Source organism: Paroedura picta, chromosome 4 (assembly GCF_049243985.1).
Source record: "Paroedura picta isolate Pp20150507F chromosome 4, Ppicta_v3.0, whole genome shotgun sequence".
Taxonomy (NCBI): Eukaryota; Metazoa; Chordata; class Lepidosauria; order Squamata; family Gekkonidae; genus Paroedura; species Paroedura picta.
In genome coordinates, this window is record NC_135372.1 from 66,118,677 (window position 1) to 66,190,765 (window position 72,089).

Sequence of the window (72,089 nt, forward strand, 5' to 3'; positions counted from 1 at the left end):
AAGATAGGCATAAAATAGGAACTTTTTCCTACTGAACAACAATTTAGGAAAAAGAGTTGTTCCTTCCTAGGATCACAGCTTTGATATTTATCAGCCTCCTCCTTTCTGCTTTCTAGGACCCAAAGAGGCACTGGGAGCACCAATTGTGTGGAAATTTGATTGGATGGAGCCCTGAAGAATCATGGCATTTTGTGCTGAAGAGCTTTGAATGAACCTTCTGGGTCTGTCTTATTTTTCCCAGTAGGTATTCTTGTTATTTGTTACATCTTTTACAGAGTTCCCCTGCTGTCACTTCCCATTGGTCTGCCTTTATTTCCTGCGTAGAACTTTGAGGGAGACTGGAGTGGCTGTTTTTCAACCAAACTGGAGCAGATTGGTTGCTTCCTATTATTTATTTATTTATTTTTGTATTTATATACCACAGTATTCCTTTTGGATTCTCAGTAGTTCACAGTAAAATGATAAAAACCTAAAGAAGACCCGGGTTTCAAGAGGTCCTGAACAACTGCCCCCAGCTCTCTAGTTTTTCCAGCCATATTATCTGCAAAGAACAAAAGGGCTCCATACCTCTCAAAAGAAGGGATATCAGCAACTCTCTGCAGCTTGCCTCCAAATGTGGTTGGGAATGCTCCTCCTTTGAAAGGATCTGATTTGAAAAGAGACATATCATTGTCCAGAAAATCAGTGGAATCAAGGGGGAAAAAACATGATCAAAAGAAAAAAGAAGGAAAAACAACAGAAAAAATTGGGAGACGGGGGTTGTCATACCAATAACACTGGATTTGTATGACCATAATGAGAAATCAGTGTATTGACCTAAACCATATATTTCTGTGTATAGCTCTGTTCAGCAATTTTGGTCTTCATAAACCCCAAAGAAATCTCAAAGCAATGCATGGCAACTATTTATTAATTTTTGTTGATCACATGTATATCTCACCCTTTCCCCAAGGAGCTCAGGCAAAACATCATACATGGAAATGTCCCATGCACACTTCACAGTTACATTACTCAAATCAGTATTATAAACTAAGCGTGGATTGGGATCCACATCTCTCCAATCTGAGCTCACTAATCTGTTATTTAAACCACATCTAGATTCAAATGGGTAGCCATGTTGGTCTGAAGTAGCACAATAGAATCAGAGTCCAGTAGCACCTTTAAGACCAACAAAGATTTATTCAGGATGTGAGCTTTCGAGTGCAAGCACTCAAAGAGTTTCTGATGAAGAGTGCTTGTACTCGAAAGCTCACGCCCTGAATAAATCTTTGTTGGTCTTAAAGGTGCTACTGGACTCTGATTCTATTAAACCACATCTGTTTTTTTATCAGATACATTCCAGGAATGTAAGTGTAGGGTTGTCCACAAGACAGGAATACCAAAAGTAACCAGACGAGAAGCCAGTTCATGTCCATTACAGGTGTACCGAAAAACCCTCATTGTTTTCAGTTTGTATTCATATTTTAGGTGTGGAAGATAATTGAAAATATTTTGTGCATAAACCTTTTTTAGAAAACAGATGTCTTCCATTCTGGGTCATCTTCCATTTTGGTAAATATGGTATGTACAAAGCCTAGTGCAATGATTCCATGTGGTGATATGGAGACTTGATGAAGTGGTGAGATTAATGAATGCGTGTTGTTTTTAAAAAACTGGCCAGTCAAACTTGTCAATCTAGTGCTCATTTTATACATAATACAGATCAGAAATATTAATTAATACTTGGAAGCTAACCCAATATTCTCATCATAATGAATTACAGCTGATTCACAAATTGAGTTTTAAGGTTATTTCCTCCAAAAGAGTAGCAAAAGATACTGCATTTGGAAAGATAGGTTCTGAGCATCTGTGCCTTACCAAGAAACCTGACCATTCGGGAGCTACAGCATCTCTGTAGTCACTGAGAAAACAATGCTAACTCACGCCAAGAATCAATTAAGCCGAGGAGACAGTTCCATCTCCTTGTTTCCTGGGAAGAGAACAGGTGTTTAATAATTTACATAAATTATGCAAAATCTAAAGCATTTACAGTAACTAAACACTTAGCAACAGACATGAATTGGGAGGTAAGTTCACTGATGATGCTCTGCATTACAGTGGCGCCTGCTAACATTTCCACAGTTATAGCTCTGTCGGCCTTTCCATTCTGCATCCTACTTTTAAATATTTTGCATAGAGAATTATAATTCAGTCCTAATTGAATTTCTGCTTTGCATCTGGTAAACCAAAACCATCATCCAAACTTGTCTTTAAGCCATCCATACAAAATTAGTTGTCTGGTATAATCAGCCGAATTGCTTTCAGGTTCTGTTCACATAATCTACAGAGGTGAGAACTATAGTAAAATAAGGGAATCTGCATTCATCGGACAAGACAGTCCCTGAAAGCTGATGTGATGGCACGTGTTCAATCTCTTCAAAACTTTAAAATATTGAGACTATTTAAAATATGGATGCTCTGAAATTTCATGTGGAACAGGAGAATATGGGAAATGTCATTTTGGAAATGCAGGATTTTATTTTTTAAATAAATATCTGAGAAAATAAGAGATAAAAACCAACTTCTAATCAGTCAAACCACTGGGTTACTGAGCCCATTAAAATTTGCTACTGAGGGATACAACAAGCCCCTTTCCTGTTCAAGATTACTACTGAGTATATCTCAGCCAACCCAGATCTAGCCTCAGCTTCCCAAACTATGTGACTTGCCCAATTTTCTAAACCCCAGGGGTTTTGTCCTCTCTCTCTATCTCTTTCTCTCTTTCTTGGCAGCCCTGTTTCCTGCAGCTAAAGGCAGCTCCCTAGAATTTAACAAAAAAAGCCTAGCCACCTGGGATGCTTTACTGGCAGAAAAGAAACTGTATAAACAACCAAGTGGTTGATGGGGAAGGATGAACCATTGTTTACTGTTTTGTTCCTTTTTATATTTGGTTAAATTTTCCATAATCTCTTTCAGATTTGTTTGTACTATGAATGCTTTCTGAACATCTTTAGATGCAATTTAAATGTTATCTTAACATATAGTGTGTGTAATTTGTGTGTGTTTAATATAGAATGCTGATTTATTGGTGTATAAATAATATCAAGGAAGTCTACATTTCCTTGGCAAAATTCAGAGCAAAGAATCTGAACATGGGTGAAAGTAAAGAATCTTGGTATTACTTCATGAGTGAGTGAGAATTGATATTGAAATGGGCATTTTTTAGTAAACACAGAAACACATTCAAAATTATCCCTCTTGTTGGCAACAGCATTTTTTCTAAGGGAATGGAAGAAGCAGTGTGTTAGGAATTATGAAATTCCCAGAATAAATACAAATGAACTTTTGAATGGTTTCCTTATAATTTCTCAATTGTCTCTACTATTTTAAATCATATATTCCATGTCTGCTAGCCAGTGGCAATGAACATTACAGAACAATGAAATCCTGCAATGACTGATAGTAACACACTGGGCACACTGCCAATGGCTATAAGGCCATTATATATATATATATATATATATATCCCTCAGTTGCACTTGGAGAAGCTCAGACACAAATTCTTGGCATAGGAACCTTGGCATAGGAACCTTTGATAATATGTGACAATATATTATGTTGGGTCAGCATTGCGGCTCAGTTGAATATTGGCCACCTGAGCAGTTTTATTCAAACTATGTACCACGTACATTGGCATGGGGCCCAAGAAGCCAAGGAAAGGTTGCCATGTTCTTAGACCTGCCTAACTATGTCACATTCTGTGGGGATAAATGAAGGACATTTACACTCATCTAAATAAAACCACTAAGGTCAGTAATAATGTTCACTGAGAAGGAATACTTCCGATAAAATTTTTCTGATTGTAATAGAAAGTCTGTACAATGAGGAAAGCAGATAATCTCAGCAGGTTCTGACATTCAAACGGAGATTTCTGTGATTCCCCTACAGTATGTTACTTGCTTGGCAAATCCCTAATTGCAGGCCCTCCAGGCAAATGGTACATTTTAGCTTTTTCCTCTAGGGATATATGTGCATAGGTAATTCAATTTTTCCACCCAGGATTTTTAAAAGGGGCAGCAATAAATGCCATATGAATACCAGCAAAAGAGAGAAACAGTTGTGTCTGATGACTAATGTTCTAAATTTCCATGAACCAGTAATATATATTTTAACGATTTTTATTTGGTACATTCAATGGTCATAGCACAAATACATGCCACACTGGAAAATATTTACTGCTTTGCAGCATGTGTGAGGTATGGAAAACTTTTTGTTTTATTCCTTTAAGCTTTATAAATACTTGTACTACTGGATCACATAGGAGAAGTGGATCTCAAGAATAATATAAATTAATTCTGGTGCATGAAGGAAAAGATTTAGTTTAACTATTACTCTGTGACTGTCAATTGATTATGCAATGTTCTGGATTTTGTTGGGGGCACATGATGCAGCAATCTTACTGAAACTACACTGATGGAGGTTAAGCAAGTAACTGCAGCCAAGTAGCTCCAAAGAGATGTTGCATTTCATGAAGAAATAAAGGTGGGTTAAAATAAAGAAAGAAAGCTAATTTACAAAGAATACAGCTCTTGAACTCTACCTTGTTTTTGCAGAAGCCTTTCAAATCAAAGGACAGATACCAAGGGCATTTCTGCACATCGTTAAAAATAGCATTACACCAGTTGAATAGCATAGCCACTCCGCATCTTCTTGCTGTCTCACTCTTGTCTGCCACCTTCTTGCACCTCTTACACTCCACAAGCGCTGCTGGAAATGGTGGAAGAGAGCAAAACATTTTATACACAACTCTCTTCCGCCTGTCAGTCAATCCTGCAACCAATCCCCTTTTTCCATGTTTTAAAGGGCCCACGATGCCCACTATTTTTTTTTAAATTAAATACTTCTCAGTATTTTTTTTTTGGGGGGGGGGGACTTTAGAGAAGAATGCTTTGTGTTACAACTTTGGGAGAAAATTATCTCTGACATCACCTGCATGCTTGTCCACCTATTCATTGCTCCAGGCGGTTCTTCATTTTAAAAAAGCACTTCCCATCTCCCAAAGAAGGGAGAGGGAGGCAGGTGCAAGGGCGGGACATTGGAGGCAGTGGTAGTGCTTCTTCGCCTCCATACATTTTGTTGGCTTGTGGCCTGCTGGTTGCTCTTCTGTAGCTCATGCTTTTTAGGTTGGGGAGTCCATTTTACATGATTCCCCAACTAGCACTTAAAAATAGAGGTTATAGTGACCTACTTGCTGCCTGGATGCTGGCGACGTCATGCGGAGCAGTAGGAATATAATGACTACCTAAGGTAAGCATTTCACTACATTTAACAGGTGCAAAATTTCCCATATTTCCCTTCAATCCTGTCTTGAGATTGGCCTCCTTAGGGAGCTTCATAGGGTCCTCACTGGTACATTTTGGAGGGCCCATATCCAGCATATGCTGAGGCAGCTGCATTGGTGGCCAGTTGTGGTCTGGATCAGGTTCAAGGTTTTGGTGTTAACCTTTAAGGCCATTTATGGCTTGCTCCCTGCCTATCTGAGAGACTGCTTGTCTCCTCATTCTCTGCAGTTTCTGCACAGATCACAGTCATTTCAACCATGCTTTGAGGAGGACAAAGAAACTATAAAAATCCAGCTAAACGTTTTCTCTACAGTTTCAGCACAAATGACAGCCTTTGTACAAATCATGGCACTGAGGATTACCAATTTCTGTTGGTACCATGGGATCTGGAATTCCAACTAATCTCCACATTATAAAGATCAGTCTCCCTGGGGGGAAAATGGCTACTCTGAATGATGGATTCTATGGCAAAATACCCCATTTAAGGCCTTTTTCTCTCTAAATCCTGACTTTCCCAGTCCCCATCCATGAATCTGCAGGAATTTCTCAATCCTCTGTTGGTAATCCAAGTAGCAATGCAAGTAAGTGCTTCACAGAGAAAAGCAGCGAAGCAGCTCACCACATTTCAAAAGGAACCATATTTTTGCTGTCTTAAAAATACCACCTAAGTTTGAAAACTGTGTTTTTGTTCACCTACAGTGCTACAACTGTTGGAAAAGAACATGCAGATTGTATGTTTCTATCATGTTGCATGAGATACAGAGACAACAGTGGAAGAACAGGACATCATAAACAAGGCAGAGGCGCATGATGTGCTATGTCCCAGACTCCTGCAACTCCCATGTGAAGACCTAGATGTATCATCTTTGCACTATGCATGGCTGAAAGTGACCAAAAGACAAAATACACCCTATTTATCACTGAACTGAAGCTAGTATCCCTTTAACTGCTGTTCACAGCCTGGTCCCTGTCTTCTCTCAAGTAATATGTACATTATGACAGCCTCTTCGTAGATGAAATGTGTACTCCCATTCCTATCTTTCTAGATAAATTGTGTTGTCTTCTCTGAAGACTACTAGTGATAATTCCAAAAGCATACTTGCAGAGCAGACTCCTAATGAAACTAAATGACCAGCATGAAATTCTAATAAAAATGTAAAAAAAATATCTAGCTATAAGTTATATTCTTGTCAGAGGAATATGCCCAAAATAGCACCATGTCACCCATGGAAATAGGCTACACAGGTGGTCATTTTGTCTGATGCAGATTCAGAAGGTTCAGAACAATTTGCGTGGAATGTAGAGACACAAACCCCACAAGGAATCTCTACCTGACTCTCCTCTACATGCCCAAGTTTGGTGAGGACTGGATTTATGTGCCTGAGTTACAACCCCCCAAAGAAGCAGCCACCAGGAAATTGCTTTCTACGGAAATGACAGGCTGTTTGGCCACTAAAAGTTTATGACAGTTCATGTTTTGCGAACTGGACATGCTGCAAACCATGAAATGAATCAAATTACATTTTCTCAGTTCTTACCCATTCAAAAAAAATTAAACTGATCTCCAGATTACAGACACCACTGTCCCTGTAGAAAACTTTGCTGTCTTGGAGAGTGCATTCTATGATATAATGCCCCAATGAGATTTCCCTGCCCAAACCTCTTCCATCCCAAACCTCAAGGGATGTCCCAGCCTAGAGTTGGCAACCCTAATTGTTGACCAAGAAAAAAACTACAAAATACTAGATGTGAAAACAAAAGAATTTAAAAATTACAGTAGGGGTTAGTGTGGTATATGAAATTGTTCTGTAATAGTGGAATGAACCTTTAAGTATTGCATGGGTATCTCTTCTGGGATGATGGTGGATTACTGGGGACCAGTGCAGTCTGGTGCCATCAGCTGTGGACAGGGTTGGGGGTGGGAAGTAGATTGTTTTTTAATGAGGTTTTAATTTTTTAATTGTAAACCACCATGAGATGGCTGAGTCCTGGGAGTGGTGGTCAATAAATTTAAGTAATATTTCTCTGCTGCAACTTAGCTATTTTAGCTTGGTGGCTAAATTAGCAGTCTGCTCCAGAGTAGTTGTTGTTCCCTCGTTAAACTCATAAGATCACCTTTGGTCTCCAGTAAAGTTAGTTAAAACCTTATGTTGTCTTTGTGCAAAGTCAATGCTTAACACATACGTGATTTCTGTGCCCACTTCCTTGCCAGTGACATGGCACAGTCAGGGAATATTTGCCAGACCGAGTCTCTACCTCCTTTCCCATAGGCAGCAGCAAGAGGCATGCTTGTCAGTACAGCTTATATTTTATTGTTGGTCTTTAATTGGTTGGTACTTATTAGACTTCCCCTTTCCCCAAGGGTTTTTTTGTTTGTTTTGCTTTAAGAATTCTTCTGTAATATTTTACTTCTGCCTTTTCTAGCAAAAATATAATCTGATATATCCCAGTGTTTCCCCAAGACCAGTTCAGCTGTCAACACATTAATCTGATGTAGATGGTATTATATTTGGCCTTCAAAGTTAGAATTTTGTACTAGGTTGATGGAAAAAGTAAGAGAAGACTGCACTATCTATGCCCACGTCACTAGAAAAGGGGGAATTCCCAGGTCTCAATATCATAATCCTCCATCTGCTAGGCAATGTGACTAAAATGATTGTGAAATTTACTATCACATATACTCACTTCTAAGCCAAGGCATTGTTTTTCATCTGCTTCCATCTGCTGTCTTGGCAAAATCTTACATGCCTCCACCCAAAGGACCAATGCTCTGTCCGCTGTTTTACTTGAACAGTTCTTAATTGTGTAACTTAAGAATGAGCAAGAACCAAAGAGAGAATGGCTTGGAGGCACACGTTACACTGCTTTCAATAAGCAAAACTGCCTGTGTGTTTGCCAGGCTGGGATAGCACCTGGGAGCCATATGTAAACTGTTCTGAGCTCCTTGGAAGAAGAACAGTGCAGAAGTATAAACAAAAAATCAATGCACAAGTGACTATTGGAAATGAGGAACCCTAATTAGCACTCATATATCCTGGCATTTGTCTTGTACTAAGTCATGTCAAACCTAAATAAATAAATAAATAAACAAATAAATAATCAGCTTGTTATTCTTTCTCTCCTATAACAAAGAATTAACATTTTTAAAGTTTCCTGCTTTTTGAGCAGGGAGAATTTGGATCTTAGAAAGTCAGAGTATTGGTTTAGCCATACAAGGGTCAGCTAAAGGATGGCTTGATGAGGCTGTTCATTTATTTACACATTTATACCTTGCTTTTCTGTCTGCATCAGGACCTCCAAGACAGCTAACAATTTTAAAATATACATCTGAAAAACACATCTTGAAAACCATTAAAACCACAAAAAAGTTATAATTAAAATAATTAAAATGAAAGGTCACACCAATACAATAAAATACACATGCATAAAAACAACAATTAAAAACAGCGCAGGAATGTGAAACTAAGCAGAAAAGAATGCACCTGCTGGTAAAAAATGGCAACCAAAAAAATGGGCAAGTTTCTCTAAGGAGAGAATTCCAGAGTTTCGGGGCCATTCCGCACAGCAAGAAATACACCGTGATCAGCGCTGTATGGTCCAACGCTTTTTTTTTGTAGCGTCTCACGGTCATTTCACACCTGACATTGATCTCTGTTTTCTTAGCGTGATCCTTCCTTTTCCAGCGTTCCTCACCTGCTTAGGAGGTTAGGTGGATAATGGATTGATGTTTAGGTGGATAATAGGAAGGGAAGGATTCATGGTAGAGTCCAACCTTGTCAAATCTTGGAAGCTAAGCAGGGTCAGTACTTGGAATGGAGACTACCAAGGAAGACTCTGCAGAGGAAGATGATGGCAAACCACCTCTGCTTCTTACTTGCCTTGATAGCTCCTTGCTGAGGTTGTCAGAAGTCATCTGCAACTTGACAGCACTTTACCCATATGCAGACAGGGAGATGAATAAGGAATTGATTGGATAATCTCACCCAAAGAGTTGACTGTCTGATTGGAGGGTAGTATCTAGTAGAGTGCTTCAGGGCTCAGTTTTAATATTTTTTTAATGAGCAATCTAGATGAGGGTGTGAAGAGACTACTCATTAAATATGATGACATCAAATTAGGTGGCATAATTAACCCCCCAGAAGACAGAGATAAAATATAATCAAATACACTGAACAGATGTAAGCACATTATGATTAATAGAAATAAATACAGTATATTGCATCTGGATAGTAAAAATGTTATATATACACACTGAATGGGGGATGCTCTTCTGTGTAGTGACATGTATGAATGTCACTACACAGTGACACTACACAATATCTGCAGTGTTTGGTAGATTGCAAATTGAGTATGACTAACCAGCAGCAAAGAAGGCAAATTCATTTTTAGAGTGTATCAACAGATGCATAGTGCCTAGGGGACAAGATGTGATTGTACTACAGCATACTGCACAAATGAAATCCAGTTTTGAACATTGTGTCCAGTTCTAGAGGCTTTTTAATAGGAAGGACACAGAAACTTTAGAGCAGGTGCCATGGAAAGTGATAAGGATTATTAGCTTTTGGAAGCTATGCCTTATGAAGACTACTTGGGGAACTGGGAATGTTCAGCCTAGATAAAAGGAGGTTAAAGGGGATATGATTACTCTTATTATGTATTTGAAGAGCTGTGTGCTAGTATGCAGGCTCTTGGAAGAGGAGTGTCAGGTTACAACCATGAAAAGCCAGAGTTCTTGTAGCTGAGCCACTTAGAAAGCAACCATGGTCAATTGGATGCCAGATCATGGCTGGGAAATTCTGAGCAAGCAGGCAGATGGAGGTTAGAAAGTATGGTCAAGATCCAGTCTGGATCTGAAGTCTCAGGAGCCTTGCAAGCAGGTAACCAGGAGAAATTAGTGCCAGCAGCCATCTAAGCACGTGAGTTGCTTCTACACAGCCTCCATTCTCAGCTGTGCCTAAATAGTCATCCCAGCTGCCCTCAGTCCTCATCCTGGAAAGAATTATTACCATCTAGTAATTGGCACCTGATGAGTAAAAATGTACTGTGTCTTTTAGAACAGGGGTAGTCAACCTCAGATATGCAGATGATACCACTCTAATGGCAGAAAGTGAAGAGGAACTAAGGAGCCGGTTGATGCAGGTGAAGGAGGAGAGTGCAAAAGTTGGCTTGAAACTCAACATCAAGAAAACAAAGATCATGGCCCTCTCAATTCCTGGCAAATAGATGGGGAATAAATGGAGATAGTGACAGATTTTATTTTCCTGGGCTCCAAGATCACTGCAGATGGGGACTGCAGCAAAGAAATTAAAAGACGCTTGCTCCTGGGGAGGAAAGCTATGGCAAATCTAGACAGCATCCTAAAAAGCAGAGACATCACCCTGCCAACAAAAGTGCGTTTAGTCAAGGCTATGGTATTCCCAGTTGCAATGTATGGCTGCGAAAGTTGGACCATAAGGAAGGCTGAGCGTCAAAGAATTGAGGCTTTTGGACTGCAAGGTGAACAAACCAGTCAGTCCTAGAGGAGATCAGCCCTGGCTGCTCCTTAGAAGGCCAGATCATGAAGATTAAACTCAAATACTTTGGCCACCTCATGAGAAGGAAGGACTCCCTGGAGAAGAGCCTAATGCTGGGAGCGATCGAGGGCAAAAGAAGAAGGGGACGACAGAGAATGAGGTGGCTGGATGGAGTAACTGAAGCAAACTTAAATGGACTCTGGGGAATGGTAGAGGACAGGAAGGCCTGGAGGATCATTGTCCATGGGGTCGCGATGGGTTGGACACGACTTCGCACCTAACAACAACAACAGTCGACCTGTGGTCCTCCAGATGTCCATGGACTGCATTTCCCATGAACCCCTGCCAGCAAATGTGTTTGCTGGCAGGGGCTCATGTGAATTGTAGTCCATGGACATCTGGAGGACCACAAGTTGACTACCCCTGTTTTAGAAGACACCTTCTGCAATTACCCACAACTGTTTCAGGGGAGCTGTCAGTCTGGTGAGTTCCAGCTAATCTTGGTAGGTGTTGGTAGCTGGTCTGGACAGCTTCTGCTGATATTTCCAGAGCAGCCTGCTCTGCCACTGGGATTGGACTGGGTAGATTTTTAGATTCCCTGTATAGCTGGTCCCTCAAGATCTTCCTTTTGGGGCCTGCCTGTGTCCTTTCTACACAGTGCAACTCTGTAGTGTCACCACTGGTCTGAGGCTGACTCATTAAGATAAGCGTAGGGTGCTAGTTCACCTGGTACTGGAAGATAGAATTCATAATAATGGGTTTAAAATATGAATGGGAAGATATTGGTGGGATATTAGGAAAGTTTTTGAATAGTAAGAGTTGGTCAATGGTGAAATTGCTTGCCCTTCCTTGGAGGTATTTAAGCAGATATTGGACATTTGTCAGGGATGAATTATATCATCCTGCATAGGGTGCATGGGGGTTGGTATAGATGGTCTTTAGGCCCCTCCCAACTTTTGATTCTATTTGTCTATGACTACAAGGATCATTTTCCTTAGGAAAAATGGCTGCTTTGGAATGTGGAATATATGATGTTAGACAATGTTAATATCCCTCTCCTCAAATAACCCCCCTCCAAAAACTCTACGCTCCAATATCTAAACAATTTTAAAACTGGAGCTGGTAATCCTAGTAGCTGACCAAATGCTGGGGGTGGAGAATGGGGGGCTTTTTGCACGCCTTCAAAATAGCACAATGGTTGCCAATTGAAAATGCTACTGATTTGCTGTTTTGCACAACGTCGTCGACAATCTGCCACACACCTGAAACCAATCTGCAAAAAGCGCTTCCTTGTAGCGCTTTCAGGGAAATCCCCAAAAGTGGATTCACCCTCCGGAAAGCGATACACTCCTGCAACCAATCTGCAACACTAGCGAAAAAGACCTGTGCGTTAACATTGTTGCGGTTTCTACAAAGTCCCTCCCCCTGGCTCTCTTCTATGATCTTCCGGTGAAGCAATTGCCATTTTTTTTTCTCCGAGCGAGCGGGGATAAACGCACCAGCGAGCCTCTTTCTGTTTAGAGGATTCCCTGGCTTCAGTCCCTCCCCTTTAGTCACTAAGCACAAACCACAGAAAAGCCCGTTTGCTGATGTATTTTCCCTTTAATTTTTACACATTCATTCAGCCGAAAATCGGGCCCGTGAGAGGGGGGGGGGATTTTTTTTTTCACTCGGAGGAAGCGTGGCAACGATCAAACGATCAAACGACAGCTCAAACACATTAGGCAGCTGGATGGGTCTCTCCGTTGCAACGAATCTACACAGATTCGTTGCAATGGGTCTGTTTTTTTTTTTTTTTTAAACCTTTCTTAAAGGGAAAGGGGCTGTTTGGGAGTATGCTAACGGATGCCCATTGGCTGCTTGACGGCCAGGGGCGGGACGAGCTTGGCAATAGCGCTTCCTTTCTAGCGATTTCTGCCGAGATCGGAAGCCTGTGGGAAACGCTACAAAACGCAACTGGATTCCACTACAAAGGCATTTATGCATAACGACGAATTCCACTATTTTAAATGGCGATTTTTCATTCAGTGACCAATTTGCTACAAAGATCCCGGTGCGTAAAGCCCCTGGGACTTGGTATTGAATATTATTACGTCACCTGTTGACCAACAAGCGGAATTATGTTGATGAACAGCCTCTCTTAGCACATTCTGATATACAAGCAAGTAGGAGTTTGGAGCAGTTTCATTAGAAACTTTGAGATGGAGTAGTCCTGCCCAAAGGCTAGTGAACAAACTCAGTAGCCTATTCTAATAAGGAAAGCTGTTTAATAAACCATAGTGTCAGCCATACTATTTTTTGCCATCTTCATTTGGCTATGTAAATGACTAAGGTCTATTATGTATGCATAGCTTACTTTTGATTTTGACTGAAGTCATTCATAGGGCTTTACTTTGAATGCTATGCGTGCACTCCGCACCCTTTGTCTCCTCAGATTTTTCTGTTAACAATCATGAAGTATACTCTTAATGAGTATATATTCTGCATGCCGATAAAAATAATGGGACATGTGTTGTGACACCAAAATTTCCTCCTTTTTTGGCTGTAGTTTGGTTGGCCTTTCCTTGTTAGTCAGCTTTGCACAGGGTGAGATTTTTTTTTTTGAAACAGGAGATTCTTGAAGCTGTATTTATACTTGGTTCTCCATCTTAGCAAAATATCAGTGTTTCTCCCCCCTTCATCAAGTGTACAATCTCCACTATTACTTACTTTTTCAGTCATGAAATATTTTGTTTTTTGTTGTTTTTTTATGTCAGATGAGTCTACAGATATGTGTTTCTGCTCATGAATAGGATAGAATTAAAGGTAAAGGTAAAGGTATCCCCTGTGCAAGCACCGAGTCATGTCTGACCCTTGGGGTGACGCCCTCCAGCGTTTTCATGGCAGACTCAATACGGGGTGGTTTGCCAGTGCCTTCCCCAGTCATCACCGTTTACCCCCCAGCAAGCTGGGTACTCATTTTACCGACCTCGGAAGGATGGAAGGCTGGAGTCAACCTTGAGCCGGCTGCTGGGATTGAACTCCCAACCTCATGGGCAAAGCTTTCAGACGGCTGCCTTATCACTCTGCGCCACAAGAGGCTCTTATAGGATAGAATTACAAGGGTTTTAATGGAAAGTGCAGGTTTGCTGTGTTGAACCTGTTAGAAATAACACTGTGCGATGTCTCCTGCCTTTTGATTCTGACAGGAAAATCTCTTTACCATTTATTTATTTATTTATGTATTTATTTATTTAGATTTATATACCACCCTCCCCGAAAGCTCAGGGCAGTTTACATTAAAACTAGTCAACGATACATGAAACAGTCTTCGTTATAACATACAGTAATTAATAACAGTGGTTGTAACCATATAACAGAATAATGTAACAGTATAACAATATAATAAAATAATATAATGATGGAACAGTGCAATACCACAACAGGTCCAGAGCGCTCTGGTGGAGTTCTGGGAGGAAGGGGGGAGAGGGGGGGGAGGAGCGGGGGGGGGAGCAGGGGCCCTTCATTCGCTGTTGGTTGTGCCTGGTCTCAACCAAATGCCTGGCGGAGGAGCTCCTTTTTGCAGGCCCTGCGGAACTGTTTAAGCTCCGTCAGGGCCCTGATCTCCTCCGGGAGCTCGTTCCACCAGGTGGGGGCCAGGACAGAAAATGCTCTGGTCCTGGTCGAGACCAGGCGGACTTCTTTAGGGCCAGGGACCATTAGCCGGTTGGTGGCGGTGGAGCGCAGAGCTCTTTTAGGGGCATAGGCAGGGAGGCGGTCCCTCAGGTACACTGGGCCCTGACCATGAATGGCCTTGAAGGTAATTACCAGAACCTTTAGTCTGATCCGGAATTCATCTGGCAACCACTGCAGTTGGTGGAGAATGGGCCAGATGTGGGACCTCCACGGTGTTGCTGTGAGGATCCTGGCCACTGCGTTTTGGACCAGCTGTAGTTTCCGGGTCAAAGCTAAGGGCAGGCCTGCGTAGAGCGAATTACAGAAGTCCAGTCTAGAGGTGACCGTCGCATGGATCACTGTGGCTAGGTGTTCCGGGGCCAGGTAGGGCGCTAGTAGTTTGGCTTGGCGGAGATGGTAAAATGCCAGCCGCGCTACCTTTGTGATCTGGGCTTCCATTGTAAGGGAAGTATCCAGAATCACGCCTAGGCTCCTGGCGGAGTCAGCTGTAGAGAGCTGTACTCCATCCAGGGCAGGCAGGCACGCTTCCTCGCATGGGCCCTTCCTACCCAGCCACAGGACCTCCGTCTTTGAAGGATTGAGCTTCAGACGACTCTGCTTCAGCCATCTCGTCACTGCTTCCAGGCAGCTGGCTAATGCTTCTGGGGGGGAGTCAGGGCGGCCATCCATCAGGAGGAAGAGCTGGGTGTCATCGGCATATTGATGACAACCCAGACCAAACCTCTGTACCAGTTGTGCGAGAGGGCGTATAAAGATATTGAATAGGATAGGAGAGAGGACCGCTCCTTGTGGAACTCCACAAGTAAGTTGACGACGGTCTGATGTTTTGTCTCCAATTGCAACCCTCTGTCCACGATCCCGGAGGAAGGAGATCAGCCATTGGAGGGCTGTCTCTCGTATTCCGGCATCGGTGAGGCGGCGAGCTAGAAGCTCATGATCGACTGTGTTGAACGCTGCTGAGAGGTCTAGTAATAGCAGCAGTGCCGACCCACCTCGGTCCAACTGGCGACGGAGGTCATCCGTCAGGGTGACTAGCACTGTCTCTACCCCATGGCCAGGCTGGAAGCCTGACTGGGATGGGTCTAGGACCGAAGCTTCTTCCAGGTACTCTGTTACCTGGACAGCCCTTTCAATAATCTTCCCCAGAAACGCTAAATGCGAGACAGGTCGATAGTTGTTGGGCTCTCGCGGGTCTAAGGATGTTTTTTTTCAGCAGTGGACATACCACAGCCTCTTTCAGCCCCTCCGGGAATTCTCCCGTTGTGAGAGATAGATTGATTATCTCCCGAAGGGGGCCCTTTATCCTTATGTCCGCTGTTCTTAGGAGCCAGGATGGGCAAGGGTCTAGTGGGCATGTGGTTGGCCTCGATGTTGCTAGTATCCTGTCCACTTCTGAAGTTACTCAAGGTATTCTCCAAAGACGGCCAAGGGGCCTCTAGTTCACTTTCTGTATCTAAGGTTGGAGGGAGGTCATGGCGGAGTGTCGAGATTTTATCCGCAAAATGACTCGCGAATGCCTCACAGCTGATATCCAATTTGCTACTATTTTGTTGCCCTTCAGCCAGGGCAGTAAGAGACTGAACTACCTTAAACAATTGAGCCGGGCGTGAGTCTGCGGATGCGATGGTAGCAGAGTAAAAATTGCATTTCACTGACTTCACCGCCATCTCATAGGCCTTCATCTGCATTCTATAAGATGTTCTCGAGGCTTCGTCACGAGTCTTCCTCCAAACTCGCTCTAGTCGTCTCAGTTCCCGTTTCTTGTTGCGAAGCTCCTCGGTGTACCAAGGGGCCCGCTTGAGATGGGACGGGGAGGGTGTCGGGGGGCTATCTCATCAATGGCAGCCAGAAGTCTGTCATGCCAGTCGCTGACCAGGCCATTGAGAGAAGTGCCAGGAGGCGTTCAGGAATCCAATCGGATCCATAAGTCTCCGCGGGCGAGCTAAAATTTGCTCGGCGCCCAACTGAGGTGGGAGTGGTAGCCATAGCCGAGCCTTCAGGGCATAGTGGTCTGACCATGGCACGGCTGTTGCCGTGACCAGATCCACATTCAGACCTATGCCGAAAATAAGATCCAGGGTGTGACCTGCTTGGTGAGTGGGGCCAACAACAAACTATAATTTACCATAGAGTTAGAATCCAGTGGCACCTTTAAGACCAACAAAGATTTATTCAAGGTGTGAACTTTTGAGTTCATGCGTTGAATAAATCTTTGTTGGTCTTAAAGGTGCTACTGGACTCTGATTTTATTGTGCTACTTCAGACCATCACAGCTACTCATTTGAATCTAACATAGAGTTAGTGAGACAGATAAGAACACTGAACACTCACCTTTCTCATCTCACTGACCTAGACCAGCCTTTTCAAACCTTTGTCTGTAGAAGAGCCCCTGAAAATAAATGTTCAGTCTTTGAGGCCACACTACCCTGTAATGCCCCCCAGAAGTGATATTACCACTTGCATCCTTCACTCTCATTTTGATCTTTCCCCCTGCGTTTATTACTACTATGGAGGCTCTGCTTCCTGTTGGCTTAAAATAATGGCAGGAGCTGAGAGGACAGCCCAGACCCCCAAACCACAACCCAACCAACTCCATCCCTCGTTTATTTTTCACCCACAGCCTACCCACTGAGTCCTCTGGATGGAGGCAGCCACTTCCCTGGCTTGTGGCCAAGTACATGAAGGTAGGAGGAAAGCTGTGGACCCCCACTGGAGCTCCCATGGACCTCCAGGGGTCCACAGACCCCTGGTTGGGAATCTCTGCCCTAAAGGATAATTTCCTATTTTCTGAGTCTTCCTCACTCTTCTCCTCCATCCTTTAAGCCTGCAACATGGAGGGCACAGAGATGCATTCTGCATCTCTCTGTATTCAGCTATTTAGATTAGAATAGGAATCTTATGTTTATCTTTTTATGTGTAGTATTAAGTCTACTAATGGGTACTTATTATATTAGTTTAGTACAACCAGGGAGAATGTGTTTTTCTTTGTTTGTTGTTTTCTGACCATATGCAAACAGCCACACACTGCGATTATTAGCCAAACCAGGCACTCTGCTAACTTTCAGGATATTAAGACTTTACCACAAAGTCTATCCTATTAATATCCTTTAGGTTATGGGCCCAGCATGCTTCCGCTGCACCACTCTATTAATATTTACCACAAAGTATATCCTATTAATATCCTTCAGAGTGTGAGCACCAGATCATATCATATTTTTATGCTATGCATGATTGTTGTGATTTTTGCAGAAATAGTGCATATTTGCTGCAGCTGAAATTTAGGGCATAAGGTGACTTCCTAGCAGCCCAATAACAAGAAACACACTTAGTTGAAGTCACTAGACATAGAAATCAACATGCTTTCTCCCTTTTTGAAGAGAATAGATTGAACTCTATTCTTGTGTAGCCATGAATAAAACAGGCAAATCAGTTTGAAGACGCATCTCCTTGAGGAAGAACAACTTTTCAGACCAGGTTGGACACTTGAAACTAGCGCTGGGAGAAGAGAAATGTATCAAGCTTGTGGAAGAACACCCCCCCCCTGTCACTCCAGACACAAATGCCATGCAGAACCTCAAGGACCACAGAAAGATTCTAAAGCCTCTGTAATTATTGTCTCATGCATGAGTATGGCTGAATATCCTGATTTACTAAAACAAACATCTGCCCATGATATGCTAAAGTTTTTGGCATCAATCCTCATTAAAAAGTCTTTGTTAGTCCTGGACTAATTAAGAGACTATATTGAATATATAATTAAGAGACTATATAGCAAGCATTATTGAGAAGGAGAATCCTTTGATCAGCATGTATTGGAAGTGAAAGGACTTTTTCAGGAGCTAGAGAGCTCTGATGCTGCATTATCAGACAAACAAAATTACAACATTGTTTCTAAGCATGCCATATGGTTATCATCTAATCATAAGTGAGCTCAAAGCTCCCATTACTCTGGATGAAACTGTTAAAATGTTTTCAGATGAAGTTGCATGGAGAAACCTGTGTGAGAATTGTGATATAGTGGAAAATTTCTTGCTAGTCAATTCTCTTTGTGGGTGTGTACACAATAAAACACTGTTTTAAAACTGTGTTCTCTTTAATTTTGAAATGACTCCACCTGCAGTTCAGTCTTTCCTTGTCAATAACTGAGGAGGGGCATCAATTTAAGTTTAGCAATAAATACATTGCTGGACTCATCCAGCTTGTAAAAAATTACAGGATAGAGAAAGGAAACAATAGTAGAGCTTGTACAGTGATGAAGGGAGGGATGGTAGATGGTGCAGAGTGGGGGGAATGACCTCAATGTGGGTAGTGGAGTAGCCTCTGAGGAATGAGAAAAGGGTAGAAAGAAATCTTAGGGAATTTGTATGCTTGTGAAATACCTTTGACTTGCAAGTTACGCAATGGAAAACTGCTACAAATTCACTCTCAGAAAACCTAGGAAAACAGCAACTGGAAAACAAACTGAGTGTCAAAGGGAAGAAAATCAAAGCAGAATTGGAAAAAAACATCCCTGATGGTCATGGATTATAAAAGTGAGGGGAACTGCAGAATAAAAATAAAAATCTTACAGACATGAATGGTAAAAGTAAGGGGAAACACCAGTGAATAATAGGTCTAACTTGTATTGTTTTGATCACATTCCTCTTGTATTTTTGTTGAGAGAATATCAATACCTTCTCATGTCAGATATCAGATTGGGTTGTCCTGTACTTCAGAGCTCCTTTAACTTTGTATGCTCATATAATTTACTTCCTGCCTGGGCTGAGGAGGACCAATACAGAGCATAGAACTCTGTAACTACAGGGGATTTATCTCTGACATGCCTTGCCATATCATAAAAAGATTTATAAGAGTATCTGTTCTATTCTATTTTAGTGATACAGCCACCAAAGTCCACATGAAGTTTATATAATAGCACACATTTTGCTAACTTGTTCTATACTCACAGCAAGATCACCTAGACCATTTATGCACTGGAGGTTTCATGCAGGGCTGCAGGCTGACGTTTTAGTCATGGAAGGTTGCCTCACCTCTTCCTGCACCCACACGGGGGAGCATTTGGCCCGGTGTGCCTCATCTGTCCCCGATTTGTGCACCTGCATGGGAGCTGGGGCAGTGAAGTTCCAAGTGCATAAATGATCCTAATGGTCTTCATGGAAGGGAATCTCTAGTCACTGCCTCTTAACCACAGCACTGTGCCAGTTTTAAATAAAGAGAAATAATGCAAATGTGCACCTTGCAATGTAAAATAATTGTAAATTATTTTATTTGTGGGGTAGCAGGAAACACAATCTTTACTATGTACACAAGAACTCTTGGCAAGTAGAAGCCACTCCAATCACTTTGGCTTTGTAAGCTCCTGACCCAATGTCCAGCACCAGGAGCACTACCTGAGCATCCAGAGCTAAATGCTCTACTATTTGTACCATTAGGATAGGAAGATTCCTGGAGATGTGGGAGCACAGCATGTGGAAGGGCAGAATTTGTGGGGAGAGAGGGAGCTCAGCAGGAATTTGATGCCATAGATTCTACCTTCTGAATATGCGATTTTCTGCAGAAGAACTGAGCTGTTTAATATGGAGTTTAGCTACAATTCCAGGAAAATGTCAAGCCCCACTAAGAGACTGGCAACCTAATGTACCATAGCAACAAAAGCAGACATACAGGACAGAATACTAGTAAGCACTTGGGTTAGAGAACTCTGTGTTCTTCTGAAACAAACTCATTCAGAGATGAAATTTCTCAGACTTCTTTCTATTGCCAAAGGTGAATTGCTTGGGAAAGTTCATGCAGAGTAATTTGGGCTGTTATTGGGATGCCTAAACAGAGAAATAGACAGACAGAGACAAAGGATTCCCCACTGCCTCTGTTATTTATGCTATAAATGCTTATAGAAGCGGAATTGGTTTTATGCTTCATGCATCTCACTGCTCCAGAGTGTAATCTACACTTCATCACTGCATATAAGTAATAATACTTGTTAAATTTTCCAGCACCGCCCCACCCCTCATGATTGGATGCCTCAGCATCAGGAAGGTATTAAATGTCACCTTTGTCATGGACTGGTGCCTTTGGGGGAATACTAAGAGTTCATTTGTAAAAGGTTCATTAAGATGTACTTTGAAAAAATGACTCCCAGGAGCCAGGCATCAAGTATCCCAAATTCCTAGATGTTGGAATTCATCAGTAGCCTCCCAGAGTTATTCATGATGCTCCCATCTGTCTGTCCTTCTGAACATTTAAAGCCCTTCCCACACCAGCCATTCCAGTCAATGAGACTGTACTTTATACCTCTAACATAATTCAAGCTGATGCAAGTCAATTTTAAAGTAGCATTAATTTGCATCTGTGACCAGCAGTCCCTTCAAAGCAATTGGATCAAATAGGATATTTACTTCTATTTACTGGGATACTATAGGATATGCACTGCCTTAAACCCCCTGCCCCAACAAATTATTTCTTCATGGAAGGTACCTCCTGGGTCATCTAGTCCAACCCCCTGCCCTATGCAGGACACTCACAACCCTATCACTCATACACAGTAACCTGCAACCCCCTTGAATCTTCACAGAATCAGCCTCTCTGTCAATGGCTATCCAGCCTCTGTTTAAAAATTTCCAAAGATGGAGAACCCACCACCTTCCAAGGAAGCCTGTTCCACTGAAAAACTGCTCTGTCAGGAACTTCTTCTGGATGTTTAGATGAAATTTCTTTTGAATTAATTTCATCCCATTTGATCTGGTCCATCCCTCCTGGACAACAGAGAACAACTCTGCTCCATCCACTATATGGCACCCTTTTAAATACTTGATGGCTATCAGATCCCCTCTCAATCGTCTCCTCTCCAGGCTAAACAGACCAGGCTAAACCTTTCCTCATACGTCTTGGTCTCCAAACCCCTCACCATCTTTGTTGCCCTCCTCTGGACATGCTCTAGTTTGTCTACATCCCTCTTCAACTGGGGTGCCCAAAACTGAACACAGTACTCCAAGTGAGGCGAAACCAAAGCAGAGTAAAGTGGTACTATCACCTCCCATGATCTGGATATATACTGTGGGTTTCTCTTTCCACACTGCTGTTTACTGATTGAATTAAAGTGGATTCCACATGTCTTCTCCCTGAGCAACTTTACCACATACAAATAGCACTGGATCACATCCCCTCAGCTGCACCTGACTTACCTCAGTCTCCTCTGCTTTCCATTACCACCTGACCATGATGTCTTTCTTTGTGATTGAAACACCTGTCTCCCCTTGCAACTATTTCTGCTATGCCAAGAAGTAATTAGCTACAAATAATTGCTAGGTAAGAAAAGCTGTAGAAACAAGTCATATTATTCATTACTCTGAATTCCTTATGGAGATGCTATATTTTCCCCTCTTGTTATGGATGCCAGCTCTGTTTTGCCTCAGAAATAATTCTGACAAGTGACTTCATTTGTTAACCAGGAATGGTAAAACTCAGTTCTACTTCAAACTCATGATTAGGGGTTCTACCTTGTTTTAAAAAAAGGTTGTGTGCCTTTAATGGCTAAATACACATTTAATCATGGGAGGTATTTGCATGAGATGGATTGGAAGACTGGAAGCTATCCTGTGTGATAATTGCATACTATCTAGCTATCACCGGTTAACCTGTCCCCCTTTCCAAAGCTCTAGGTGACAAACATGATTCTCCCTTCAGCAGTTTTATTGTTATAGAAGCTCTGGGAGTTAGATTAGGCTGAAAGCCAATAACTAGTGCTAGGTCACTCACAGTACAATCATATGCAGAGTTACTGTAGCCTAGGCTAAATAAAAACAATGGAGTAACTCTGTGTAAGATTGCATTGTTAGTACAGTTATTGTCTTGCTGGGGATTCAAACCTCTGACTTCCCAGTCTGAGTCTCAAGCAGCTCTGAGTCAAGAGTAGCTCTGGGGCATTGCAGATCACATATTATGCATGGGTTTCTGATTAATGCTGCTGAATTTTGGCAGTATACAGTAATCCCCAATGCACCCATAAGAAGCTCATTGTCTGTATAGCCCAGAATTATAGTTTCCCATTATTTCTGTAACTGAAAGGGGAATTTTTAGTTAGGCAAATTAATTGAACAATCCATATAAGAAATGGTTATGTTAGCAGTCAGACTCCTCCTTGCTTTGAAAGGAAGTTTGCTCTTTATCAATGTTGCTTGCATCTTGCTATTATACTGCTCTGCAGTCAATTGGCTTGACTGAAATGTATGAATGGATGTTAGCTTTGCCCAGACTAATATGTGTTTCACAAATTCCAAGCGGAAAGAGGAAATGAACTCTCCAGTCTGATGCTATGCTTTCCAGGAACTGGCTGAATTCCTCAGATGACATCATCATGGACCTGTAGGGGTACTCAGCAACTAGATTTTCTCTCTCCATTCTAGAAACAATGTTGATTTGTAGGTCAAAGGCATACCTAAGAATGTTACTAATCTTATCACTCTTTTAAAAAGCTCCTCCTTCCTGCCACACCTATGGAACCATATCTTTTTAGGTTGCGTTTTGCTTGAACAACTCATCAAGGGTCCACCAGAACAATCACAGGTATTATCTCTGTTCTGGGAAACCTCCAGGACCTCACCCAATGTTTTGTACACACAGGTTTATTTATTATACACATAAAATCTCATCAAGCACTTTGTTTTAGGACCTACAACACTCAGCCTCAGGATCCGTATCTGGCTATTTAAGGCATCCACCACAGCCTTTCCGTGTGTGTGTGTGTATGTGTGTTTCCTAGAACCAATATGTACATTCCTACATGTTGTAGGCTTCCATCTCACCCAGAAACACTGGTTGTTTCTCTGTGGACTTCCCTGTACTCCCCTATTGCACCATCTCACACCTGTCTCTTCTCTTGTGTGTATGCTTAGTTTAATTTGTGTGTAGGTTTGCTAGTTTTATTTTAAATTAATTTTCAATAAATATTTTCATTTTATTTTAAAGTGGTTTCTGTGTGAGTTTCTAAGAAAATAACTCTGATATACAGAGATGGATCTTTCATGTTAATATTTCATTTCAGAGGTTTTAAAGGAGCTGTAAAGGAACTAGGAAGGGGGTCCCATTAATTGGTTAAACAAAACTAAAAGACTTTGCCTAAAATCTTATAACATGAGGTTGCATCTTTGTACCAAAACTGAAATTATACACAGTGCAGCCAATCTTGCCCTTAAGACAAACAAACTTCAATATATAGGTGTGTTTTTAAGATAATAGCAACCATGTTATGCTTAGCATCCCAAAAACCATAAAAAATAGGCTGTGCATATCTGCACTCAGCTTACAAAGCTTCTTAAGAGCAATCCTGAGGAATCGTCCCCAGAATTCTACTCAAAACTATTCAATGGGGCTTAAATCCAGGAAAGTGTCTTTCGGATTGTATTGTTATCTAGCTGCATGTTGGCTGCTATTTATTCAGTTCTGCTATTGCACAGTCCTATGTTAGTAGCCAGATCCCTCCTCACTTTGAGGGGAAGTTTGCCCACAAAATCCTTTCACCAACATTGCCTACATCCTGCTTGTATATTGCACTGCAATTGCATATTGGTGCTAGAAATGTACACATCTGTACTGAAATGGGAAAGAGTACTCTCCAGATACTCAGCCTCTAGCTTTTCTCTCTCCTCCCTAGAGACAATACATATTTGCAGGTCAATGGTGCACTAATCTTATCACCTGTCCTTCCCCACCTCTGCTATAGAACCCCATTAGCCATGACAGACATGTGTCTCACACCTGAACTCTTTCTCATCCTCTAATCCAAGGCACTATTCACATTTTTGCCTAATTTGGTCAAAGTAACTAAGACATTTTTCTTTGCCTGGGAAACTCATTAAGGGTCCACCCAGGAAATTCCTGGGACTTTGTCCTATCCTTTGTCAACTCTGGGCAAGGATATCATCTGCTATCCAGATTTCTTCATGTTACACTGGCAATCAAATCCATTGTTTTAGTGCTGCAAAGCCCATCCTTAGCCTTCAGACACAAATTTGGCTATTTTAAGTACATCCAGAATCCCCCCCTATATGTTTCTCTGGGATTCTTCTTACACCTCCACTACATGTGGGCCCACTTTTCTTCAAGTCGGTATGCTTTCTGGATGACCGTTTACGCACTGGAGGTTTCATATCGGGCTGTAGGCTGGAGTTTTAGTCGTGGCAGGTTGCCCCACCTCTTCCTGCACCCACATGGGAGAGCATTTGGCCCGGTGCATTTGGCCCGGTGCACCTCATCTGCCCCCGATTTGTGCTCCTGCATGGGAGCTGGGGCAGTGAAGTTCCCAGTGCATAAACAGTCAATACCCTGCGTACACTCAGAGCATTGGTTGGTTTTGCTGCTGCTTCTAGACTTCTATGTGTCATGAAGACATCTTTCTTTTCCCCAAAATTATATCCCCTATCTCCCCTCAACTTTTCCTCTGGTGCCTGTGTGTTTAGTTTAAATTGTATGAAAATGTGTTAATTTCATTTCTAGCTTTTTTATCAATAAAGTCTGTTTTGTTGCAGTTACAAACTGAGTTTTCTTTGGGGACAACCCTGGCATACACAGGTGGAGACGTTTGTTGCTACCCCTATCACAAGCTGAATTGTCCAACTCAGTTCTAACATCTAAGCAAATCTATACACTTTTAAGTACATGGAAGTCCATTTTAAATGACACAACTATGTTTAGGACTGCCTTGTTAGTGTCCTAGTGAGACTGCCAGATTGGTCACAGATTCAGTCAGGGTAAATGTTGCTACTTGGCAAAGTTAGAAAAAGGTTGTAGGCAGCATTGTCTTTGGGAAAGCATAGAAAGGAAGTTTATCCCAAATGGTCACCTTTCATGGTGCAAGATGGGAATGCTATACATGTTTTATTTTGTTTTGTTTTTACTGTTAAAGAACACCAATAAGTAAAGGGGGAATTATAAGGCATGAGAGTCTATGCAGCAGGTCTGGGCTGAATGAGCACTGGGAGACATTTTTCCAAGAGCAAAGAATTCACTGAGGGCTAATAGAAAGTGGGCCATTATCTTTAAATAGCAGGTAAAGTATGTGGTTCAGTGGTAAAATATGCAAAAGATGATTGGTTCACCACTTGCCATTTCTAGTGTGCACTTGTTTATTTGGGTGGCAGGGATAGGAAAGTCCTTTCACTGAATTGGGAATAGATAATACTGGAGTTTATAGACCTATGGTCTGACTCAATATAAGGCACTTTCTTTTGTTAAATTGTAGCAATAAGTCTGAAGGGTTTTGTGGCTTCTTCATCAGTCACAAGACCTAACCTTGTTTGGTCTTGTGACTGGTATCATCATACCAATTCCAGGGTCTGGTGTAATGGAGGGCTTTTTAATCGTCTCCCTTGGGAGCCAAACTGCTTAATCTCAAGTTTGTAGCTTGCAACTTGTTGAGAAGCATTTCCCCCTTTTCTCTGTCAGTCCTCCAGGAAAAATACATTTCACTCTTTCTCCCACCGTTTAATGATCTTGTTAAGTTGCCAAGCACATTCTCCCATTGACTTCCCAGGCTATTGAGGAACACAGCAGTTCACAGCAAGGGGCCCAATATGTAGTGTTTGACTTAGTTGTGTTGGCTGAAGAGAAAGCAAGGGGGGAAGGAGAGAGAAGAATGCATTATGTATATCAGTATTGAGATCTTAGCCTCTGTATAAGCCTCTCTTTGAAGGCATACTCTACAATAAGAGATTTCTTGGGATTCAATTACTTGTAATACATATTCGGTTCACTCCTGTTACAACACCTGCTAATAACAGCAAAAAAGGTTTTCCTCTCAAGAACAGTGATACATTCAGGATGGCAGGTATGTTTGTTTATGAGGTGTAGCCCTGGGTTTGTGTGACATTGTTCCATAAGTGTTATGTCTGCCTTTATTAGCTGTGAAGGCTAAGTCAGTAGTAATATTTTCACAGCATTATGATTAATCCACCGGAAACAGCCACTGAGATTTTCCATTGCTGAGCACTTAATGCTATAAGGGACTTGACTCCAGCCTAAGCATTCAGGAAGGACTATTACCAAGTTTGGAATTCATAAATACCCCCCACTCCTTAAAGCAAGAGGTAAGTATTAAACCAGAAAACCTGAACATGCAAGGTTAAAGCATTAATATGTTCTTATCAATTTTAATTTTACTTCTTTGTTTGCAATATTTATACCCTACATTTTTGCCCTCATCAAGGATACCTGACAAATGATCTGGGACTCCAAATTATGCCATCCTTCATAGAAATGAAATAATATTGTTAAAAATTGTTGCAGTGATTTCACAGTTTTACAGGTCACTTTTCTGAAACATTTCATGGTCATACTGTAGCTTTTTGCAGTATGCATATTTTAAAATGTAAAAAGATGAATTGGAATCACACATCTATTAAATACATGAGATGTAGATGACTTAACCTACTACCTGCTTAATGCATGAAGTGGTTCCAGTCCCTGGATCTTGCATAGAGCCTAAGATTCTGTTTGGGCTGGCTATTTGTAAGCCTTATTTTCTTTGTCCCATATTTCTGGACCCAAGGTGATATAGGTTCATTGTATAATTGATTGATTTTTTTTCTTAATTTATATCTCACCTTTGTCTCTCATGAGGACCTAAAGCAGCTTACACTATTCTCTTCTCTTCCATTTTATCTTACATCAACACTATGTTTCCTAAAATAGTCTTGTCTCCTGAATTTTGGATGAAATATTGAATATGAGGAGACCTGAGCAAGAGGCGTAACAAGGGGAATCTTCACCAATGTTTACAAGGGTGCCCCTCCGAAAACTAGTACAGAGGTCAAATTTGAAATAAAATAAAAGGCTCTTTGTCTTGCAGGGGGGTATTGATCACCTAATGAGGACACTGATAACCATAAGCATAAAATATTTGGCCACAGCCTTTATTCAACACTGAGCCTGGCAAGCATGGGTCTTGCCCTCTTGTGGTCAGCCAGCCACAAGGCAGCCCACTGCAGCCTGCCCCTCAGCAGGTTGCATTGGCTATCCAGGCCAAAATCCCAGACATAATGGCAGGCTGAAAATGGTTGTTTATCAGGCCAGAACTAAGATGTTTTTAATCAGCCTATTTTACTCTGTTTTAGTTTATAACATTAGCCTATTTTACCCTATCATATTCCACCCTGCTTGGCTGTATTTGCCTCTTATTGTTTTATGCCAATAAAAGTTTATTTTTATTATATTATTTAAGTCAAAAGAAGGGACAGCAAGGCATCCTACATACTTCTGGATGTGTGGTTTGGATCCAAGAATGACATATACATGTCTATGTCCAAATGTGTCTGTTTAAGTATTCATTTCATGTCTGGAGACTAAGACCAATTAGCTAGATCCTAAAACAAAGGATTAATATGTTTGCAGAGGTGAGGAAAATAAATGGAGACCCAGTGATGGGTCTGTCTTTGTTTAGACAAAAGCCTTTGATTGGGTTACCAGCTTCTCCCAAGTCAGAAAGGAATTTGATGATTGCTTCAGTATTGATCCTAATGGGGTTTCCAAATGAAGTGTGGCTAGTAAGAATGTCAAGATGTTTGATGCTCTCATAATTAAAGTAGGAGTATGATTAAGATAAGGATGACAAAATTACAGAAAGAATGACCACAGATGTGAAAAAAGCATTTTAGATTATCAAAGAAAAGAGCAAACTCCCAACTTCCATTGTCCCATCAATAAGCCTTATTAACATAGTCCAGGATGAGAGAAAGGCCACTTGTGATAATGACATTATTCTGAATGTTTCAGGGTCCTCCCAGTGGGATATGGCATCCAGCTAGAGAATGAACATTTTTGTTTGCCGTGGGTGCACCACATGGCTGGGTTGGATTCACGGGTGGAACTGCCAAGCCTTAGTACAATTCTGGCCAAGCAATGTTTTCCTAATGATGAAGACAACACTACCCAAAAGGTGGCTTGCAAGCAAACTCCTCTTGTGACCATGGGGGTGTCTTGGCAAAGCACTAACAATTGTGAGGTAAATTAAACCAAGAATATGTGACTGGCAGAATATAAATTTGAGCCTGAGTGCTACAGATCCTAGTCTGACACTCTAACCACTGCATCTGAGTGGGTCATCAGCCTTTGCATCTTAGGACATAAATTGTGCATTTTGGACTGCAATAATTGTTAAAGATATTCTTAGACTGATCATATCATTTATCAGCAAGAGCCTCCTCAGCCAGTTATTTGCTGTTTGTTCAGTAACATTAGAAAAATCTGAGTTTCTTGGTTTTGTGTTCAATGCTAACTACATTTGTGCAATCTGTTTTATAACTTTTTTTTTCAAAAAAGGAAGTATGTAGAAACCCATTTCCATTTTTGCTGAGGATCACAAAACAAGGTTCATTAGAGCAAAGACCATTATTAAAAGTTTGAATGCAAAGTTCAAAATCATTCGCCACTGAGCTGCTATTAGGTGTGGTGTAATTACCTTTCTCAAATTGATCTGTGCAATGACTGGCAGAAATTAACCCCCTAGAAATGATCTCTCCTGAAATAAACAAAACTGCATTGTGATTTGCTTTGTCATATATCCTGTCCTAAACAGGAATAAAGCTTTGCTTGATGAAATAGGAGATTGAACAAATCTACTGGGTTGTGTTTTTTTTTTGCGTGCTTTTGGAGAACAGTGGTGGCTATACGAGTTGTCTAAAAATTTCCATCTGAACCATAATGTTTGGGCCCCTATATCTGTTTCATTCTTTCTTCCTTTCTGCACTTAAACTGTTGACCTTCCTTCCACTGCTCATTTGCTATGTCCAGTTGTTTTCTTTTAAATTGCTGGAGAATTATAACTTGACTGTTTTCTGATTACCTGAAACTGAGATCATGGCTGGTACCTAATAAATCCTTCTTCTCAGTACTACTATTGTGTGGCCATGTGGTGACTATGAAAATGTTAGTCAAAACATATCAAGGATAAAAATGTACAGACCTTTCAACAGGAGAATGCTTTAACATGTTACTGCTTTCTGATGCCATGCAAAACAAGGATGGATTCAAAAGACGAGCAGCCATGTGTTAGCCATTTTAAAGCCAATCGCATAAGGGCAGCTGAATGTGGACCCATCTGCATGCAGGGGCTTCCCGCACACAACCTGCACTGTTCAACCATACCTTCTACAAAGGATAATACAGAATGGAGGTGTCTGATGGGTAGCATCTATCATAACTTATGGAGCAGGTTTAAAACAGTCAGATTTGTTGCTTAGTTCCTGACTCCCTTCCAAGTACCTTTTTTGTCATGTTATTCTTGAGAGGCAAATAAATAGAGAGACCTCAATGTACAATTTAGTTGTACTCATGGGAGTTGTACTGTGGGAATTAGTTGTACCATAGGAGACATGGGATGTAAAATTATATGGTAAAACCTAATCTTGCCAGAACATGAAATCTATGACAGGGTGGAATTTGTATGAAGGACAACAAGAAAAAGCTGTTTTGTCAGTCTTTTGCTGTGGTAGCCATAAGTAGATTGCAACTTGACTGCATGTATATGCAAATCACATTAATGGAATAAAAAATGCAACCCCCATAACCTGTGTGGTCTTAAGCTGTATCAACAGGGGCATCACATCAAAATCACAAGATGTCATAGTCCCATTGTACACGGCACTGGTCATACCACACCTGGAGTATGGAGGCCTCACTTCAAGAAGGACGTAGATAAAATTGAAAGGGTACAGAGGAGAGCGACGAGGATGATCTGGGGCCAAGGGACCAAGCCCTATGAAGATAGGTTGAGGGACTTGGGAATGTTCAGCCTGGAGAAAAGGAGGTTGAGAGGGGACATTTGGTACTTTGGCTGCTTCCTTTAAAGAATATACAAGCGAAGTTGCTGAAGATGCTAGCTGTCAGCAGGTGAGGTTTAAGGATTTGTGGGGCCTGTAGCACTGGAGCCAGTTTAAGGATTTATGGGGCCCTAGAAGAGTACAATTGTGGCAAAAGCGGCAAAACTGGGAGCAGAAGAGCCACCCACAGTGGAAAGCAGTGTCACTCTGAGTGTCCTTAAAGAGGGAAAAGGGGGGAGGAGAGAGTCCATGGAAGGAAGATATCACATGGGGGGCCCATAGTATGCACTACATGTGCTACATGGATAAACTGACCCTGGTTGTCAGGCTTAAAATGTGAAAATTAGATTTAAAAAATCAAGACAGATGTCTCTATTCCTTCTCACTCCACTTTGCCCCAGTGGGTAAAGCAAAGCATTTGCCATCTCCTACAATCAAGCTAATATGGCTGTAGTACAGTAGTCCTTTGCTTGTATAAAATGAGAGTCCATCTCAAGAGAGTAAGGCATCAATTTGATTGTTGGAAATAATGTATGAATAATGATGCATTTATTTCAAACACTTTAATACTATTTCCCTGTTCTCTGGCTCAAATTGTAAATGCCAGTCACAAATGATGATGAAAACATAGGCTAAGTGTTCTAGTTGGATGGCGTGCTTGTTAGTTACCTACCTATTGAGTGACTCTCTATCCTTACTATTTATGGAAAATGAAGACTTTAAAGACCAAAACAGAAACTGGCAGCAGATTACAGGTGCATATATTATGGTGGTACCAGAAAAGCGTAGTGATTTGGCCTAGTTGTTCATATCTGAAAGTAAGAAGTTTCATTTTGATTAGTTGCACCTCTGAGATTAATAAACAAGGTTTGTTTGACACAGACTTTGATTAGATACTTTCTGAATGCCCATTCCTAGTAACTCACTGCCAAATCTATTCCTATGAGAAGTTTAGAAGTAAATTTTGTTCAGGATAGCATGGCACTGGAATAGAAACCAACCCTCAGAATGTCTTACATGTTCACTGCAGCCAGCACTGAAGGCAATAGGCAAAACTGAGGCCAGGATACACATAACTAATGAACTGGTATAATATTGTCATGAATTTGGAGTCTGAGCAAGGTTGTGAAACAGCAGCTGGTAAATGGTGGAAGAATGGGGGCTAGAAAAAGGGAGAGTGCTGAAATTCTGATGGTGTGGAGTCATTTCCAGGACAAGTCCAGAATTGTTATCTCATCAGTGCAACAGTCTTAAGATTATCCAGTTTTGATGAATGTTAGAGTCTGGTGTCAGCATGATGGTATCTTGTCTGGATTCACCTCCTATTTCATAGAATCATAGAGTTGGAAGGGGCCATACAGGCCATCTAGTCCAATCCTCTGCTCAATGTAGGCTCAGCCTAAAGCACCCACAATAAGAATCTGTCCAGCTGCTACTTAAAGATGGCCAGTGAAGGGAAGCCCACCACCTCCTTAGTCTGGCAGCCAGTTCCACTGCTGAACTACTCTGACTGGGAAATTCCTCCCCTACCCCCACCCCCGCTATCTAGCCAGTACCTTTCTACATGTAATTTAAAACCATTACTGTGGGTCCTCCCCTCTGCTGCCAACAGGAACTGCTCCAAGCGTCCTCCAAGTGACAACCTTTCAAATATTTAAAGAGAACAATCATGAATTTATTTGAAAATGTTTTATATATACTGTTATATTCCAGGTGGCTATTGTTTTTGTTATTAAATATTGTTGTGTAGCTATCTGGAGGATTGGGGAGGAACTGGCATAGAAAGGGATAGAGAGCTCCTGTTGCAGGAGATGCAGGAAAAATGACCATTGAGATGCAGCATTCTCATGAAGGGTTACTCTAATTCAAACTCATTGACATCAATGGACTCAGACTGGGCAAAAACTGCATTGGATGGTGCTACTGGAGTGGCAATTTAGGGGGTTACAGATTTTATACAGTATTAAATGAAATCAGTGGACTAGAACACTGGCAGTTAAAAATGTATTATAGAGATATGGGTAATTTAAATGCCTGAGAATTATGAATGAAGAATCTGGAGTGCTCACATTTGAATCTATTTGCTTGCTCATGCTCAATTTGTTTGTGTTTTTCTTCATAATAAACCTTTAAAAAAGAAAGAAAGAAAAGAAACCAGTTGAGCCGTGTTACCCTCCCATGAGTATTGCCCTTGAATCTGGGAACTGTTCAAAACATGATTTGTCCCTAAACAGATGTTTCCCAAATATGCTTCATTTGAAGCGGATGCTACGTGCTCAGAGGTGTGGTTTACAGAAGACCTCTGAGAGTTGAAAGCAGAAACAGAGGAGGAATCAGCGAAGCATTCTTCTGGATCGACTGTTTCAGCAAATAAGCAACAGAGAGTGAGGTACTGGTGGCAGCAACAGTTGAATAAGGCTATTTTGGCGCAAGAACCAGAGGAGCCCAAGGCAGCAAATCAATTGCATTTAAGTGTACTTCCTCATACAAGGCCTTCGATTGAACAACAGGAGATGTAGTTTTCATGAATACATAAAAAAAACCCTGAATTGATTATTTCACATTAGCCAACTGTACCGGCCTATTATGTGAGGAAACATGGAAGATTTTAATATTTCTTGAAGGATGTATATTATTGGGTGACAGTCTGATTCCGATTAATGGGTTTACTGTAACAGCCAAATGAGGACAAGATTGAAAAAGCAGCTTTTTCATAATTATAACATTCACAACAGTTTAGATGCAGACATGATTATTTTTTTTTTGCATCCAGATCCCTTTGTTTCTAGGAGTCTGAGGCTCAGTTCAGATATATATTTGCCTGATCACCAATCCATAGTTTGGTTCATGTAGTCCCTCATCCCTTCCCTTACAAGAATTCCTCCTCTTATGTTCCCCTAACTGTGGTTCCCTGTGAATTTTGAATTAGGTGAACTTCATTGTGCTATTGAATCTGATAATGGTTTGCTAATTTATTTCCAATTATGGTTTTGGAGTATGGATACAAGCAAGCTTTGGGTGGATGGAGATAGATACTCTGGACTGCCAGACAAAGACTTGGTGATCTGGCAGGGACATCTGAATCAAGCCAGTATATCTTGCCAGTAATTACCAGGTAACAGTGAAAGGATTTACATATTTCTGATCAGTTCTATGCAGTATTTCTTTCAAAGATGTGGGAGTTAAATAAGGAAACCACAACTGCTGGGACAGAAAATGTGTTGTAGTCTATTATTTAACGATTTGTTTTCTAGCTACAAAATACTCCACCGAGATTATCTTTTGGTGCTTTTCCAGAGCAACACAAGCCCAAACCAATCTCCTGATACATACAACAAAGGGGACCAATCTTGTCTCGATCTAGTAACCCTGTCTAAAAATCCTGAATTTGCAACTAAAGCTCAGCAATAAATGGTCAGGACCACATACAATGGGAAACCACCCACGTGTGCTGTGACATTTATTATACATGGGAGAATACGTAACCCCTACATGAACCCAGCTGAATGGCAACAAAGACTCTGTGCAATAATACAAGTATAGTTTCTCTTATATCAGTCCATAGAGAGATAAAACCAAAGCCAGAAAAACATCTCTTCTATCAAATCCCTGCAATATTGCAGCTCACATCTCCCTTTACCCTTTTCCTGTATAGATTTTAATGCAACAGCTTAACGTGAAGAAATCATATATCAATTTCCAAGCAAATGAGAATCTTCACATATGTGAATAGGTAACTCAGAATATATGATAGTATAGATTGTATTGTCTTTTCCAAAAATGTTACAAAAACATAACATTTGAAATGTAAGTATATGTAGCAAATAAAGGAATGACTGTAGAGTTGAAAAAGTCTGTACAATTTGTGATCCACAATAGCAAAGGCAAGCTACCACAAGAGCTCAATAGCCCTGCTATGGTGGCCATACAAGGTGGGCAGCAAAAAGAAGAAGAAAAACCCAACAACAGTGGGTGTTGGACCCCAACAACTCATTGCCTTTGTAGATTACAGAATATGTGTATTTGTACAATAATCTAAAAGATTGCTGTATATAATATACTCCTATCTTTTGCCAGTGCATGGGAGCTGTAAGAAGGCAGAAATTAGTATTTTTGTTCAAAACAAATTACTGTGCCACAGTTCATTCATTAGACTGTATTTCATCCCTGCATGCAGTTTGTCACCTGTGTCTTCAGTACAAACACCTTTAAGTGTCTAGTCGACACTGGAGAAGAAAAGGAGCTTTATTTCTACTAGGCAACTTTCCAATCTGACCTGAAGCAAAATTCTATCTCAGTCCCAATTATGCTGATTGCTGAAAACATGAGCATTTTCCTAGAAATATTATAGAGGAACTAAACTCTGGTAATCCCTTATAATCCACAGTAAAAAGAGAAAAAAACTCGTGGCCATTAAAAAATGGACTGAACACCTTCCTCCAGAAATAAGCTAGAGCAGATGGCTGTGATTACTAAGAGTTAACATGGCTTTCTCAAGAACAAGTCATGTCAGACTAATGATATCTCTTTCTGAGAATGTTACTACCTTGCTAGATCAGGGGGATGCTATTGATATAAAGGTAAAGGTATCCCCTGTGCAAGCACTGAATCATGTCTGACCCTTGGAGTGAAGCCCTCTAGCATTTTCATGGCAGACTCAATACGGGGTGGTTTGCCAGTGCCTTCCCCAGTCATTACCATTTACCCCCCAGCAAGCTGGGTACTCATTTTACCGACCTTGGAAGGATTGAAGGCTGCGTCAACATTGAGCTGGCTGCTGGGATTGAACTCCCAGCCTCATGGGCAGAGCTTTCAGACTGCATGTCTGCTGCCTTACCACTCTGTGCCACAAGAGGCTCTATGAGGCTGGGAGGCTGTCGATATAGTTTATCTCAATTTCAGTACCAGCTTTTGATAAGGTTCTACATTATATTCTTGTTGGCAAGTTGGTAAAATGTGGTATGGATCCTATTACTGCTAGGTGGACCGAGAACTGGTTGACAGATTGCTTGTTAATAGTTTGTCATCCATTTAGAGTGGCATGACAAGTGGATTGCCTCAGGGATCTGTCCTGAGCCTTGTGTTGTTCAACATATTTGTAAACAATTTGGATTAAGGAATAGAGGTGTTGCATACTAAATGTGCAGATGATACTAAACTGGGAGGGGTAGCAAACACAGCAGAAGACAAAACTGGGATACAAGATGATCTTGACAGGCTGGAAAACTGGGTTAAAATGAATAAAATAAATTTCAATAGTGAAAAATCTAAAGTTCTGCATTTAGGTAGGAAAAATCAATTGAATCATTATAGGGCAGGGAGAACAGTCTTGGCTGTAGTATGTGCAAAAAAGGATTGAGGGGTCTTAGCAAACCATACACTGAACATGAGTCAGCAATGTGACTTGGTGGCTAAAAAGGCAAATGGGATATTGGGCTGTATCAAAAGAAGTATAGAGTATAGTGTCTAGATCACATGAGGTGATGCTACCATTTTCTCTGCTCTGGTTAGACCTCACTTGGAGTACAGTGTTCAGTTTTGGGCACCATAATTGAAAAAGGATGTAGACAAAATGGAGCATATCCAGAGGAGGGCAACAATGGGGTGAGGGGTTTGGGGACTAAGATGTATGAGGAAAGATTGAGGGAGCTTGGCCTGTATAGTCTGGAGAGAAGAAGACTAAGACCGTTTATGCACAGGGAACTTCACTGCCCCAGCTCCCATGCAGGAGCACAAATCAGGGGTGGATGATGTGCACCAAGCCAAATGCTCCACCTTGTGGGTGCAGGAAGAGGTGAGGCAACCTGCCACGACTAAAACTCCAGCCTGCAGCTTGGCATGAAACCTCCAGTGCATAAACGGTCTAAGATGTGACAAGACAACCATGTTCAAGTACTTGAAGGGCTGTCACATAGAAGATGGAACAGAGTTGTTTTCTGTTGCCCCAGAGGGTCAGACTAAATCCGATGGGTTGAAATTAATTCAAAAGAATTTTTGACTAAACATCCAGAAGTTCCTGACAGTTAGAGCAGTTCCTCAGTTGTTTTCTGCCCAGTATTAGGGGATTCAGGTTCATTTTTTATACATTTTTGGGAGAGATCCAAATTACCCTCAATACAAGATAATTCTTTCAAAATGCAAATTTAATAGCTGTAGCATTAAAAGGGGGTAGCACTGTGTCAAGTCTTAAATCCAGCATCCACCCAGAGACATACTGGGTACAGATTTTTATACAGTCAGAATAACACACCCAAATTAGGTAATTATCAGATATCCACTCTGTACAAAGTCTGATAAGCTCAAGGCCTCTGCCTTTTCATTAGTCTTGTCCATCTTCAGGCACTTGATGCCTTGTCCGGGCCAGCTTCCAGGGACTTTCCCCCTGCATCAAGACAGCTGCCAAGGCACCTTGCAGATATTTTAGCCTGTACAAAGTTCAGTCTATTTTTCTGATGGCAGGATGCTTCACAAGAGGGAAAACCCAGGATGGTCACACCATTAGTGGAACAGGCTTCCTCGGGAGGTGGTGGCTTCACCTTCCTTGGAAATTTTTAAGCAGAGGCTAGCTAGCTACCTGACAGAAATGCTGATTCTGTGACTTTAGGTAATTTTAAGTGGCTGGGCAGAAGGGATTGTGTCCATGCTTGTCTCTTGTGACCATTTCTTGCATGGCCAGAGAAATGCCAATCACCACTTTGGGGTCAGGGGGCAAATTTCCTCCAGGCCAGAAATTTGCCAGGGGGCAAATTTCCTCCAGGCCAGACTAGCCATGGATGCTTTTTTTTTTTTTTTAATGAGGGAGCTCATGTGGGCAGGTAGTTGTGAATTTACTGCATTATGAAGGGGGTTGGACTTGAGCCAGATTGGAGTTGTGGACTTCTAGCCTGGTGAGCCAGGTTTGATTCCATGAGCCTCCATATGCAGCCAGCTGGGTGTCTTTGGGCTCACTGATAAAGCTTTTCTGACCGAGCTCACTGATAAAGCTGTTCTGACTGAGCAGTGATATCAGGGTTCTCTCAGCCTCACCTACCTTACAGGGTGTCTGTTGTGGGGAGAGGAAAGGGAATGTGACTATAAGCCACTTTAAGCCTCCTTCAGGTAGAGAAAAGCAGCATATAAGAACCAGCTCTTCTTCTTCTACTAGATAACCCTGGAGGTCCCTTCCAATTCTATGATTCTATAATTCCCTAATTTGAACTCTGAAGATTCCATCCCTTTATGCTATCCAGATTCAGCCCAAATGTCATATAAAAACAAATCATGTGACTTGCCTGGCTTCATGGGCCAACAAGCTGATCAGGACCTCTGAAAATGTCTACTCCTAGACTCTCCACAGAACTTGAGGAAGTCCTTGCTGCTGCATTTGCCTGAGTTGATTTAGGCAGCTGATCTTGCATTGTAAAAAAGAAAAAAAAAGGGGAGGGATAATAGTTTTTTTTAACCTTAGGTTCTTAATGCCTATTTTGTAAACGTATTCTCACATTAGCATTGGGAGCCACCTGTGGGTCAGTCTGGGACCAATTTAAAAATGCCTAACAGTATGCTCATGAGTAATCCTATTCACATAGAAACAATTCCATTTATTACGGATTTTGTGGTTTTACTATGGGAATCCAGATAGTATCTGCAAAATGTCATCCATTTCTTAATTCTGTCTGTGTTATTCTAACATGTCAAAATGAAATGAAAGGAGGATGATATTAAAACTATGGAGCCAGGAGCCACTTTTCCCCAACTTTTTCCCCACCCTCTGTTGTTCTGAAAGTAATGATGTAAGAATTTTCCACACTGTACTCAGAGTATTTGGTTGCAAAATTTCAGGCCAACACAAATTAAAAAGAAACTGTAATAATAATCCCATGAAATATCAAGTTTATCACAGAAAACAGAATTGCCCTTCACTCTTTATATCACCAATTCCCATTGCTGGAAACAGGCAATTTTGACATATTATTTACACAGTGTTGGAAAATAAAACGAAGATGCTGGATCTGGCTCTTCTGAGAAGCATCTGTATAGATGTGAGACGATATTGTACTGAGACCTTTATGACTACTTTTTGGCCTTTTCTCAGCCCCTGGCTCTAACTCTATAAACAGTATTTACAAAGCAATGATGATATCATTTTATATTATGCATAGTAATGCATCCTCCCTAGGCACTGACATCATATTGCTTTCCTTCACATCAACATATTATTTTATGGTGCTTTGATGAGCTAGTACTGATTTCTTAGCCTCTGAAATATTTTAGGTAAACAGATTATTGTTGAAGGCACCAGACCAGCTGCTGTATTCATATGAAGAACAGACCTCCTTGGGACAAAGATTTTTCTCACAAGCCACAAAAAACCATGGAAACAGTATAATTGCTTATTTCTATCATGCTACCACTTCTGCCACTTCATATGCTACTTGGATTACCATGTTTCCTTCACGATCACCTGTACTGTCTCTCAGAGCCCCAAAGAAACCCCGTACCTACCTTTTTAATAGTATCCAAGCTGTGAAAGAGTACAGCCGAACAAGATTTAATTGCTATATTTATACCTCTCTTTCATTATACATATACACATCTGGCCTACTTTCCTATAGGGTGACTCACTTCTGCCATTTTTGTAACATACTGGCAAGGTGTCTCATCACACTATGACAGTTTTTCAGCAGTTTGAAACACTGAGTCAACAAAGTTTTTTATTATTATTATTAATTAGCATGGTGACATTTCTGCCAATGAAGACACTACTCGCTTATTGGTGTAAATATGGTCACAGCAGTTTATTATTAAGCCCACCCTCCCAAGGGTTGGCCATTCACAGTAAGTAGCCTACCTCCTCATCTATCTGCCTGTTTGACCCGAGGGCCCATGTATATCTTGGGACCCACTCCATTCCAGCCAGGAGAGCAGGTCCTCCGCATCTGGAACCCCTCACCAGGAAGCAACCAGGAAGGCCCACCAGACATCCACTCATTTTGATGCCCTGTGGATCACTTGGTCATGAGACCCTGGTCACCCAGACGGTTGGCCATGCCCGATCTCCACCAGTCTCCTTAAGGAGACCCCAACCTCCAGGGACTCCAGTACGCAGACTGGGCTCCCTGACCACAGGCTCTTACTGTGCCTAAACCAACTGCGATGTAGGAACATGCACAACATATAACCAAAACCATTAACGGGAGGGAAGCTACTTGGCTGCCGGGTGCAGAAGAGAGCAAGGCCTGTGGTGCCTGTAAAAGCATGCACACATGCACATATGCCATTTTGCAGTGTGCGCACATACTGCTCATCATCTTCTTGCTGCCACCTGCATCATCAATGGCAGCCGCGGTAAGTCACGGCCACTATTTATTCTGGTTTCAGCCACTTTGGCAACAGTCCTTTGCATCACTCAGGGATGTGCTAAGTCTTAAATCAATCTGGAGATATCTTAGTGTTCTTGACACATTGCAAATATTGCTAGAATCAGGTAAGTAATATCCATAGGTTTACTGTTCTTAGGGAATTTCACATATTAGGATTACATGTGGAGTTTACATTGTTGCCACTCATGCAGCCAATCTTTATGGTCAACAGCTCACGAACAAAAAGTGGATCCTATCCTCCAGTGTTGCTCAGATAAAATGCCTTTCTTTAAACAAACCACTTACCACAATCTGATTGCACAGATCTGATCCCAGTAATTTTCAGCTTTAAGACAGGGGTCTTGTTGTACCACTGAAAACCTGATACAAGTGCCTGAGATCTACAATATTTATACTCCCTTTTTATGTGCACTCCCTGACCTAGATAGCCCAGGCTTGCCCAATCTCATTGAATCTCAGAAACTAAGCAGGGTTATCTCTGATTAGTACTTGGGTGGAAGGAATTCCAGGATGTCTTATGCAAAGATTGTCTTATGCTGGATCATGGAAATTCGGTTGGCAGGCAAGGGGCCACCCTGGAAAGGAAGACGCGACTCCAATAGATTGGCATTTAAATTGGCCACAGCTTTTATTCAACACCCAAACACGGAGGGTTGGAGGCAACAAGTGAATGAAACTGATCTACGCAGTCCGCTGACTGCGGCATCCGAATGACGATCCACAGGGAGCCCATCATTTCCCCGCTGAGAATACGGGTCTCCCATGTGGATGAGCCTAAACCTGGGAGACGACCCAGATGGAGGGCCAAGGGGCGCAAACCTCCTTGGTTACCGCCAGGGTCATCCGGTCATGAACGAGCTACAAGCTTACCCTGTAGGATCTGCTTGCGGCTCGTTACCACCACCTCATTAATGAGGCCCCAGTCACCACGGGAAGACCGATCGCACACCGGTTCCCTTCAAAACAGTTTCATTCTCTTGTGCCAACATACGCTGTGACAAAAACATCATGCAATTAATAACAATATAACATGCAAAAAAGGGAAGGGTGGGTGGGTCGCTCGCCCCGCGCAGCCGGCAAAGAGGCGGGAAGGAGCTCAGCAACGTCCTAAGAGGACGCTCCTAACCCCGCCCCTCGCCGTGCGCGCTGCCGCCGCAGCGTGCCCGCCGGAGCCAGAAGCTTGGCCGGTGGAGCCGACGCTCCCTTCCCGGCCCCCTACCCGCCAACCGACAGCACGGGTGAGTCCGTGCCGTCCATTGATGTTGTTTACTTGGATTTTAGTAAAGCTTTTGATAAGGTTCCCCATGATGTTCTGATGGATAAATTGAGGGACTGCAATCTGGATTTTCAGACAGTTAGGTGGATAGGGAATTGGTTAGAGAACCGCACTCCAAAAGTTGTTGTCAATGGTCTTTCATCAGACTGGAGGGAGGTGAATAGCGGAGTACCTCAAGGCTCGGTGCTCGATCCGGTACTTTTTAACATATTTATTAATGATCTAGGTGGAGGGACTACTCATCAGGTTTGCAGATGACACCAAATTGGGAGGACTGGCAAATACTCCAGAAGATAGAGACAGAGTTCAATGAGATCTGAACACAATGGAAAAATGAGCAAATGAGAACAAGATGTAATTTAATAAAGATAAGTGTAAAGTTCTGCATCTGGGTCAGAAAAATGAAAAGCATGCCTACTGGATGGGGGGATACGCTTCTAGGTAACACTGTGTGTGAACGAGACCTTGGATACTTGTGGATTGTAAGCTAAACATGAGCAGGCAGTGTGATGCAGCGGTAAAAAAGGCAAATGCCATTTTGGGCTGTATCAACAGGGGCATCACATCAAAATCACAAGATGTCATAGTCCCATTGTATACGGCACTGGTCAGACCACACCTGGAGTACTGTGTGCAGTTCTGGAGGCCTCACTTCAAGAAGGACGTAGATAAAATTGAAAGGGTACAGAGGAGAGCGACCAGGATGATCTGGGGCCAAGGGACCAAGCCCTATGAAGATAGGTTGAAGGACTTGGGAATGTTCAGCCTAGAGAAAAGGAGGTTGACAGGGGACATGATAGCCCTCTTTAAGTATTTGAAAAGTTGTCACTTGGAGGAAGGCAGGAAGCTGTTCCCGTAGGCTGCAGAGGAAAGGACGCACAGTAATGGGTTTAAATTACAAGTACAACGATATAGGCTAGATATCAGGAAAATGTTTTCCCAATCAAAGTAGTTCAGCAGTGGAATAGGCTGCCTAAGGAGGTGGTGAGCTCCCCCTCACTGGCAGTTTTCAAGCAAAGGTTGGATACACACTTTTCTTGGATGCTTTAGGATGCTTTGGGCTTTTCCTGTGTTGAGCAGGGGGTTGGACTAGATGGCCTGTATGGCCCCTTCCAACTCTATTTTTTTATATATATACAAGTTTTTTTTATTTTTATAAAGATAGAAATATAGAATGCAATACGAGTTATTAATACAAAGAGCAGTAAAATATAAAATATAATCATCATTTGAAAATGTATGACCCCACATTAACTACACAATGATATAAACTTTTGCCCAAAACTGAGTCTAAGAGCCATCCACATTTCCACTACATTTAAAAAAGGCCTATTTAGAAATACAAAAGAGAAGTTGTTAATAATCAACCTACTTGAGAGATCGTAGACCTCACGTTAACTGCTTGATACAATCTAAGAGCTATCCTGACAGATATTTCTAGGTTTAAGTTAGATGCTTAACATTAAACATTTCTTTTAGAACAGTATGAGTTTTGGCCCTGTATCAATACTCTAATGAAGGGAAAAGAAAGTAGGGCTTTGCCTTAAAGATGTACCAAAAAAAAAAAATTACAGGAGGATTTCATAGCTTCTCCTTATCCTTAAAACATATACATCTACAAAACAATTTATACTTGACACATTCTAAGAGCCATCCTGACAGGTATATTTTCAGATTTAAGTTGAGAGCTTAACATTAAACGTTTTCTACAGATCAGTGTGAGCTTTGGCCCTATAACAATACACTAATAAAGAAGAAATAAAAAATAAGGGGGGAAAACCCCGGGCCATTTCGCACGGGGATCTTTGTTGCAAATTGTTTGCGGAATGAAAAATCGCCATTTAAAATAGTGGAATTCGTCGTTTTGCACACCTGGCTTTGTAGTGGAATCAGTTGCGTTTTTTAGCGTTTCCCACAGGCTTCCGGTCTCGGCAGAAATCGCTAGAAAGGAAGCGCTATTGCCAAGCTCGTCCCGCCCCTGGCCGTCAAGCAGCCAATGGGCAGCCGTTAGCATGCTCCCAAACAGCCGCTTTCCCTTTAAGAAAGGTTTAAAAAAAAAAAACAGACCCATAGCAACGAATCTGTGTAGATTCGTTGCTACGGAGAGACCCATCCAGCTGCCTAATGTGAGCTGTCGTTTGATTGTATGATCGTTTGCACGCTGCCTCGAGTGATAAAAAAAAATCCCCCCCCCCTTCTCACGGGCTCGATTTTCGGCTGAATTTATGTGTAAAAAATAAAGGGACTTTATTTCAGCAAACGGGCTTTTAAGTGGTTTGTGCTTAGTGACTAAAGGTGAAGGACTGAAGCCAGGGAAGCCTCTAAACAGAAAGAGGCTCGCCGGTGCGTTTATCCCCGCTCGCTCCGAGAAAAAAAAATGGCGATCGCTTCACCGGAAGTTTGGAGGAGAGAGCCAGGGGGAGGGACTTTGAAGAACCAGCAACAATGGTAACGCACAGGTCTTTAGCGCTAGTGTTGCAGATTGGTTGCAGGAGTGTATCGCTATCCGGAGGGTGAATCCACTTTTCTGGATTCCCCTGAAAGCGCTAAAACGAAGCGCTTATTGCTGATCGGTTTCAGGAGTCTTGCAGATTGTCTACGACGTCGTGGGTAATGCCAAATTAGTAGCGTTTTCAATTAGCAACCATTGTGCTATTTTTAAGCCGTGGGAAATGGCCCCCCGTTTTATATTTCCAACACTAACGATTATATTACCTATATGCCTACAAAAGAAAAAAAACAAGAGAGAAAAAAACACTACTTCCCCTTTTTCATAAAAGTAGAAATATAGAATACAGTATATGTTATTAATACAGATAATAGTAAGTTTCCAGGTTTAGATTAAATGTTTAACATTAAACATAGAACATGTTTCTCTATTAGATGAGCCAATCTTTTTAACATAGACATGTTTTTGACTTAAAAAACAACAGCCAACATCAAACAATTTTACAAGTGGCCAGTAGAGGTCCTCTGTTTTATCCTCTAACGTTCCAGCACAGGCATGTGATGTATTGAAGTCAGTGAGGCAGATATTCTCGTGCTGGAACAGAGTTCTCGTGAGATCTTCCCATTCACAGCTCTTATCTCTTATCTCCGAAAACCAAAACAATTGCAGTAAGAGCTTTTGCCAATTAATTTGAGTTGATTTGAGTCCTTCTTCTGCTTAGTTAGGAGAATTAGCCTGCCTCATAACGAGGTGGCTTCGGGCAGAGCAGAGTAAAAGGAGGGGGGGAACAAAGGGCTTTGATACAGGAAGAGAAACGGAGAAAAAAAAACGAGAGATACTTGCAGTAAATGATGTTTTGGAACTCAGCCGATGTCCTCCCCTCAGTTCACAGCGTTCATTTGCAGTAAATTGTCGTGTAGGGTTGAAGCAGATGCTTTAAGATTAAAGAGAGAAAAGAAAGTCCAAGATAGAATATGGCAGTCGTCCTCTGGACCTGAAATGCTGACAGCCTATAATCCAGGGAGATATACTCCCTAAAGGATTGGAGACGGCCCCAAGAACTTCCTGGGTAGAAAGGTGAGGTGGGGTTTGCGTACCCCTCCTCTTTTCTGCCAATTGCTTGCGCGATTGACCCGTCAGGCTTCAGAGATAGCAGAGCAGATGCCCTGCAACCCTCTCAGAACGACATCTTAGCCAGAAGTCCGTCTACCCCCCCCCTTCCAACTCTATGATTCTAAGAAAAGGAATGGCAGACCACCTCTGTTCATCTCTTGACATGAAAACTCTAGGAGTTGCCATGAGTTGGTTACAATTAGTTATAGTCTTAAGCCATCACAGGACAAGTTTCACTGAAAGAACCAATGTGTGACTAGTGAGATAGATGGCAAAACAATAGACTTATGGGAACTCCCTGGACTTAACAGCGGTATCAGCTTCTTATCACACCAAGTCACTCAGTTCTCACTTATGCCCGAAATTAAACTTTTTGGTCTTAAAGGTGCCACTGAACTCACTCAGTTCTCATATATTTTGTTATTTTCTTTATTATCTATATATGCCAGTTTGCTGCTATTCACATCTTACCAACTGTGTTGTTCCAATCTTAACTATATTTATTGCTCACTTATTTACGCATCTTGATTCTAATTAGCCCTTCGCAGCAACTAACCCCATCCCACCTCTATGTAATATTTAAGAAAATCTGTTTCAATGTATCTGAAGGCATATGCGAAGTCTCTCAATTCTCCCTTATACCCACAATTGAATGTTATCTTGGAAGTGCCACTGGACTCAAACTTCATTCTCATATCTGTTTGTTAAGTCTTGTATTTGTATGCTGGGCTACAGCATTTACCACCTGACTATCCAGTCCCAGGTACTTATGCATCTTGACTCTAACTTGCCCTTCCCGACAATTAACCTCCCCACCCTCTCTCTACCTATATGTAATGGCTGAGGAAATTTCCTTTCACTATATGTGAAGAAGTGTGCTTGCAGACGAAAGGTTATAAAGAATAAAATTTTGTTATTCTTAAATGTGCCACTGTACTCAAATTTTGTTCTGCTGCTTTAGACCAACATGGCTACCCACCTGGAACTCATTTGGATGATGGCCAAACAGAGACCACATCAGCCTGAATAGATTTCACAATCAGTAAACTGAAAATAAATGCTCAGAACATGTTATTTAATGTGCTGTTCCACACTAAGATAATATTTAGTGACTTGTTTCTACAGATCAGACATTTGATTCTGAACTGTAAATCTGGAAAGTAACACAGTTGAAGAGTCAATATAACAACCTGTTTTCCCCCTCTAAAATCTTTTTAAAAATTAAAAAATAACTACCTTGCTACTTCCTGACACCTTTGCTAGGAACCAAATGTTTACCATTTGGTTTCAGTTGTATCTGTAACATCTTATGCTAACTTGATTTAATATTTATACATAAGAGCCATACTGGCATAAATCATAAAAAATGATTTTCAATTAGAATCATAGAATTGGAAAGTACCTCCAGGGTCATCAAGTCCAACCCCTGCAAAATGCAGGAACTCACAATTACCTACCTACCCACAGTGACCCCAGTTTCATACCCAAGTGATCCTTCCACCAAAAATCTCCAGAATTCAACCTGCCCTGGAGGAAATTCACCTGCCATCCCACGGTGGCAATTAGCAATTCCCTGGATATGCAAGGAAGGGCCCCAAGAGACAAACATTGGCACATCCTTTCCTGCCCACTTACAATCTGCCTATGTTCATAAAATCAGCATTTCTGTCAGATGACTATCTAGCCTCTCTTCCACTGCGGAACTGCTCTAACTGTCAGGAACTGCTTCCGGATGTTTAGCCAAAACTTCTTTTGAATTAATTTCAACCCATTGGTTCTGATCTGATCCTCTGTGGATACAGAAAACAGCTCTGCTCCATCTTCTATATTCTCTTCCCATCTTCTATATGACAGCCCTTCAAGTATTTGGTGATTAATGGTGCTAGCTAATTTGGATTGATAGGAGAGATAATTAGCTGGCTCAAAGAAGCACATAATCAATGACACAAAAGATACCTGCCAAATATATTAAAACATGAGTAACTAAGTTGTCTTGTGTTATTTGAATTTTGTGTTCTTCATTTTCCCAGTTTATTAAAGTTTATTTTTTAATTTTCTTTTAATCAGAGAATAAAATGTAATTTTGATTATGTTATGGTACGATAACATAACTCATTTTAAGGTGGTGACTTTTTCTCATTTAAGTGTCCGGAAAAAAAGAGCAAAGAGGAGGGGGATATCCCATATCCCACCTTTAATGAAGGCACAAGAGAGAGCTATGTGTTCTTTTATTCACCTCTCCTTGGCCTGTCAATCAATGGAGGTGACCAATCGGAGGTTTGTCTCCAGAGTTCCCCTGAACGTGATTATTTTTTTAAAAAAAATGAAACCTATGCATTGCCATGCATGATGCAGCATACACACAAATACAGCACTGTGAAGGAGGCAGATTCCCACCCCTGAAGTACTTCAGCTGCCATCTGCTCTTCTTCTCCCCCCACCCTGCTGCCCGCCCGCTTGCTGCTTAGCCCTTCCCTTCAGTTCTTGCCTTTGCCTCCAGCCTTCTCCCTCCTCGAGCACTCTTATGCCGCCATGCTCATATTGCTGCCCGCAGTCCTTACACTCGATGTTCACGCTGCTCAATGGACTGTGCACCAGGGAGAACAAGCACTGATGGTCTGGGCAAGTGCCTGAGAAGATCCGCCAGTCCCTCTTTTTCGACACTGGCACTGCTACCAGCTGCTGCTCCTGGTGAGGCAGATGTTGCTGAGGCAGCTGAGATATTGCTCTGCACCTCTGTGTCTCCTTCTCTCCTCAGCCTCTTTGATTCACAGCCCCTCGCAGTCTCATCCCCTCCTCCCCACTTGTAACCGAAGGAGCTCAGCAGAACCTGCTCTTCCCCTGCTCTGCCTTGGTCCAGCAGCAAACATGGAAGCCTCTAGCAACACCACTTACTGCCTTGTCGTAAGAGTGCTTGAGGAGGGCAATGGCTAAGGCAGTGAAGAGGCTGGGCAGGAAAAGGAGAGGGGAGGGCAGGTGAGAGGTTGGGACAAATCTCAAGAACCTACTGCATGTTTCCCCCTCCACATGATCTTATCCCTCATTGATCTCCCCTTGCTTACCACTGGGATGTGTGATAGAGCATGGTAAATCTACCTTCCTGGATTTACCGCATCACGCTTTAAAAATGGCCGAAACATGACTTGTTTACTGGACAGCCTTGGGATGTTGGCAACATCCTATGGGGGGGGGGCTCTATATGCTGCCAACATTAAGAGGCTGTGCAGCTACATTTTCCTTGTGTGGAAGTTGTTCCTCTTTTCATTTCTACCCCTTCGTTGTCTTCCATTTCAAATTTTAGATTGACTCTCCTTGTGAGAGGGACTTGAATTCTCTAAATCACAATGTACATTGATTGGCATATGTATAATCACTGATGACATGAACACTGACCAATATGTCTCCCTGACATCATACAACCACTACTGTTAACAATACTGTTAATTGTTAATTGGTTTAACAGGTAGTCTTGAATCTACTGGGTACAAAGAAAAGAAGGAACAGGGAATGGAGAAGGCTATGAGAACTTTCAGGGAACAGAAAGAGAGACTCATTGGGGAGAGAAAAATGAGATACCCAGAGCAAATTCTCTTATTAAATTATTCAACATAAATCAGAAAAAAAATCGCTTTGCTTTTCTGTCTTTTTCGTTACTTTCTCCATTTTTGTTGCTCCATAACTCAGCTCCCTCCTATTGTTTTCATAAGAGATGTTTTGTTTGCTTCAGCATTTTATGAAAGTATTCAATGTGGAATTTTAACAGTCTCCCGATAACTGAGTTGTCTCATCAGATGAATATGCAATAAATTGTGAATCCATGAATTTTAGTGTAACAAATCCTGAATTGTGCCTTTAATAAATAATATATGATAGGAGTTACTTCATTTAAATTGTCCTGGCGCCACTCAAGGATTTTCTACCCCTTGATTCTTTCTTTCCTGCAACGAAAAAACATGAGTTAACTGTCCTGTACTTCAAACATGATTTTTTTTAATTGACGGCATTGTTCAAAGAAAGTGCACTCAATCTGGCAGAACAAGTATTTAATAATTGGACCTGATATACAAATGCACTACAGCATTACTTTCTAATTTGTATGTCAGGTCCTTGTAAGGACAGCTCGCTGCTTAATTAAAGACTCAAAACCCTCTGTGTCTACCTTTTTGAGAATGTATGCTGTCATCTGAAAAGTATCAGAGAGACTGGATTGTGCAAAGGATTATGATACTTAGCGTTCATAAATTATATAAATAAGTATATAATAATATAAATATCTATTTCACTGAACCTGTACGGTTGGTTAGTATTATTGTCAGTCTCATACTGGAGGTGGAGGTTGGGGAGATTGAAATAATTGTGAACTACCATTGTCCGTGGGTTAGTGGCACATCTAAAACTTGAACTGGGAACTTCTCTTAGCTCGCTTACACTTGCTTCTGTGAATAAATTATATTGGTTGCAACCTAAGGATACTTTCTGAGAATAAACTCCTTTTCATAATGCATGTTTAGACCCGCCCAGTATTTCTCCCTTTCTATATTTAAGCTGGCTTTCCTCAACAGTGTTGAGTGTGCTTGAGACTTCATTTTTTACAGTTTGCACTTCCCTTATGACAAGATTAAGAGAAACTGTATTAGTGACTGTTCTGCAGCTGCTTATTGTATACTTCACATCCCTTTAAATGTGCATTACTCTAACTTTCAAGTAGCCTTGGAGTCCACCAACAAACGTGCCTTGGATTGATATTTGGCTACAGAGCTGCTCTGCATGGTTAAATATGTTATTTGAATATGTTATTCCCACTCATCAGCCCTCATTGGGTTTTGATGGTATTGCATAGTCATAATAGAACCCTTCTCAATTCTCTTAAGCCAGTCAGTTAGAGAGGTAGGATTGATTAAATCTTCCTTCCTTCCTTCCTTCCTTCATCCATCCACCCCCCCCCCCATCTCAAAATAAACAGGTGGAAAGATGATGTGCCAATAAATTACCTGGACAAGAGAGACAGGGGTTGTTTTAGTGCACACTGTGGTTTATGATTGTCTCAGGCACCTGGCCGCTTCTCACACATCCTTCCTTTAGGGCCAAGGCCAAAAATGCTTATACGGAAATCAAGCAAAAGAATTGTTTTTTGTTTTTTTTAAGTTAGGGATAATTCTGAAAAAGACAAGACTGACTTATTGGGAAATGAATTCGATCAAGATGTGTATCCATGCTTGTCTGTAGCAATAGATAAGAAAATTCTAAGGGAAAATGAACGACTATCCTTAGCTGTGCAGATGACTAAGAGGCAAGCAGGGAAATGTAGTGGAGACTTTAAAAGTTTGCATTACTGCTGGTATTACCATTAATGCTGTGAGTGGCAAATAAAGGAATGCATTTCACACAAATCTATATTTTCAAGCTGGTCTGTTTATGCTATGACCAGGGTTATTCTTTGCCTGCTTCTTCTGAAGGGGTTGTGATCCAAAGCCCCTTATGCACATGCTGAAGTACATCTGTCCCTAGAACCTCCAGACCTTCTTCGGACAGCAACTCATGTGGCCCCACCTCTATTTTTCAGGAAAAAGTGTTTGTTCAGGTTGGACCAACAAGCTCTGCTATGAAGTCTGAAAGGTAGCTTTCTTGATCCCTTAAACTACTTTGCCTCTCAGGATTTTTGTGGGGCTAGAAACATTCTTGAAGGGGGGGGGCAGAATGCAAGTGTAGTGAATAATATCAATTATCCATCCCATTACCCACTCTGCAGATGATGGACAGAGCTGAAATAGGTATTTCCATGACAATGATATATATCAATAGTTCTTCCAACGTTTCTTTGTTTTACACCTTAAAACAATTCTCTCATTCAATGACATAACAATTTTGTCCAATTATGTTGACTTCAGGGATAAAACAGATCACCCGCTTTTGAACCAACAGGTTCTGTAGAAACAAAGCAAGGACAAATCATTACTGGCAGGGTATGGAAGGCATTTTGTATCCCATGCTCTGCTGGAGGCCATTAAAATCAGTTCACTTCTTTTAATGGGTAACACCTGTGAACTGAAATAGAGGGGGGGGGGGGGAGAGAAGCTAATCACACTTTTCAAATGAGATATAGGAGGCAATACTATACCTTTTTCTACCTTCTTCCTCTTTTTCCAAGGTGCTGCTAGTGGCGGTAGTAGTAGTAGTAGTACTAGTGCTACTACTGATGATTTTAGGCAAGAAAGGCCTGCCCCTAAAAACAGAAAACAGAATAAACACACTTCCTTTGAAATACTCCTGCAGACTTTTAAAAAATTCTTCAAAACATTAATAATAATAACAATATTCTCACTGTAGTTTAAGATAGTAGTATCACATATAATTCTGTAATTTGAGAGCTTTGACTTTGTATAATTGAATCCCAGAAAATATTTTGCAAAATAAGGTTTTGTTGAATGGATTCATGTGATTCTGAGAAACCTGACTAAGTTAAACACTTTTCAGTTCCAATTTTTGAAATTTAACATAATAATTTGGATTTTTCAGCAAGGATTTTATTTAATAGAGAAACTAGAATATAACTAATAGCTATAATAGGTAATATGGGAACAGAACCGTGCAGGATGCTCACACATCCATGGGAAAATTTTGAAAGCCTTGCTACAGTCTAAGCGTTATTGAGAGAGTTGTGTGCTATAATTCATAACCATTGGGTATATGGCTTGGATCTTGATGAGTTTCCACTGGTTGATTTCTATTCAACCAGATGTCCTTGCCTCCTGTTAAAACCCAAAATGCTTTATGAAATGGCAGTCTTGGGGGAATAAGTAAATCCCACGAACTGCATTGAACTGCTGTGGGAGGGGAGAGGCAATAGTGTTGTACACTGTGGGCAGAAATCCTTTCACACATGGAAATGCTTCACTGGATCAAAGCTCATGTTTAACACATTATTGGAACTGATATCCTAAAGCAGGGGTTTCAAACATAGGGGCCAGGGGCCAGAACTGACCCATCAAGGGGTCTTATCTGGCCTGTGTGCAACCAGTTGTGAGGGAAGGAACAGGAGGCTGCTTGGGGATATGAGCAGAGTCATTCTGGTTCTGGTTCTGGTTTCAGTGAAACAACTTCCCATGTTCCAGCATAGGAAACCTTACCTGGATGTGTGGTAAACAAGAGGTAGGCTTAGTGTGTGTTTGTGTGTGTGTGGGGGGGAGGGGATTGAATGAGAACTGCTTTAATGTCTATTGTTTATTTATGACTGTATTTTATTGTTATGAATGGTTGTTGTTAGCTGTTGTGAGTTGACTGGCCAGGAGTGGCAGCCTATAAATTTAACAAACAAATAAACAATATGCAGCAGTCAAGCAGAATTCCTTTACTTCAATGGCAAACTCACAAGAAAGTTGGAAACCCATGTAACTGCAGTCATGCCAGCTTGAGGTTCATGAGTGAGATCACACACCTCTCTCCTTGTTCTGCAGTTCTGGGGAAGCTGCCCCAGATAGCTGCGGTGATCAGCATTTACAAGTAAGTGGGTACTGACAATCCTCTTTTGGGGCCTGCTAGCAGCCAGCACCATCACTGTATTCACACTTCCCACTTGTGGTGGTTATGTGTTCTTCAGCAGTTTCTTCTATACTTCAGTGTCCTTGTCCTGCTCTCAAGCACACAATTCAGTGGCTGGGTCTCTTTCCTCCATGGGCCACCTGGGGGCAGTGCCAGCATTCTCTACTTATACTGGTCACTGAGTGGCCTGGGGCCTCTGCTACATGCACGGACTTGTGCACAACACCTGTTTTCCCATCAGATGACCCAGTGGCCTTCAGCAAGGCATGGCTTGCTGCTGATCTCTGGCTTCAACCCCCAGCATCATAGCCACATAGCATTGGATATAGATGGCCACTATCACATGGGTGTCTCCTGCTTATCAGACTTTGCTTGGCCTGGGTTCCTCCATGTATATGTCCTTGGACTTGGGCCACCACCACCTCACCTCTGAAGGAAGGGAGATTGGTTCAGTTTGTCTTCCCAGTCCACTTCCATGGTGGCTCAGGTCAGAGGGATGTTTGCATCACTCAGCAGCTTCGTGTTTTTATCATGAGCTCCTGGTTCACAGCACTAGGAGGAGCAGTGGGCTGGGGGAAGGGGTTTGTTTCCCCTCTTGAATGCTTGGAAGCATCTGCGCAGCACAGCACCACTGGCTTTCCAGTGTACCCAGGCCGGTTAAAATACCTGGCATTATACCTTATGGCACCATTATTGCCTGTACTGAAGAAGAAGAAGAAGAAGAAGAAGAAGAAGAAGAAGCAGAAAAGAAGGAGAAGAAGAAGAAGAACTGGTTCTTATATGCTGCTTTTCTCTACCCGAAGGAGGCTCAAAGCAGCTTACAGTTGCCTTCCCTTTCCTCTCCCCACAACAGACACCCTGTGAGGTGGGTGAGGCTGAAAGAGCCCTGATATCACTGCTCAGTCAGAACAGCTTTCTCAGCGATGTGGCGAGCCCAAGGTCACCCAGCTGGCTGCATGTGGGGGAGTGCAGAATCAAATCCAGCATGCCAGATTAGAAGTCCACACTCCTAAACACTACACCAAACTGGCTCACATTTATGTCAGATCTGGCCCTTGTAACTATTGAGTTTGACACTTCTGTCCTAAAACTCCATTATTAATCATTTCTATATTGCTTTACTAAGTGGCATACAGAATGAATCTAATGGTATTCATGGGCAGTGTGCCACAAATGAAATTAGACAAGTGTTGTCCCAAGAGAAAATGTCTGTATATTCTACTTTATTCTACTTTACCTCATAGTTTTCTGGGATGACTGGGAAGACAGTGGGAATATTTTAAAGTCTATATTTAGCAGGAAGGACATACTGTGCAATTCAGTGGTAAAAAGGATATATACAGATATAGCTACATGCACACTAAGACTATTGGTGCTCTAAAAATACAGCAGAATTGCCACCTACATGTGTAACATTTTGTAAGTTCAAAAATGTCATAGTGCATAAAAATAGTGCCACTTTATCCAAAGACCAGTTCTGTCAGCATAGCATCTGAGCCAGTAACTGTGGCATCATAAACAGTTCGTGTATGCATTCCCAGTATGGAAAATACATGAAAAATGATTTTTGTGTGATTTCTGTATAGCCAGAAAGCAGATTTATCCTTTCAAGAAAAAAAACAAAGAAATATTTCTCATCTCAGGTATGTTTTTAATAAATCTTCCCAGAGCCATTGTGATTTTGTTAGTGCATGCCACATTGGTTTTAATGCTTCCCCCCCTTATAGAATAGGCTAAGAAAAGCTTCCAGAGATAATTGTGGCCTCAGCCAGTACAGTAATACCCATTTCTGAATTTGATCTTATAAAAATCTAGTATTTCCTGGTTCTGAAATCTATATTTTTCTGCTCTAAAGTCAGTAACTCATTGCTAAGCATGGCCTTTCATCTCCCTCACATACACACCTACATGCATACACATGCATAAAAATAATCACAGGGACTATTTCCACACAGAGGACTCACCCAGCCATCATGTTAGAATGATTCCTGTTTTTAAAGTTTGGGATAATTCCTGAGAATGTTTCCCAGTTCTGCATTGTGAGCCTTTGCATCCATTGCCTCCCTTTTTGCCCTTGGATCGAGCCTCCAATTGTTTCCACACTGAAGGGACAGGAAGTGGAAGCTTCCTGGCAGCCATTTTTAGAACTTGTCTGTCTTCCTCACATGACAAAAACACTCACCTGTCAGCACCATTTTGTTGCCTTTAAACACTCATCTACAGTAACCTGCCACCCCTTTGCCTTCACAGAATCATACTCTCCTTCAGATGGCTATCTAGCCTCTGTTTAAAAATGTCCAAAGATGGAGAACCCACCACCTCCTGAGGAAGCCTGTTCCACTGAGAAATCGCTCTAACTGTCAGAAACTTCTTCCTGATGTTTAGATGGAATTTCTTTTGAATTAATTTCATCCCATTCATTCTGGTCTGTCCCTCTGGGGCAAGAGAACAATTCTGCTCCATCCTTCAAAAGGCACCCTTTTAAATACTTGAAGGCTTGACTGCATAATGTGCAACCCTTTACTCCCTCCTTCCGAAATCATTCTGGTGTTGTTGTTTTTAAAACCAACCCCAATCATGTTATAACATGATTCCAGTATAACAAAATTGTTCCCTACCCCCACCCGCCACCTCACACTCCTCTTTACCACCAGGTAGCAATGGGTTGTGCATTATGTAGTCAAGCCTCCGTGGTGATCTGGAGAAGAGCTCGTTGGCAGGGACTCATGGAATTGTAGTCCATAGAAATCTGGAGGGCTGCAGTTTCACTACCTCTGCTCATAAAAATGTGAATTTGGCACTTTGCTCTTTCTGTTCCACCACCCTCTGAATGTATCATCCAGTCTGGCCTTTAGTTTCACTGGAAAAGTTCTGAAATTACTAATTATTGAGTTAAATGTTTTCCATAGGGGGACAGGCATATGCATTTTCCTTCTTGCTGCTGCAGATGTTCATACAACAAGTGTAAAGTGACCAGATTTCCGGGGACAAATGACGGGATGGCAGCACCCGGGCCCTCCCCCCTCCCCCTCCCCACGACTGGCCTCAGAAGGGAGGCAGTGGGGTGGCGGGGTGGTGGCGGCAGCAGGCGAGATCTCCCTCCCTCCCTCCTCTCTCCTCCCTCCTCCTCCCCGACTTACTGCACCACTGAGATGCCACTGGAGCAAGAAGAGCGAGAGCAAGCTGGTTGCTCGTCGCAGGTTGTTCGCCGTGGTGGCAGCGGCAGTAGTCGGACCCTCCCTCTCCCCTGACTAGCCTCAGAAGGGTGGCGGGGAGACGGCGGCGGCGATGGCGGCATCAGGCCGGCTCTTCCACCACAAGAACGAAGTCAGAAAAAGCGGTGGCAGCAGCAGCGTGAGAGCAGAGCGGAGCGGGCCAAGCTCGGGAGGCGCTCGGGCTCCAGGGCAGGGCTTGCACTGCTTGAGACGTTGCCGCTGCCCTCCAGCAGAGGCAAGCACAGCCAGGCAGGACACTGAAGTAGGGCAACAGCGCAATGGCCTTTCTCGTTTATCATCTCAGGGCACACAGAGGTGGGAGGAATGACTAATGAGTGATAAAAGGCCAGCTTTCACATCTAAACAGAGAGGAAACAGATGCTGGTCTCTGAGAAGAAGATAGAGAGAAAGATTCAGCTGCAGGATAGGAAAAACTCTTCTTCCTCAGTTATGAAGGAAGCTGGTACTAAGCTTCAGTCTCTCCAGTAAAGATGGCAGGGGTTCCAGCAAAGGCTCAGAGATTCACATATTGTAACAATCTCTTTACCAGGTCTCTGAATTCCTAACTTCCATCTTTTTTTAAAAAGTGTCTAGCCCCTTTCATTGTGGTGATATAAAGAGAAAGGCATCTTCATGCTAGAGGATTTATTTGGGCATTTCTGCATACAATAAATATAGTGAAATGTTTGCCAAATGTAGGTGGCATATTCCATACACTCTGCATCACATCACCTACATCCAGCATCTGGGCAGCAGTGGGCTCGCTACATCCTCCATTTTAAAATGTGAATTTGGGAATCCCAAAAAGTGGATTCACCAACATAAAAAGCATGATCCACCAGTGAACAACCAGCAAGTAACCAGCAATATCCCACCCTTGCTCCCACCCTCCACCCTCAATTTCCTGCTCAGCGAAGGAAGCAATGCAGGAGTGATGGGTTGATGGGGTGTTTATGTGAACCACTCCCAATTAATCTGCCCAGATTAGTTGGGGTGGTGGCTGTGGGGTGGCTGGGAGCTTGCCAGGAGCCTTTCAGCTGTTTTAAATGATGGGGTGGGGGGGGATCTCCCTCCCTCCCCATGGACTCTGCTTGCAGGAAGACGCAGCAAGAAGGCTTTGAAGTCTGGAGGGGAAGAATAGCATGATTTAATATTACGCTATTGCGGGTTGCAGGCATCTCGCCATTTTGACCACTGTGTGGAAATGCGCTTTAAAATGAAGTCTTGGGAATTCAGGAAACCTGGTACACATATTATTGCAACATTATAATGATATCTAATTGATTTTACTGATATTTAAAAGCCCTCCCCTAGTGGTGGGGCTGAATGGCTGGTGGAGGGACTGGAAAAATGAACACTGTGTGACTTTTGAACTTTTCCATTCACACAGCAGTTATCCATGGAAAGATTGGAGAAAAATCGGGGAAAATCCACTTTCCATTAGCATTGAACTTGGAGGGCAAACTACCCATGTGGAAAAAGGTCTTAAATATGTTCTTTATTAAGAGAATTTATTCTGCATAAATCAGAGTGAAGGTTAAGTTCTAAAAATGCAATTCCAAGCAGAGTTACAGCCTTCTAAGACTATTAGACAGCTTTTATCAGGATACAGTTTGGGGAGTCTTATATCATTTAATTCACCTATTTTGTGTGTTTTAAGGGACTTTTAGAATTCTAAGCAAGGTACAGGTTCTAAGAAGTTTCTGGGTCCATAATGTATTTAACATATGTTTTAAATATGGATACGTTCAAAGTTTAAATGAAGTCTGCTCTTCCATGAAAGACTACATGGTGGTAATTAACAGGCACTTCACAATGGAGGTGTAATTACCACTGATTTATACTGCTGTGAAAAGTACAATTATTTGGGCTGACAGACTGAAATTCCAAAAATAAGTGGCACAATTGAGTTGTTCTATAAAGCTGGAGTGGTCTGAGATAAGAAACATCCATTCTGTTTGAGGGATTAATGGACATTCCTTTAAAACAAGAAAGCTCTTTAAAGTACAGGAATTTGGTCGCTTTTAAGTGTAATAAAACCAAGTATTCAAGCTCTCAATGAAGAATCACTTCTGGTTTCAGTTTTCTTGCCATTCTATAGCACAGGTCCAGCAGCTTGTTCAGCTCTAGTTTATGTTGAGGGCATGTGTTCCAAAGCAAACCCACTTTATAACTTTTGGGGAGAAATGGGAACTCCAAAACGGGAACTGTTTTTAAGTCCCCGGTATTAATTTGGGGGTGCACACAGAGGGAGCTGTGGCTCAGTGGCAGAACACCTGCTTGCCGTGCAGAAGAGCCCAGGTACAATTGCTGACATCTCCAGGTCAAAGGACAAGGCAGTAGGTGATATGAAAAATCTCTGCCTGAGATTCTGGCCAGGGACAGTCTAAGTAGACAGTACTGTCCTTAGTCAACCCATGCAACTTCATGTGTGAATTTGGATTGTTCCAATACATAGATTTCACAAGAACAAGTCATGTCAGACCAACCTCATCTTTTTTTTTCGAGAAAGTGACTACTTTGCTAGGTCAGGGGAGTGCTGTGAACATAGTTTATCTGGATTTCAGTAAAGCTTTTGATAAGGTTCCACATGATGCTCTTATTGACAAGTTGGTAAGATACATTATGGATAAATATAATAAATAAATAATAAATAAATAAATAAATCCGAATTATGTCAGATGGATTGCTAACTGGTTGATCGTACCCAAAGTGTTGCTCTTCCAATATACTCTCACAGTAGTAGTCGTAGTATCACATTGGCAAAATGCTCATAATCGTCTGGGGATTTCATAAAGTGCCCCAGTGGCACTTTATGAGCATTTTGCCAATGTGATATTACGACTACTATTGTGACAGTATATGGGAAGAGCAACCACTGACGAAGATAAAACAGAAAGCGGGTCACTTAACCTAAGATCCCGTTTTGGTTGACTCTTTATGTTTGATCATACGTTTGACCATTTAAGACTTTATGTTATAACCTTTTCATCTATAAACATAGAGAAGACTACTATGTGCCTCGTGATTTCCTTTTTTCTTCTGAGTTCACATTGAGGAATCCACGGTTCTATATTTGTTTGATCAGTTGACTGGCATATGTACAGACAAAGAAAACAATCCCTAACTGATTCAGAAACCAAGATGCACCTTTGCATCATCAAAGATTCATATGCTTTCATTCTCATTCCAGATTGTGACTATATCAAATCACAGCACTGCTATGCAAACCATCTGATACATGCCAAAATCCCCAGATTTTTTAAAACATCAGTAACAAACAAAACTACTTGAGTTTAATTTGATGAACAAACATAATACTATAAAATGCTTTCTCTTTGATTCTGATCCCTTTGATATCCCTACCAGCATAGTGCAGAATGGCATTAGACATCTGAGTTAAACTCTAGAGCTTACAGGATTTGATTATGGCTTTCCCTGTCATTTTAATCTTTTAAAAAACAATGGCAAAATACTTTAGTAGATTATGTAGTCTGCTTTTATCTGCATTAACCAATCCTCTTGTCTTATTCTAAACCTTATATATCTATCTATCTTGGGTTGTTAGTCACTGAATAACATTTATACATATATAAAGTAACATCTAAGCTTTATACATATAGACTTATATGCATGCATGCATGCATATATACATGCATACACACATATAAAGCTGGGCTGATCCAATTGCAAGACATGTATTAATTTTGAGCAGAGGTGTGAAATGTCCTGTGTACTTCTTTGAGGCAGCACGTGCCAGCTTCTGCCAAAGAGTGAAAAGCAGGCACTCACCCAGAAACAAAAGTGGCTTCAGACTGAAGGCACTGTTGAGATGCATTTGCTGTGCTTGACAAAAGACATTAGAAGTGCTTGCATACTGGGATGCTCTTTTTTTAAATGTTGTGTAATGATATTCTGTTCCTTGAATGGGAAATTGCAAATGAGAGATTTGTAAGACTGCTAACTGTAACACAGAGGAGGGAGATGAAGATGCCTAATTGGTGATGAGTTGTGGGGAAAGCACTGGATCCAAAGCTTAATGTAATGGGTACGTCACAACTCCTTAAACCTCAATTATAATTCAATTAAGAAGCCCGACTTCTAACATCATCTTATTACCCCACAGTGTATGGCCTGTTTAGTGGGCCATGTTAATATGTACACCATGATAATGTAATGCACATAATGTGGGGTCACATTATGAAGTGAGAGGGGTTTTTAAAGTTCTAAGTCCATGAAAATACAAGGCTGAAAAAGGATGGATAATACAAATGTTATAACATTTGACTGTATTTTTACAGCTAAGAACTGAGAAACCTGATGTGTCCTGTTATCTTGCTTTCCCCCCACAAAGCAAGACCTCATACATGGATGAACAAATGATTCTTTTCTTCCCTTGTTACATTAAGACTACTGCCTACATATATCTGCCCTGACCTGGCTAGTCCCGGCTAGGCCCATCTCATCAGAAGCTAAGCAAGATTGGCCCCGACCAGTGTTTGGAAAGGACACCAAGAATTACCAGGATCATGATGCTGAGGCAAGCAATGGCAACCCACCACTGAATGTCTCATGCCTTGAAAACCCCAGTGGGTTCCCATAAGTCAGTTGTGACTGAAAGGGGGGAAAGTATTTCTGTTTTCTTGCATCTATAACAGAGATGGCGTGAACTCCTGCTCTAGTGGACCACTACTGGCCGGGAAATCTTACAGTCCTAATTGAGCCGGCCCATACTTCAGGAGCAGTTCAGCTCAGACCCAGCCAATGTAGAAACCTATGTACATAAATCTATTGCCTCCTCCCATGCTGGCCATTAAGTGCAGCTCAACATCTTCTGATCAGTTAGGAACTGTCCAATGGAAACAACACGTATAGGCTCATCCGTTATACCTCCCTGTCTTGCCGGGGCTTCTTAATTTGACTTGCTCTTGGGTCATTTTAACTTCCCAGACTATCAGTGGCAACAGTAGGTAAAAACATGAAGAAACCACTTGTCTGCTCTTTTTACCTGCTTCTTTTTAACCTCATGAAGCTCCTTTTGAATGATGGCACTAATGATACGTTTGAAATAGGGACTCTATTACTCAAACACATTTGTCCATCTGTAGTCTTTCTTTTATGGAAGGCCACAAGAAGGGAGGTTGCTCTTTATTCCTGTTCCTCCCAAAAGCACAATACTACACAACTTTCCTATAATAATAATGAGGCAGCTGAATTATAAACTTATGTGAGTAGGAAGCTGGCTTTGGGGCTGTAGTTTATCTATTTAAAAGATTTCTGTACTGCCTTTTCACCCAAATAAGGTTCCCAATGTAGCAAATATCAAAACATTGAAATATTAAGACAGCATTTAAAATAAAGTATATATAAAATAAACAGCAATGAAAACATATATATGGACCAACACACATAATAACACAATAGGGAAAAAGGGCCAATAACAGTTGCTCACTCTGACCATTTCCACACTGGGAACTTCACTTCCCTGGCTCCCATGTGGGAGCACAAATCCAGAGCAGATGAGCTGCACCAGGCCAAATGTTTCTCAGTATAACTGTTTATGCACTGGGCACTTTACTGCCCCAGTTCTCGTGCAGGAGCACAAATAGGGGGCAGATGAGGTGCACTGGGCCAAATGCTCCTCTGTGTGAGTGCAGGAAGAGGTGGGGCCACCTGCCACGACTAAAACTCCAACCTGTAACCCAGCATGAAACCTCCAGTGCATAAACGGTCTATGGGAGCAGGAAGCTGTGGGGCAACCTGCCCTGGCCCAAACCCCAGCCTGCAGCCCGGCACAAAGCCCTTGGCGTGTAAACAGTCTCTCTGTGTGTTAAGCACTGTCAAGTCTCTTCCAACTTATGGTGACCCTATAAATAAATGACCCCCGAAACATCCATTGAATAAAAACCTTACTCAAACCTTTCAAGCTGGCTTCATTTGATCAAGACTTGATTTGAACTAGAAGCCACTTATTTGTTATTTTCAAGTCCATAGTATTCATAAGAATCTCCTCCAGCACCACATTTCAAAGGAATCTACTTTCTTCCTGTCAGCCTTGTTCACTGCCCAGCCTTCAAAATCTTACATGGTAATAGGGAACATTATGGCACAAGTGAACTTTATCTTGACCAGTAGCAACACAACCTTATACCTAAGGATCTTTTTTAGCTGCTTCATGGCTGTCCTCCTAAGTCTGAATCTCTTTCTGATTTCTTGGTTGCAGCCTCTTATGTGGTTAATGATTTGTTGTTGTTATGTGCGAAGTCGTGTCCGACCCATTGCGACCCCATGAACAATGATCCTCCAGGCCTTCCTGTCCTCTACCATTCCCCGGAGTCCATTTAAGTTTGCACCCACTGCTTCAGTGACTCCATCCAGCCACCTTATTTTCTGTCGTCCCCTTCTTCTTTTGCCCTCGATCGCTCCCAGCATTAGGCTCTTCTCCAGGGAGTCCTTCCTTCTCATGAAGTGGCCAAAGTATTTGAGTTTCATCTTCAGGATCTGGCCTTCTAAAGAGCAGTCAGGGCTGATCTCCTCTAGGACTGACCAGTTTGTTCGCCTTGCAGTCCAAGGGACTCGCAAGAGTCTTCTCCAGAACCAGAGTTCAAAAGCCTCAATTCTTTGACGCTCGGCCTTCCTTATGGTCCAACTTTCGCAGCCATACATTGCAACTGGGAAGACCATAGCCTTGACTAAACGCACTTTTGTTGGCAGGGTGATGTCTCTGCTTTTTAGGATGCTGTCTAGATTTGCCATAGCTTTCCTCCCCAGGAGCAAGCGTCTTTTAATTTCTTTGCTGCAGTCCCCATCTGCAGTGATCTTGGAGCCCAGGAAAATAAAATCTGTCACTATCTCCATTTCTTCCCCATCTATTTGCCAGGAATTGAGAGGGCCGGATGCCATGATCTTTGTTTTCTTGATGTTGAGTTTCAAGCCAACTTTTGCACTCTCCTCCTTCACCCGCATCAACAGGCTCTTTAGTTCCTCTTCACTTTCTGCCATTAGAGTGGTATCATCTGCAGAGCCAAGTAATAGAAAATATTTAACAATTTCCATTTCTTCACTGTCAGTCTTGAAGTTGTATAATTCCCCAGTAGCCATTACGTTTGTCTTCTTGATGTACAGCTGTAATCTCACTTTAGCACTATGTTCTACCAGAAATGCAGTGACATCTGTACACCTCAAATTGTTAATGTTCCTTCCACAAATTTTTACTCTACTTTCCATGATCCACACACACAGGAAGAATCTTTGTTGTATTCCATACAACACAAGCTGATTTTCTTCTGAAATTAGCTGGTATGCTTTAGTAACCAAAGAAAATTTACAATATGATTTCTGGTGTCTCATCATTTCTAAATCCATCCTGACTATCTGTCATTTCTCATTCCATATATGGTAGCAGTATTTCTCATAAAATTGTAATTGTCATTCTATGTATATGAGAAATTAATGTGATAGTACAATAGCCATTGATGTCTCTTTTTTAAAGAAATTGAATGTTAATAGAGCATTTCCATTCTGTAAGCCATTGTTTTATTTTCCCTATTTGTTGGTATATTCTTGTTAAGATATTGATTGATTCTGTTTCTGTTGATTAAAATACCTCTGTTGATTTCCCATCCATTCCTGGACTGCTTCTGCATTACGAGACATAGTTCATTTAAACTTTGCTTTGAACTTCCATTGGATAGTACAAGTTGGCACTCTGCTTTCTGCATCTGGGTAGTCACCTCTTTTTCCAGGATGTAATTTATAGCCTCCCATAATGCTTTTCTCCCTTCCCTGTTCCAAAATATTTTAATGGTGCCTACTTGCACCTTTCTTTTAATTGTGCCCCTTCACTCCATGTTCCCTCACCTCCTCTTCCCTCCCCAGGTTTTTTTTTAAACAACCAATAAGGTTATCACATTACAATGCTGCAATGTTGTAACAAGCAAGAATGTTTTTTGTTTTTGTCCCTGGAGGATTGCAAAAGGCAGTGGGCTTCTGTAAGATGGTGAAAGTAGGCATGGAGAAATTCACACCCATCTCCCTGACACTGCCTGGAGGAGGGGAAGTCAGACGAGGAGAGGAAGTTCTGAGGTCTCCTTACTACCCGTTCCTAACCTGAGTCTGTGTTGCAAGAGGCAGCTGTTGCTCAGATGCATCAGGGAGGTGGGAATGGATTTCTCCACACCCATCTCCCTTCATCCTTCAGAAGACTGCTGTCTTTTCCAGTCCTCCAGGAAGGGGAAACAATCTGAATCTTGCTTGTTACAATGTGGCAGTGTTGTGATGCTATAACCTTATAGGTTTTCTTTTTAAAAAACACCTTGGGAGAATGAGGGAGGCAAGATATTTGGAACAGCTGTTTGCCATTTTGGAACAGTATGTGTGGAGGAGGAAGGAGTTTCCTTATGCTAGCAGTGAACGACCTTGTTAAAGAGAAGACAGGCAGCAGCTAAACACTGCTAAGTTGACACTAAAGATTTACAGACTCAATCAACTGCTGATAAGATGCTATTAAAGATTCACAGGTGGTTTTAAAGATGTTTTCAAAGATTTAGAGGGGGAAAAGGTTCCCTCCCCCCTTTGGCTCTGCTTTTAAGTAGCTTAAAGATTCTATATTTTCTAAGGACATAGAATGGGAGATGGGTGCACAAAATACCCTAGATCTCCCCAAGAAGTGCCCCCATCCCCAGCTTACAAATAGACAAGGATTGGTGATTTTTTTGAAACTCAAAAGAAGATTCAGCACAATGTGGAGTTTTCTAACAGATTCACCCTCCTGGTGTCTCCTTTTATAGACTTAATTTCTCTGTCTCCACCTCACTCTGAAAGCTGCAGTAATTTAATTTGCTCTACTACACCTATGGACTTGGGAATAAAGGAAAATATTCACTGTCTCTTGGAAGAAGAGATGAGCCCAAATGAGAAAGTTGATTTCATTTACAATGTGACAAAACGTTTGGGACAATTAAAGGCATTTACAGTAGAAACTATCTTTGACAGAATGAACCAAATCTCCAAGGAACTAGATGAACTTATGTTAACAATTTCTTTCAATACAGTAAAAAAGCTTCATCCTGGACAAAATAATTTATGAACAGGACGAAATCAGACATGATTTTATAATCAGAGGCACCTATCTATCATCCGAAGAACAATGTGAACTCAAAGGGGTAGTCAATAAAGAGATGCCTACAGGGGAGTTCCCACAGGTGCTAAAGGAGGTGGCGGTTCATCCCTTACTGAAAAATCCATCGCTGGACCCACAGGACCAGGCCAACTACCACCTGGTTTCACATCTTGCATTTCTGGACAAGGTACTTGGAAGAAGCTTCAGTGCTTGATACTCACCAGTCGGGCTTCTGCCCTAGCCATGGGGTGGAAACGGTGCTCATCGCCTTGATGGATGATCTTGGTGCCAGCTGGATCAGGGTGGTTTGGCCATCCTCATGATGCTCTATTGGCCGTGTTTGACATGGTTGACCATTAATTGTTGGCCCATCACCTGGCTGGGGCTGGACTCTGGGGGACAGCCCTTCAAAGGCTGTGCACCTTTTTCTGGAACCGGGCACAGAAGGTAGCAGTGGGAGAGGAATTATTGTGCCCTTACCAACTCCCTTGTGGGAGGTGATCTCCCCTAAATTATTTAACATCTTAATGACCTCTGGTACAGCTGGTCCAGAGTTGTTTTTGTAATTTAAATTTATTTCCTGCCACTCCCAAAAATGGCTTGTGGCAGGTTACAAACTGTCCCCACTAAAACCCCATTAAAACAATATGGGACATAAGTACAATAAAATCAAAACAAGCAAAACATGGTGGTATTATTCAATTATCCAATCCCCCCTAGACACATATATAAATAAGGAAATAGGGGGAGGTGGCCATCTATGACATATGGCCCAAAGCTGCTTAGCACCAGTGGGGCCCCAATTAGATCTTCTTTCCACCCTGGCCTCAACCATAGGCCTGGCAGAAGAGCTCCATTTTGCAGGCCCTGCAGAACACCAAGAAATCCCGCAGGACCCACAGCACAACTGGGAGCTCATTCCACCAGGCAGGGGCCAGGACTGAGAAAGCCCTGGCCATGGTCGCGGCCAGGCATGCTTCCCTGAGGCCAGGAATTACCAGCAAGTTAATACCCGCAGATAGTAAAGCTGTGCTGGCAGCATAGGGAGACAGGTGTTCCCTCAGGTATGTGGGTGCCAGACCGTGAAGGGCCTTAAAGTTCAAAACCTTGTACCGGATCCAGGCAGCAACTGTCAACCTATGCAGCCGCCTCAGCACAGGCTGGATATGGGTCATCCAAGATGTTCCTTTGAGGATCATAGCACCCATATTTTGTACCAGCTGCAATTTCCAGATCAGGAACAAGGGCAGGCCTGTGTAGAATGAGTTACAGAAATCTATTCTGGAGGTGACCGTTGCATGGATCACCATGGTCAGGTGTTCAGAGGACAGGTAGGGCACTAGTAGCCAAGCCTGGCGAAGATGGAAAAATGCCTGGCCAGCTACCCTCTTGACCTGTACCTCCATCATGGTTAGTGAGGAGAAAGGTAGTTTTCAAGCTGGTGATAGCAAAAAACGTTATTCAAACAATATAAGCAGAACAAGTTCCTAGGTACAACAGCCTTGATTTCATTACTTACAAGGGGTCACTTATAAGATTCCCTAGAGGATGGTTACCTTTTTGGACCTTTGATATTAGTAGACCCAAAATATATGTCTTAAACTATAAGGTTGCTTGCTGAAGACTAACTTTGTTAGTATCCTTGTAAAAACCAATTTAAAGAAATACTGCACTATATTGATAAGTTCACTGATGAAGTAAAAACGAACCTTTTCCCTGTCTACACATCTTCAGCTGACAGGTTGTCTCTGCTCCATGATTAGTGAAGCATCCCTGGTAACTCCCAAATTACTGGCCTGGGGTGTGGTCATAAGTTGCATTCCTGCCAGGGTGGGTAATTACGCTTCCTGGCTTGCCCCCCTACTTCCCAGCCACAGGACCTCCATCTTGGAGGGGCTGAGTTTCAAACAACTGTGCTCAAGCCATTCAGCTACTGCTTCCAAACATCTGGTAAATGGTTCCCGGGCGGAGTCTGGGCCATGAGGAGACAGAGCTAGGTGTCATCAGCATACTGATAACAGCCCAGCCCCAAACTCCACACCAGCTGGACCAGAGGGCAGAAAGATGTTGAAAAGTGTGGGAAGAGAACCACGTCCTGCGGGACTCCACAAGAGAATCGATAGGAGCACAACAGCTCCTCCTCCATGGCAACCCTCTGGGTCTGGGTTATGGAAAAAAGAATATAATCAACTAAGGGCTGTGTCCCATATCCCCAACCTGATGAGGTGGTAGGCCAACAGTTTATGATCAACCATATCAAAAGTGGCTGACAGATTTAACAGAACAAGTATGGCTGCCCCTCCCCGATTCAGCTGGCAATGAAGCTCCTCCATCTCTTCTGGCAGGACTTTGGTTGAGGTCAGTGCCTGGAACAACGGGGGATGGTTTTTTAAGAAGAGGGTGAATCACCGCCTCCTTCAGCAGCTCAGGGAATTCAACTAAGTGGAATGGGCTCCCTGGAGAGATGAGGGCCCTATCATGGTTCCACAGAGCCTGCAAAATGGATCTCTTTTGCCAGGACTTTGGTTGAGGCCAGTGCCAGGAATAATGGAGAACCCTCCTCAGGTTATGCCATAACATCCAGCATACCGCACCCTGGGGGTAGACAGCTGCAGGGATATGGGGAGGGATTATACTGCCAATCTTGTTTTATCCTCTTTTATCTATGTTTTGTTGTATGGGATGGGTTTTTTCATGTTTTATGAGAGGGAGTTAAATTGTACCCTGCCACAAGTCCCCTGAGAGTAGCGGGCTAAAAATCAGATAGATAGATAGATAGATAGATAGATAGATAGATAGATAGATAGATAGATAGATAGATAGATAGATAGATAGATAGATAGATAGATAGATAGATAGATAGATAGATAGATAGATAGATAGATAGATAGATAGATAGATAGATAGATAGATAGATAGATTTTTGTGAGCACCAGCACAGAATCTTGTTGACTTTTGTATCTTCTGGGATCCTCTCATTATTATTAAATGACAAGTATTTTATTATCTCAAATGACATCATTTTAACACATGTGTTTATAAACACAAGTATTTCCCCTTTGATAATAAGGCAGGAAGACTGTTATTTAGTAGAGAGTAGCAACACTTCAGCATCACACACTGCTTCTCAGTGGCTGATTCCACACAGAGAGAAGGGTGGGAGGGTGCTCATACAGAAGTGGAGCTAATCCACATTTTCACATGATGTCACTATTGGGCTGATCCCCTCCTAGGCCTGGCATGGATCAGGTCCTCAGATGCCCTGAATGAAGGGACCACAGAAGAATCTGTGTGTCTTTTTATAGAGTCTAAGCTCCTTACGCTATTGCTTTCAGCTTCACTGACTCACCAAGAACACCTCATCATGTTAAAGTGTACATTCCAAAGGGGTACACCAGACAAAAGCAAAAATCCACTTCACCCACTGGAGGAAGACAACAATAGAGGGGGCTATACGAAGCTGCATGGGGAATAAGAACCAATGAATCTTCATGGGAAAGGAGTACCATTGTTTGGTGCCATTACCAAGAAGGCCCTTTCTTGAGTTACCCTGGTTACTTGCACAGAGCATTGAGCATGTTTGGTCTTTTCTCTCTGGGAAATGTTCAATACAGGCCTTCCACCACTGGCTGGAAGATCCCTCAGTGCCAGGCCCAGTGAGGCTCCTGAGTTGCACCACTGCTGGGCCCAGCAAGGCTCCCTGTCTTTGCCACCTCTGAACCCAGTGCAATTCCCTTATAGTGCCAATGGTAGTTGGAGGTAAGTGTACTTTCTGTGCTTACTCTCCCCTATATAGATCTTAGATTTTTCTGCAATCCTGGGGAATGCCCCAAGTTTGCTAGAAAATCTTTTGAACCTCTATGTGATCCTGATCTGCAGATTTAACTATCTGCAGAAGGGGATGTAGATGGCTAATAGTGTATGTATGTATGTATGTATGTATGTATGTATGTATGTATGTATGTATGAAATAAACCAAAATGTACATCAGAACAGCTTTAAAAACATGAATGAAACCATTTTCAAACTACTTTATTTATGGAAACTTACTTTCAAAGTGTTTTAATGTAAATGAATTATTTAGAGCCCACAGAAATATCTGGGTATAAATTTGTGTTCATCTGTCTAACAGACAACATCACAAAGAAAGTGTTAAGTACTACAACGGCTTTTTGACAATGTGCTAGAATGAGCAGAGATAAAAATACTCTTCAAAATTGAAAGGTTTAGTTTTATGCCATTTGGGGGACCATCATCTGTTGAAGGCAATACAGGATGATGGAGATATTTATAGATGCATGTTGAATATATGAAGGTACATTACAAGGAAGCAGACCATTCATCTCTCCAGGCTTGGTAACAACCTTCCAAGATATTAGGCATAACTTATGTTGAGCTTTGTTCAGATATACTGTTTACCAAGAAATGCTGAGGAATTAACCCAGGACCATGTGCTGATTTAGCCATTTCTTAGGACAATGTTTGACACCCTGTGGGTTGGGACCCAGCAGTAGGTTGTAAAGCTGAGACTCAACAATGGCTCGCAGGCCAGCCTCCCCAATGGAAGCTTATAGCCTTTGCACTGTTCTTTCCTCCTCACCAATTTCTCACATTCTCATCTCCATCCCTCCCTCCCTCCCCCCCCCTCTCTCTCTCTCTCTCTCTCTCTGTGACAATAAGAACCCAGCCGAGACTTGCCTTTGCTGAACATTGACTAGACCTCCCCAAACCTGAGAGCCAAAGGCCACATATATATAATTTAAAAGGAAAACTTGACAACCACTGAGGAAAGCCCAATTGAAAACGGTTCAATCTGGAGGCCGTTCTGGTTGTGCTTACATACATATATATATAAAAAAAGAAGAGATAAGAAATGTTTATTTGTATTAATTGTGAAATTGTTTAATATAGCCCGGGATAGGTTCTGTTTTCTGTTGCAATAATTTTGAACCGTCCCCTTTTTTTTCGTGGTTTGCTGAACATTGAAGCAGCGGAGGGCCTGCTGGAAGGCGGACACAACCGCACAAAAGGCTTGCTAATGTTCACACTGCCGTAAAGCAGGGTGGTACCTACGGCACCTATACAAGGCACCACATGCGCAGGTCCTGCCCTCTTCGTGTCCTGCCTTGTCACATTGGTTATGGGATGGGAAATCATCTAGGATGCTGGTCCAACATCAGGACATGGGCAGCACGGCCAAAGCCCGCAGAAGGGATGCAGGTAAGCTCAACCAGTCCTGGCCTGGTCAGGCATTCCAGTCCTGGCCTTTGGAGCAGTCATGGGGCCTGGGGGAGGGCAAAGCCAGCATTCAGGTCTTTGGGTGCCACAGGACATCATGACTGCCCACAAGCCTGAGGTGCAGCCATGAATAACATGCTACATTTCTCAAGCATGGGCTTGTGGCAAGGTGCCTTCACTTTGACTGTTTTGGAATTTCTTTGAGGCAGCAGTAACTTTTGCCCTGACCACATGCATGGACTGGTTTGTTGTGCCTGGGCAGAGGGGACGATGCTTAATTATTCTTCCTTGATCCCCAACCTCTTTGGCAGATGGTATTTATGGGAACATTGACATCTGATTACTGCTGTTGATCTGCTGGCTGGGGTTTTTTGAGGGCACGTCCCCCGGTGGGGCAGAGGTTCAGGGGATGGTGTTCAATGGAATAGTTGGTATTTCTGTGTCTACCTTCTGAAATGTTCCAGGTCGGAAGTCAGTGATATTGCCAGTGCCAGGTGTGGTGCAGGGTGTCATATGTGAGGATCTGTCTATGCCACAGACTCAGGCTGTATGGTCCACTGGGGTATCAGACACCACTTTCGCATCACCTGGCCAGATGTCAGGCAATGATGGCTTGCATTTCAGAACAACATTATGAGGGAGGCTTCACATGAAGGTGTCCTAACTATGATTGAATGAACTTCGCTGTGGACACGTTCTTGGTGGACTTGATGGCCTGTGGCAGGGCCTCTTGAGATACAGAAGATTGGGCATTATGTACAGGGGAGTGCTTGGCCTCTTGGACAATGCTGCATGCAGCCAGTATTGACCATACTGCAGGTTGGGAAGAGGTCATGCACCTGGGCTCAGAGAACAGTATCCACAGTACTTTGCCAGGATGTCAGGGCTTGAGATGGCCAGGCAAAGGCCCTGTCATGATAGCTTTTTCTGACGCACATGAGATTACACTCTGAGTACTGAACTTAATGATAGTGAAGATCCCACTCAACCATTGAGCTATACATTATAGAGAGTTCTGTATTTCTATATAGAGTATATTATTATAATCTTGACCACTGAGGAAGACCTGGAAGGGTCGAAACACGTTTGGTCCTTGGTTCTATGTGCTGTTAGTTCGGTATAGTTTTTATTCTGTTTTTAAGTGTGCACCATAATAAACAACCAAAAAGTTTTACATTATTTTTATTGTTCAGCTCAACTTTTGAGTTCCTACCTGTTAAGGTTGGGTTTTGTTCCTTTTTTGGTTTAGCAATGGAGTATGATGGCCAGACTTGGGAGCAATCCATGTGAATGTTGTATGCCTGCCTGGAATGGTGGAGGTTTGAGGAATGTTGGTGGGAACGGGGCCCGTTTGGCCTCATTCTGTGATAGGTTTGAATGAGATGGAGCCTATTGGCAGGGAGCCCAGTGTGCGAACAGACTCCCTGGGGTTCAGGGCCTTCCTAAAAACAGATCCCCTTGCCTACTGAATGTAAATGTAAATGAGCATGGCTTACCCAGCTGGGAGGCCAGGGGCTCATTTGCCAGCTAGCCTAGGGGCAGTGAAACCACACATTGGCTCTCCTGCATAGGTCATTTCCCTTGGTGCGGACTTTAGTAGGCAAGGGGATCTGCTCTCTTGGCTGGGAATGGTGTGGGTCTCCAGGGTGCCTCTGGACTCCATGAGGTCATGGTGAAGTTCGCTGACTGTTAGGTCAGGCTCTCTCTCCCATGCTGTGTCAACCATCCAGTGGGGAGGTAATAAAGCTGTGGCCTTGTTTATTCCCAACATTGGTGTGTCACATCTTTTTCCAGCACAAAATGCCCTCCTGCATGTCAATGGGTGGGGGAAAGCCATCCAGCTTATAGTAACTTTACAGTAGTAGCTGAAAGAAGGGGAAGGGTTGGAGAGTATATGGGAGCTGCTCAGCATGCCATGGAAAAAACAGAGAACAGAAAGTGGATGAATGTGGTTTGCCTTGGTGCTTGTCCTTCAGCAGCCACCCCCCCTCCCTTGTTCTTCCCCCTGCAGTGCCTCAATAGACCATAAATATGCAAAGAGCAGGCTAACACCAGGCTGCTCAAAATTATAAAATAGTTTTATAGAAAGAGAGGAGAGAATGCATGCTTTAGTAACCTCCTTTCTATTCTGCATTCATTCAGCCTGTTTGGGAGGCAAGCAGGGAGGAAGTGTGCTCAAAGGAGCAGGAAGTCTCTTACTTGAGCCAATTAGGGCACTGGAAGTTTCTAATCTATGCTAAATAAACCTCTTATTTGATGCACCCTGTAGGACATTCCTCGTATGCTTTTGAATGATGCACACAACAGTTCTTCCATATTTCAATATAATCCACTCGAGTCAAGACATCTCCTCTAATGCCCCCCTATAGGATATTCTTCATTTCTTTTTGAATCCTGCACCCTACAGATCTTGTGTATTTTAATACTACCTCCTGTTGGAGATGTACTGTACCAAGCC